General features: G+C 43.2%; 3 protein-coding genes and 1 long non-coding RNA gene across 8 annotated transcripts; 1 reads left to right on the top strand and 3 right to left on the bottom strand.

Annotated features, from left to right (window-relative positions):
• Nucleotides 1-1381: 1381 nt before the first annotated feature.
• On the bottom strand, nucleotides 1382-12093 carry LOC143163703 (uncharacterized). Of its 4 annotated transcripts, none has more exons than XM_076345482.1 (9): nucleotides 11885-12091; nucleotides 10996-11040; nucleotides 9352-9396; nucleotides 7123-7167; nucleotides 5856-5894; nucleotides 5028-5075; nucleotides 4150-4197; nucleotides 3414-3461; nucleotides 1382-3174 (listed from the first exon to the last, which is right to left on the bottom strand). In XM_076345482.1, coding segments are annotated over exons 1-9 (519 nt in total). In that variant the 5' UTR covers nucleotides 12084-12091; the 3' UTR covers nucleotides 1382-3172. The 4 variants fall into 4 exon arrangements, with proteins under 4 accessions (XP_076201597.1, XP_076201588.1, XP_076201616.1 ...); XM_076345473.1 differs by having other exon boundaries at nucleotides 4150-4200; nucleotides 11885-12090; XM_076345501.1 differs by lacking the exon at nucleotides 5028-5075 and having other exon boundaries at nucleotides 4150-4200; nucleotides 11885-12093.
• A 16505-nt stretch (nucleotides 12094-28598) lies between these two features.
• Nucleotides 28599-38803, bottom strand: LOC143155819 (uncharacterized). The gene is made up of 4 exons (XR_012994476.1): nucleotides 38737-38803; nucleotides 32876-32956; nucleotides 29779-29922; nucleotides 28599-28939 (listed from the first exon to the last, which is right to left on the bottom strand). It is a non-coding gene; the product is annotated as an uncharacterized LOC143155819 (long non-coding RNA).
• A 9849-nt stretch (nucleotides 38804-48652) lies between these two features.
• On the bottom strand, nucleotides 48653-54847 carry LOC143163689 (C-type lectin domain family 2 member B-like). The gene is made up of 5 exons (XM_076345438.1): nucleotides 54551-54847; nucleotides 54022-54111; nucleotides 53100-53263; nucleotides 51415-51518; nucleotides 48653-50471 (listed from the first exon to the last, which is right to left on the bottom strand). Exons 1-5 carry the CDS (start codon nucleotides 54807-54809, stop codon nucleotides 50318-50320), a joined length of 771 nt encoding a protein of 256 aa, XP_076201553.1. The 5' UTR covers nucleotides 54810-54847; the 3' UTR covers nucleotides 48653-50317.
• A 175-nt stretch (nucleotides 54848-55022) lies between these two features.
• On the top strand, nucleotides 55023-65085 carry LOC143163694 (C-type lectin domain family 2 member B-like). 2 transcript variants are annotated; one of them, XM_076345452.1, is made up of 6 exons: nucleotides 55023-55087; nucleotides 56596-56773; nucleotides 58218-58271; nucleotides 59847-60028; nucleotides 62143-62246; nucleotides 63165-65085. In XM_076345452.1, the coding sequence occupies exons 2-6, from the start codon at nucleotides 56602-56604 to the stop codon at nucleotides 63268-63270; spliced, it is 618 nt and encodes a 205-aa protein (XP_076201567.1). In that variant the 5' UTR covers nucleotides 55023-55087; nucleotides 56596-56601; the 3' UTR covers nucleotides 63271-65085. The 2 variants fall into 2 exon arrangements, with proteins under 2 accessions (XP_076201567.1, XP_076201576.1); XM_076345461.1 differs by lacking the exon at nucleotides 58218-58271.
• Nucleotides 65086-70538: the final 5453 nt, after the last annotated feature.

The following is a 70538-nucleotide window of genomic DNA, read 5'->3' as shown; positions in this document are numbered from 1 at the left end:
TGAAAAAAACATAGACATTCTGAGCAGTCTTTGACATAGCTGCAGTAAAATGCGATTCTTCAAGTACTCCCATGTCGAGTGGGTAAATGCCACAGTGGAACACAAAGCTGGGACTGACATTTCAGACACCCTAATGGCTGCTTCTTGCAATGCATCATGGAAACCATGAGATGGAAAAGAAACTTCTGCAATTTTGAGAAATGCTCAGGACATGGTTCAAACAAACTATCACCACTGAAAAGCCACTCTGGAATAATGACCATAGTGTACTCAAATTCATCATCGCTCCAAAATCCTCTACATTGATGCTGACTTTCAGGAAGAACTGCATAGAGGAGGTACAATGAAATTAATACCATCAACTAAAGTGATTAAATACTTGAAAAGCAGCATGGGCATTTTAAAAAAGCAATCAGGGCAAGGCTCAAGGAAAATATTTCAAAAAGATTCTCTCCTAATTTTTTCCTTCCTAAAGTATGGAAGGCCAAGCACTCCAGTAAAGAGAAATAAGCAATAAGCAATATAATAATAATAATAGTAATAAGCAACCCTGCGAAAAGTTTAAAACCTGTCCAAGCAAACAAAGTAGAAAAGAAGGCATACTTTGGCAAATAGGTTACAAAAACACAATTAAAATCTGGAGGAAGAAAAACTCAGGAATATGCCATACCCATGGCATAGAAATCACCTGATGATTTTTTTTCAAGCTTAAGAGTCAGGAATCCTACCTGAGGGTCTGTAGGGCCAATTGATTATGCTTTTTTAAAGAAAACATTCAAAAAAGACAGAAGTGTGGCAAAAAAAAAAAAGCAAAGAAACTCTTGGCCTGTATTGTGGAGGTTAAGGAAGCTCCTACAGCAGAACTTTTCTTAATGAGGGAGACAACAGGAGACCTGTCTCAAACTGAAGCATTAGTTGATGAGATTTTAATATGATGTAGGGAGAAGAGCTAACAAGGACTGTCAACAAGGGCAATCATGGCTCATCAATGTGCTGGAACTCTGTATATAGGCAAGGGTGATCTGATCTACATAATATTTTTGGATGTTTTAAAATGTTTACAAGGAAATCTTTCGGAGTGCCCCAAAGAGAAGAAAAATGCTAAAAAAGGTCCTTTTCTGTATTATTGTCTAGTTAAGAATAAGAAATAAAGAGGAGAAGTAAATTGTTCACTTTCACAAAAGATGAAGGTGACCATTTATGTCCTAAAAGGAACTTTGCTATAGCCTGTTGTGTTTTACATACTCATGAATGGTCTTGAAAAATGGGTACAGGGGAGGGTGCAAAAATCTACTGATGATGAATTCTTTAGGACCATAAAAACAAAAGCGGACTGTGAACAGTTGAGAAATACTAAGTAACTAGACAATAAAACAGCAGATAGTCATTCATTCTTTATTGAAAAATGCAGAGATGCACATCAAGAAAAACAATCATACACTGATCAGCTCTGAAATAGCTGTGGCCAGGTGAAAAAAAGATACAGGTCTAAAACCACTTGTATTACAGGGATAGCATAGGACATTTCTGGTTAGCAATTCTAGCATATATTAATTTGTCAGGTGGCAGGGCCAAAATAAGGAAGAGCAGGAACTTTTCCCCTGTTGTTTATTTGTCAAACACGCAGTTACAGGATGTTGTACAACCCCAAAACTTACATTCACGCAAGAGAATTAGATAAATTCTTGAAACTCCTTGGAGGATTAGTAGACGCTAATATGCAAATCTTGATATGGAAAGTCACTAATTAACAGATTGCTGAAAGCTGGGAGGTAGGACCAGAGGTAGTATCAGTGCATAATTGCCCCGTCCTTATTTTCTTCCCTCCGTACCTGCTTTTGGCCACTAAGTGAGAGAGCATACCAACAGGGTAGGTAGGTGTACTATCTGCCCTTGTACACAGCCTGCTGTATAGCAAAAGTACGTTACCACTGATAGATACGGACCAGTCGACTGACAACACAGCCCTAAATGAGGAATGTCATCACCAACTCAAAGCAGAGAAGGGCCCCGTCCAAAAGAGACTTTTTCTAAGATTTAATTAAAGCTTATCCAAGTTGATGACAGTGAATTTGTGAAGAAGTTTGCCACTCATTTTATAGAGGGACGGTGAGACTTGGAGCATGTGAAAGCCCGAGTTTTAGAAACACTTACATCACAGATTCAGGGGGCATTTTTGGTGATTTGTACATCCGAAAACAAAGCCAACAGATCTGTCACAGAACCTGTGACAGCCTTTACTCACAGCCACCAGACCACCATGCAGTGTGTAGCATCTTGGCATCTTAAAAGATTTTACTATCTTCTTCCATACTCTATCTGCCCACCCATTCCTCTTCTGTTGCTGTTCCTAAAGAGGATGAAATTCTCTTACAGCTCGAAACACCTACTTTTGCAGCCTACAGCCCCAAAGGCTTTCTCTTGTGCATAACCTCTTTTGGTCCTTTTTGCTATCTAGAACCACAATTCAGTTCCTCCTCATGTAGCAAAGTAAGCCATGCTAGAAAACCAAATCAGATGGGGCACTGAAGGAGACAGGTCAGGCAATGCTCTTCAGGGTCCCAACACATTTAATCTCTCTCTGGGGAGCTGAAGCAATCGCTGTTTTGGTGGTATACGAGAAGCCAATTGTGCTGCATCAACCAGAGCTGTAGCTTTCCATCCCCATTCATCTTTGACTCGCCAAGCCAGCCAGGAAAAGAATGATGAGACAGACTCAAAAATGAAGCGGTTTTCTGAAGGCTTTCCGCAGAGCTTTCAAAAGTGATTTTTGTTTTGGTTTTGCTAGTTTATTTTATTTCAAATTTGGGGCTTTGTATGGTCCATTATGTTGCTCTTCAACAATCAGCAGAAATATTTCCAGCCCACAACACCTTGTTATCACACCTAGCACGGATGTGGACAGAGCGTCTTTTTCTGCTTGCAGGGAACTTGACCTCTAAGACCAGCCAAGCAGCCAGGGTTCTTTGTCTTTTGGTCCTCTTACTGAAGAATAAAATTAAGGCACTACAGCATGGCAGGGCAAACATTGATGCTGATTTATTGCAATCCAGATTCTAACAATAACACAAAGAGGATTCAAAGGAAATTCTGTACTTTAAGAATCAAATGTTCCTGTGATGAAGCTGAAATCGCCAGCTGATGACCAGGTTTCTTCACTCTATGCATGTCTTTCTATATGGGAAGAGAAGAAAAGAGTTGGATATCAAATCATGAGGTCCTGAGGTAGGTCAGCTCTCAACCGTCCCAGCATGATGTAACACTAAGGGACTGATCCATCTGTTGGGAGACACTATGGGTATCTGCTAATCCCCTTTGCCTTACTGTCTCATAACAAAGGTTCTTTAAAAAAAAAGTGCAGATAAAATGCATAGTTATCTTAGTTTGGATGCCTACAAAAAGTGTTCACTTACAAGGCTGATCTTTTCCTCCGGCATCTTCCTCTCGATAGATGGATCCCTCTGTAACAAGACATCAGAAGGGTCGCACTGCTGGACGTTACCCCCCTACACACACCCAGTGAAGATAACAATACAGCCCCATGCCTTGATCTGCCAAGCAGGACACAGTGATGCCCGACAGGTTGGTACAGATCAGGGTAGTTGCGAAAGAACACTGAAGGGGAAGCGCAAAAATAGGATGCTCTGGAAGAGCCCAGGCTACCTTTTCAACTAAAAGGGTTTATTACCTAAAAAAGCAGCCATGCAACAAGCAATCCTAGGTAATTTTAATCTACCCAAAGACACCTTATGCTTTTCTTTCCATCCAAACAAATCACCCTCAGAAGCAGACATAACCCTACATTTTAAAATGAAGGTTTAGATCGAGTTCCAGATCCAGACATGTCCGATCAGATGTGGCAGACTGAGCCCAGTCACTAATGAGCCAGGACCTGGATATGAACTCAAGGTAACAATTCTGCCCTTCCTCGTGCACACACAACTTCATAAACTTCTAGCAGTGGGAGAAAGTTGCTTTTTTTTTTAATTAGGCAACAGAGCACTGTGTCTAGGTCATGAAGATCTGGGATCTCCAAATTGATCAAGACCCTGAAGAACACAGATAAGGTAACATCTGTATAAAAAGAAGAGCAGGATTTTCACTGTAGTGGGGCAGAAAAGAAAAAAAAAACCAGAAATGAAAACTCACGTGGATCCCCAATCACAGATCCTTCATTCAAACTGATGCTGTGCTCAACTGCTGGCATAAGGAAAAGATGTTAAAAAACAAAAGACAAGCAAAAAACTGAAACCAGTAAAGCCAGTTCTTTATAACAAATCACTCTACAATTCAGTTGGTCTTTCTGCTTCCAAACTGGGTATGAGGTACCCAAAAAAAAGTGATCCAGAGGCCAAGCAGTGTTGGTAACTGGCACACTGCATGTACCACCTGCCACTGGCATACAGGACCTGACGGCTCTCCAACTACGCTGCGGTTGCAGGGAAGAAGGAAGATGCAGCTATGATGTCCTACAATGGTAAAATCAGGAATCCTGGGATTGCTGTGCATTGGCCGCATCCCTTGCAACGTTTGTTTATTCTCTGGAGATAGCCCACACCTTAATTGTTGATGCTTTATGGATGGTTTCCCTTGTCCTGAATTTAGATCAGAATCCTAACACAGCCAGGAGGCCTCCATACATGATATTAAGACAACTGCTTATTATTTCTATTACCAGAATATCGGGTACATTCCTTATGAACCATGGAGCTATTTTATTAGGCGCTATTGTTTAATATCACAGCAAAAATACCTATCCTTGCCATGTTTTCCTCAGAAAAGAGTTACAGGCCTCATGAATATCTTTATTAAGTTATTGAGGCAAAACCTACTGCTTGATGCTCGTTCAGTGTAAAGAAATATCTGTGGATTTAAAAAAGTCCCCACAATCACAAGCACTCTCTCCAGCATTTTCATGCTTATAGTTCTTTAGAATGTGCCTGAAAAATAAACTTTTCACATAGTCTAATAAAGACACAAACATTACCATTTATAAGCTAAAGAAAACTAAAGAGGAAACTTCTTACATGTTCTCTTCTGCACATATTGCTCAGTGGAAATGATGCTGGGCTCACCTACAGAAAAAGAAAAATCAGTACTCTATGGAAATGTATGTTTCGCATCCTTTTCAGCAAAACTCTTTGTAAATTGCCACCACAGGGTAGTGTAGGGCTGGCTGCACTAAGCAGAGGAAGCAGAAGTAGCAAGCTAGCTGAATTTCCTGCACCCTCTCCCAGCAATATCAGTAACTGGTAACTGGTAAGTTTTTCATGCAAAGCTGGCCGTTTATCTCATATGTAAAACAGACTGTGCTATTTTTGCCTTCTTAAAATAAGTGCCCACAGATACTTTTTCCCTTTGCTTATGTTTTATATACGTAACTTCTATCTGCTGCAGGCTTGAACAATCTATGACAAGAATAAAGCTTAGTGAAATACTGGCAATACAACAGACAAAAAATGAAAAATGTGCCAAATGAGAAAGTTATTTGGATACTGTTAAACAGGGGTTTGGGGTTCCGCTTACATTTATTTCATTTCCATAGTATATTTACAGCTGGAGAAAGGAAATGGATAAAAACTTAGCTATTTCTCCTATTTCCAGCCTAATATAGCATACTAAAAATAACTACCTCCAGAAACAATAAAAACCCTCAGTCCTTCTGCCTCTCATTATACTTCACAAAGGAATAGGCTAAGAAGCCGGTGATGACCATAAAATCTTCCTTCTTCTCTCTACAGGCCATCACACACTGTAGGAATCCGAGGTGTGTGTGAGAGAGGGTAACTGTGAGGCTGTTGGCTGAAGACATTTGCAGGCAGAAAGGTAAAAGAAATGGAGCTCCCTGGACATACCAGTCATGTAGTCTTCCTCTGTGACAGAGTCGTATTCAACTATTTTAAAAAAAAAGTATATAATTACTAAAAATAATATTGGCATATTTTAAAAGGCAAACTTTTCTAAAGGCTTTAGAAGACACCTCAGCCCACAAGAAACGCACTGAGGTTCAAGTTTCATTCTGTGGAAGAACCACTCAAGTCAGACGTCGAAGAGAAAGAGGAAAACAACAGGATCCTGATCCACCGGCCTCTCCTCCCCATCACCTCAGCCCCTCTTTGAAATCCGTACTACCAAGGAAAGAGTATTAAATATTTTACTTGCTGTTGAGCAGATTGAAAAGTAATATTGCTGGCGGGAGCTAAAACCCTCAGATTTCTCAACACTTTTGGCCAACTTCACAAGTGTTGCGTGACGAGACAGGGAAACTGCACTCCAGGTGGTCTCCTCCAGGTACACATCCCACCAGAAGGCACTCGCTCCCCACAGCACACAAAGGAAGCTGTGAGCACGCTGACCAACTGTGAACGTTTTAGATTTCCCCTGGATTGGGGATCCAGGACATGAAGTTTTGGGGTCATGCTACACAAGCACAAATGCAAGAGCAAGGGCAGGAGAGCCATAGTCAAGGGCTAGATGAGCAGGATTTGTGCAGGTTGCATGAGAATGCACAAAAACATGAATTCTATGAAGCAGAAGAGCAACCACTGAACCATCAAGGTCATGGAAAAGCTGAATTCAGGGCTATTTTTGTTGGCGTGGCAATTTACCAATTTTAATAATACATCTGACCTATTTCATGTAGAATATTGCATCTTCTTGGGGTGCTTTTTTAATCAGATGTTGAAAAGAAAGAAGATAACCAGTGGTAGAGGACGCCGCAGTAAGGGAGGTGTGGAGGGAGGACACAGTTGGCATGGCAAAGGGAGTGTAAGTCAGAACTGGAGGGATACTGGCAGTATTATTAAAGAAGTAAGATTTAATAGGACTAAGGCCTTCAAAATTAAGCACAGAGGACTCTGGTGGTAAAGAGAGAAAGCAATCTAAAGAGCATTAATCGGTGACTTGGGTTGAAGCTGTTTTTCCCCCAGTTTTCTGGTATGAAAACACAGCTTGGGGTCCCAAAGCAAAATCTACACACCTTTAACAGCCTGGATCTTAGTCTCTCTGTGGCCCCTGCAACCTCCCATACAATGGGAGCTACAGTCTTTCATGCAGGAATCACAGGGATATGTATCACAGTAACAAGAGTTAGGTACTTCAAAAGTAGCAAGACTAACTTACTGTATTCACTCCTCCTGCCTCTGCTTCCACTGCTGGTCACTTCACCTGCAGCAATGAATACAAGAGAGTATATTTAGGCCAGCTGTGCTCAACTAGCTGCTCTCCAACACCTACAAACCCTTAGGCACATGTGGCCAGCTGCTGGGCTGTGTGCCCATGGAGCAAGGTCAAAATATCTGGGCTACTGGGAAAATATGACATCTAAGAGATGCTCCACTGCACCGCTGGTATTGCAGCAGCAATGCCAGTTTGTGCAAGCTATTACCTCTGCAATAAGCTTTGGCTCCTTCTTGTTCTGTACCAGAAAATGTTCGCCTTTCAGTTGTGATACCTGAATTATCTGAGACACTGTGCTGTGACACAGGCCAGAGAACTGATCCAAATGGGGAAAAAAAATGCAAAAAGGAAAGCTGGAGTTGCAGCTGATGCTCCAATAATCAATCAAGAGCTTTAACGAATCAGTCACAGACCGTGGCTAACAGGTAGCCCCTTTCTGAAAACAGAAGGGTCTTGTGCGGCACACCAAAAGAAAAAATATAACATGAAAGAAATATTTAAGTTGCAGGATATTCACTGAGCTTATCTCCATTTGGGTCAAAGGTGAGTTCAGCTAGACAAAAAGAAAACATTACAAATACGTATTGCCAGAAATAACTGTTGATTACCGCTATTCTTTTACGTAGGATACCTTTTTCCTAAAAATGCTTTAAAACCATCTAAGGAGGCATTTCAGTGTAACACGCTATCTCAGACTAACCTGCAATCACACCAAAAGCCAGAAGGGAACAACTGCTGCAGGGTGGAACTAAAGTGTGTCAGCACAGCAACAAAAAGTATTAAAAAAAAGCCCTAAAACTGCCCTGAAACATACTGAAATGTGTAAATAAAGCTGTGGGGGGAGCCCTGGGCTGGGCTAGCAGGGGGGCTTCAGGGAGGGAGTGCAAAGCCCTGGCAAAGCTATGTGGGAACAAAATTAAAATAGAAATTACGTCTTATTTTAGGATCACTGGATTCAATGATGCATATATTCTTCACTCTTTAATACCACACTTTAAAACTGAACTAATCCACTTTAAAGTAATTTTAATTTACTCCTTAGGCCATTGGCAAATGGAAGAATAGGCTTACACTTTTTGAAAAAAAATCAGTTTGTCTGACTTGTAACAATTGATCAGGTAGAGATAACAGATACCAAGGTTAAGAAGGGTTTTGAAGAAAAGAAGGATGACATGAATTCATCTGTTGCCTTTCCAGCTGAGTCTTCACTGTGAAAGGTGATATTTAGGAAAGCTAATTAAAGCAGACAAATTAGTTACATTCTTTCTAGTCTCGTGCACTTGCCAGTGTTAGTCGAAAAGCAAAGTATGAAAGAAAGAGACACAGATTTCAAAAAAAAACTTCTCCCTGTTGTTCTAAAGATTATTTTTAAATGCGTGCAAATATTTTTTTCTATTTCCTTATACTTTATTTTTTTCCTGACAATTTCTCTAATGTCGTCACTGACAATGAACAAAGTAGATAGAGACACAGCTACAAGAAGCTCCTTTTTCTTTTCCTGTGTAGATTTAGAGAAAGCCTTTGATAAATATTTCTTATTTCCAAAAAAATGAGCAATCTCCAGGTGGACAGCTGAACCATAACAATGTCATCTCTAAAAGAACAAATTTCCTGACAGTACGGAAGATGCAGAGTACAGTTAGATTAAACCAAAGGAAAAAGTAATGTAATATACCTATAGCAAACTACCAGAGGGTAGTGGAAAACTTTCTTAGAAAAGAATAAGTAGAAGCAGCATTACCAGAGAAATGCATATTGCTATTAATGAATATGTTACAGGTTAGGAATTGAACTACTGCATGTTTTTAGAGAAGAATGAGGACAGCTCAGATATGGACTCCCTTTTTTCTGTACTTATTTCTTCTACAGAAGAGCTGAAATGCGGGATACACTAAACTAGCTTTTATTAAAAACCTATAACCCAGTTGGAAAACTGGAAAGAAGTCTTTTATTCAAAACCTCACTTTTTTGATAGTGGAAATTCATTATTCCTAAGTGCAAGATTTTAATGTTCTTTTTCCAAACAGGGGAAGGAGAAGATCCATCATTTCATAGCTGTGCTTTTCCTTTAATATCACTAACACTGGGATATTTTAGAGGCATTAGCACGCTTCCATGGGATCCCATGTTTCTAGGAAATTAAATAATGTTGTAATTTAGGTGGAAACTCACCAAATATCTTTGTTATTCCTTCCTCGGTAAAAGATTGGGTGAAACCTGGTGAAACAAAGAAAGAGAAAGACTCAACACCAGTTGGAAACACTTTAGAAAAAAATTATTAAATTTATCTTAATTACATCTATCAGACGTTTCATACTCTCATCATGTGTGGTGAGTACTAAATGAGATTAAACGAACAAAGGGAAATTTTGCCTATGAACGTATTTCTAAAGAGTTAGTTTCTAGTGACAGCATTCCTCTGGGAAGCGGTGTGATTTACATTACTCAAGTCTCTTGATCTATACTAAGTGACAGTATACATTGTATGAATCAATCCTGCAAAGAGCACAGCAGGATCAAACCATACGCAATCAAATCTCTTACATATCCAATTTCTAGAATATTGTGTTGCTTCTCTTGGGCATTTTTAAAGACTTTTAACTACACTGGATACTAACCTGACCTAACTTAAAATCTAAAACAAAATAAAACAAGACTCAGCACATGTCTAGGATGTTACTTCCACTATATAAGAAGAAATCCACACAGCTGCCCGCTACACCCATGAGATGCAGTTGAGACCTGGAGCCAATTGCAATGTCAAATAAAAGGTAGTGAAACCCAAGCAAGATCTAGAAAGGAAAAGAAGTCAAGAAACTCCTTGGATGGGTCTAGGCATAAAGAACAGGGGTTGCTGCAGAACCGAGAATTCTGTGCATCGGTGCCCATCCTGCCCAGCTGGCTTCTGTCAGAAGTCGTTCATGAATGCTCACATTGTACTGTGAAAACATTAAGGCCAACACTCAAAAGAAAAATGGTTATTGGCTTCAGATACTCTGTCTGGGGCTCAGACTGAGATAATTAAACCAGGAGACCACTTTTCACTTGCAACAATTAACATACAGACTGTAATGTACTTGGAATATTTCTATAGGAAAAGTTCCATATATTAAAAAAGTAAAACTGTATTTTATGAATTTATGTGTGACTACATATAATTATTTTCATTTTCCTCAGCAAGCTGGCTCCTTCTCTTCAGTCACAGTCTTAACTGCTGACTTCAGTAATAAATATTTTTGTTTCAACTCCTATGGGCTTTACAGAGCAGATGGCTATTGGTTAAAGCCCTGGTGTAGAATTTGGGAGAACTAAGTTCCAGTGCCTGTTTTGTCACTGAATTCCTGTGTGACTCTTGGCAAGATACAAAGCCTTTGTGTGTGCCAGTACCCATGTGCAAAATGAGTGTTGATAAATATATTAAAAATTGTATGACAGTCATGGAAGGCATGTGAGTAGCCTGGATTAAAAGCAAGCAGGGCTCAGAGAGGGAGCTGCATCCCATTTTTTGAAGAACATTTTTCTTCTGTTAAGAATCAGTTCTGAAGTTTCTGTCAATAATATCCATTCAAACTCATTGAAATATATACCCTAGGGGCTGACATATGCTAGAAAGCATTCTAGTTATCAGTTGTCCCCATTTTTAGAGTTAATTTTCATAGTAGGAAGTTTACACTGCTTAAAAAGGGGTTTTAAGCAGTGTCATGTGAGCCAGCATGCAATGCCGTACATAAACCACCCCTCCACATGGCTCCCTAGGGGCTCCTGGCCTGGGTGTCCGTTCCTTCTGTAGTTGGCTATGGGGAAAAAAAAACTCACCAGTAGCTTCTGTGGTTGTGCCCTCCAGGTAAGAAGCTGTGAGATCTGGGGACAGTAATTATGAGAAACAATTAAATATCTCCTGTACACTCGAAGGACATGAAACACTTTCTGGGAGTTTTAATCTCCACAGCGAATAGCATGTATCTGAGTAACCCAGCACTCTCCACTGTCTTGAAAGACGTTCAGCTGTGGGTCCCTAAGAGTTATTTTGATCTCTAGAGGTTGCAGGTGTACACAGTGATAAGACCAGCTGAATTTTCCATCATTGCTTCCCAACAGCATCTTGGGGTCTCTGCACTGCACTTGTGTTATCGTAGAATCATAGGATGGTTTGGGTTGGAAGGGACCTCTAAAGGTCATCTAGTCCCACCCCCCTGCAATGGGCAGGGACATCTCCAACTAGATCAGTTTGCTCAGAGCCCCGTCCAGCCTGACCTTGCTCAGAGCTGCTTTCAGCACCTGGTATGTGCGCTAGAAAAAACTCCTGTGCAGTTTTCGTCTTAGGAAACAGGATTCAGCTTCTGCAACATTTATCTCAACTTGGGGGCAGGGAGGCACGGAGCACAGCAAGCCACAACCTGCAAACAAACCCGTTTAGACAGAGATGCCAGGGAAGAGCCCGTAGCAAAACATGGTCCAAGGCTGTGAGACCCCCCCCAAATACGGTTGTCTGGGGGAAAGATGCTCTACGCAAACAAAACCCATCATGCCGGACGGTCAGTACGCCCTTGCCTTGCTGCCGGCACACACGCACTGGGCGCGGCTGCTGGGTACACGCCAGCCTGCGTCTACCCAAATGGCGGGCTGCCCCTTAGGCATGCTGAGCGGGGTCCCACAGGCCGGTCGCGCCACCTCAGCCCACCCCGCAGGGACGGTCCCCGGTTACCTGGCGCCGCGGTGGGGAAGGCCAGCAGCGGGGCCAGCCAGGCCAGGAGGAGCAGCGCTTCCCTCGGCATGGTCCGCGGCCTGCCCGCTGCGGGAGCCCGGCGGGGGAGCACGGCCCCGCGGCTACTTGAGGAGCAGCCGGGGGAAGGCGGGGCGGAGGGGGGACAGGCTGAGCACGCCGGGGCCGCCCAGAAACGCATTCCCGCATTTTACGGGCTTGCAAAAGCGTAGCCCGGGGGCAGCGCTCGGCTCCCGCCCGCTCCATCGGTCCTCTCCCCCGCCCCGGGGTGGGGGACCGGGCCCTTCTGAAACGGGGGGAGGCGAGAGCCGGGTGTGCCCGGCCGGGCTGGCCCTGCCCGCGCCGGGCACCCACCCGCCTGGTGCCGTTCGAGGGAGCTGCTCTCAGCTTAGTCTCGGCTTTGGTATTTCCAGCTGCTGCGCCAGGCCCGACGAAGGGCCAGCACCCCTGAAAGCACGGGTAGGGATTTTTTGCGTGCTGTAAGCTCATCTAACAGAATTTAATACGTTTCCTTATAATCCCAGCTTGGGAGGACCTGTGAAGTTTTCTGGATGGTTCTTTATTTTTAAGTAACTCCTTTGCACGTTATTATATTGGCCTGAAATAAAACCAGCTTTTTTGCTATTTTCTAGAGGAAAAGGAAGAAATCAGCCTTCATCACACCACAATTCCAAGCTTCCTTCCCATTTCTTTTAAAGACCCTGTCTAGATCATCCGGATTTGATCCCTCTGCCTTTACGTTTGTAAGCAGCCCCATTGAATTCAAGGGAATTGCTCATAGATAGTCTATGATTCTGTGACTCTCTTCCCAAACTGTGAACATCTCACGAGACGTCTGCTGCAGTGTGCCTAGACCCCCTGTTAGACATCTGTTGTGGTACTTTGTGAAGTACAAATACAAAAATCAGTCTCACGACCAAAAATTTTATCACATCATAAACCAGTAGTTACACAGTGCAGCAAAATGATGTCCTTGATCCAGCTCCCAGAGGTGACAGACAGCACAACAGGGAACATATACAGCAAGTAAGGTTTTACATAACACAACTTTGAGAGCAAGCATGACCACTTTGAGAGTAAATTAATCAACATTGTGACCAGCGACCGTTAAACCAATAAGATGAATGCTTATAACAAATTTGCCTTAACACGCTCTGGTCAGACCTGTCGTTACCTCAACCCTTCAGGCCCCATGTTGGGCACCAAAAGGACTCTTGTGGTTTAACCTGTTAGGCAGCTGAACACCACACAGCTGTTCGCTCACTCTCCCCCACAGTGGTATGGGGGAGAGAATTGGAAAAAAAAAAAAAATTGTGGGTTGAGATAAAGACAGTTTAATAGGACAGAAAAGGAAAGGAAAATAATAATAATAATAATAATGACAAAAGAATATACAAAACAAGTGATGCACAATGCAATTGCTCACCACCTGCTGACCGATGCCCAGCCAGCTCCCAAGCAGCAGTCACCACCCCCCCAGCCAACTCCCCCCAGTTTATATACTGAGCATGACGTCCTCTGGTATGGAATATCCCTTTGGCCAGTTTGGGTCAGCTGTCCTGGCTGTGCCCCCTCCCAGCTTCTCGCTGGCAGGGCATGGGAAGCTGAAAAGTCCTTGAATGGTGTAAGCACTACACAGCAACAACTAAAACATCGGTGTGTTATCAACATTATTCTCATCCTAAATCCAAAACACAGCACTGTACCAGCTACTAGGAAGGAAATTAACTCTATCCCAGCCGAAACCAGGACAGTATCCACCCCTTATTCTATACCATCTATGTCATGCCCAGGTCCCACACTTTCCAATACATCCCAATTAATCACCACCACTTTTCCTGTATTTTTATATACACACACAGATATCATCCCCTTAGTCTATGGACCATCCCTATAAAATGTTCATTGAGTTCATTTAGTCCATGAGTTTGGGCTCCATCTGTCATAACAGTCCTTCAGGGCAGGAGAGACTGTGTGGTGTTGGATTGTTGCATGCTGAAGCCAGTTTTGGTCCCATCACTGCTGCACTTGTCTGGTTCTATCATCACTGCACTTTGCTCGGTTTCATCAAAGTTCATTCTTCATTAATCTGGATGATTCTTACTGTGATACTGTTGATATGGCATATAGCCACCACAGAAGTGATGAAATACAGTATTACATAGTAATTAACATCATACAATTTAATTCATTGGCTATTCTCACCCAAAATCAAATCCCCTTGAGGTACACATCGGACTTCTCCATCCTCCCACATCACCCACCAAGTGCACCCAGGTCCTTGAGCAAAAGCAATCCCACGGGTGGGTTTGCCTTTGCCCGAGGCAGGAATAACCCAGACTGTCTTCCCCAGCATATTTTTTACGTGCGCTACAGGGACTTTGTCCCCTTCTACAGTACATAAAAGTTCTGACTGGGCAGGGCCAGCTCAATTGGCAGATCCCCTTGTGTTAACCAACCAGGTGGCCTTTGCTAAATGTGTATCCCAATGTTTGAATGTCCCACCACCCGTTGCTCTCAGTGTGGTCTTTAGCAGTCAATTGTATCGTTCAATTTTCCCAGAGGCTGGTGCATGATAGGGGATGTGATACACCCACTCAATGCCGTGATCTTTGGCCCAGGTGTCTATGAGCTTGTTTCAGAAATGAGTCCCATTGTCTGACTCCATTCTTTCTGGGGTGCCATGTCACCACAGGACTTGCTTTTCAAGGCCCAGGATAGTGTTCCGGGCAGTGGCATGGGGCACGGGATAAGTTTCCAGCCATCCGGTGGTTGCCTCCACCATTGTAAGCACGTGGCGCTTGCCTTGGCGGGTTTGTGGGAGTGTGATATAATCAACCTGCCAGGCCTCCCCATATTCATATTTCAACCATCGTCCTCCATACCAGAGAGGCTTTAACCGCTCAGCCTGTTTAATTGCCGGTGTTCCGGAGCTTCACCCTGTGCCAGTGCAGTCTGCATCAGTCCATGGCAAATGGTGGGGCTGTGTTTCTACCCCTGGGGCAGTCGGTTCCAGGTGTACTGGACGCCCCTCCGAGTGAAAGCAAACTGTGGCCTGCACTCTGCTGCCAAAGGGATTGAGAAAAACGCATTAGCAATATCAACTGTGGCATACCACTTGGCTGCCTTTGACTCCAGTTCGTATTGAAGTTCTAGCACGTCCGGCACAGCAGCGCTCAGCGGCAGCGTGACTTTGTTCAGGCCACGATAGTCTACTGTCAGTCTCCACTCTCCATTAGACTTTCACACTGGCCATATGGGACTGTTAAAGGGTGAGCGAGTCTTGCTGATCACTCCTTGGCTCTCCAGTCGATGAATCAGCTTATGGATGGGTATCAGGGAGTCTCGGTTGGTGCGATATTGCCGCCGGTGCACCGTTGTGGTGGCGATTGGCACTTGTTGTTCTTCGACTCTCAGCAACCCCACAACAGAAGGGTCCTCTGAGAGACCGGGCAAGGTGGACAGCTGTTTAATTTCCTCTGTCTCCAAGGCAGCTATACCAAAAGCCCACCCTTTTGGGTCCTTGAAATACCCTCTCCTGAGGTAGTCTGTGCCAAGGATGCACGGAGCATCTGGGCCAGTCACAATGGGGTGCTTCTGCCACCCATTCCCAGTTAGGCTCACTTCAGCCTCCGATACAGTTAGCTGTTGGGATCCCCCCGTCACTCCAGAAATACAGATGGGTTCTGCCCCTTTGTGGCTTGATGGCATTAGGGTACACTGTGCACCTGTGTCCACTAGAGCCTTAATACTCCTGTGGGTCTGATGTGCCAGGCCATCGAATCCACACAGTCCAGTAAACTTGGCTGTCCCTTTCCTCCCCCTGGCTGGAGGCAGGGCCCCTCTAGTCCTGGTCATAGTATTCGCTTCTCATTTCCTGTAAATACGAGTCAGAAGTCTCTTCATTAAGATCAGACGTAAGACCAGCCCTTCTACTCTGGGGAACTGCCCACTGGAAACTGGAGCAGCAATTTTCCTGGAAGAACCCCCTTTTGTGATTGTTTTTCCTTGCAACTCACGTACCCGTGCCTCTAGGGCTGCGGTAGGTTTTCCATCCCACTTCCTCATGTCCTCTCCGTGGTCACGCAGGTAAAACCATAGGGTGGTCCGTGGTGTATATCCACTACATCCTCTCTCTTGAGCACAGGGACACTTACTCCTAATGGCTGAGATACTGCTCCGTACAGGTGGAGAGTAGGACCTATCCTCTTTGAGTTGCTGGACCTACCGGGACAGTTTCTCCACAGCCAAGATGAGGGAGGAAGAGAGTCTTTCTTCATATTGCTGGAGTTGGCCAGCCAATTCATCCACCGTTTGTTCCTTTCCGTCTTTCCAAGTCATTACTGCCAATAAGTTGGCATATGACGATGGTGCGCTCTGTACAAACTTCCGCCACATGGGTCGTGTGCACTTAACTTCATCTGGGTCTTTGGATAGCTGCTCATTGTCTAGGTCATCATAGATCGCCTCCAGCATGGCTAATTCCCTCAGGTACTGGATACCTCTCTTCATGGTGATCCACTTGCCTGGGTGACATATAACATCTTCCTTGAAGGGACACCTTTCCTTCACCCCTGATGGGAGTCGCCTCCAGAGGCTGAGGGCTTGTGTCCCTTTTCAATCGCTTTGTCAATGCCCCCTTCCCTGGAAAGGGATCCCAGCTGCTTGACTTCTTTACCCTCTAATTCCAGGCTACGGGCCCCGTTATCCCAGCATCAAAGCAGCCAGGTGACAACGTGCTCGCCTGGACGATGACAGAAATCTTTTCGCATATCTTGCAGCTCTCTCAGGGATAGGGATCGGGTGGTCACCGCCTCATTAATGGGTTCTGCCTCTTCCTGCTCCTGTTCTCGTGATGGCCCTGGTTCATCTTCATCCCTTACTAAACAAGTTGATTTTCTTGTGTATTTCTTCTTGTGTATAGGGCCGACTGATACTGGCATGGTTTGGTTCTCTGGTTCAGCCGTAGTGCCTGTCGCTAGGGTTTGAGTAGCTGCAATGCCTGTCGTGGGGGCTGGAGTAGTTGTGGTGCCTGCTGCCAGGGTTTGAGTAGCCACAATGCCTGTTGTGGGGGTTGTAGTAGCCGCAGTGCCTGTCAATGGGGCTTGAGTAGCCACAGTGCCTGTCGCCGGGATTGATCCCTGGATGGTATTCTTAAATAATTGTTTAACCCTGAACAAGACCATGACCTGAACCACATTCAGGAGACATAGCAATAGGACCATGCTGGTTTGAATATCCCCAGGATATTAAAAATATTCAAGAGCTGTTGTAACTCGCCTGAAGGAGAAAGGGAAGGTGAAGGAGCGGGGGAAGGTGTGTCCCCCCACTGTCTCCCCCATGGATTGGTTCCCCGAGGAGAAAAGGTAAAAGGTGTAATTATTAACAGTTTCGAAAAGTGACTCCCAAGGTATGGAGATGACGGCAATACTGAGTACAAATACAGAAGTAGAAATACAAAAATCAGTCTCACGACCAAAAATTTTATCACATCATAAACCAGTAGTGTTACACAGTGCAGCAAAATGATGTCCTTGATCCAGCTCCCAGAGGTGACAGACAGCACAACAGGGAACGTATACAGCAAGTAAGGTTTTACATAACACAACTTTGAGAGCAAGCACGACCACTTTGAGAGTAAATTAATCAACATTGTGACCAGCGACCGTTAAACCAATAAGATGAATGCTTATAACAAATATGCAAAAATAAACAATGCAATTGCTCACTACTCGCTGACCAATGCCCAGCCAGTCCCTGAGCAGCGGTCACCTCTGCCCCCCCCCAGCTAACCCCCCCCAGTTTATATACTGAGCATGACGCCATATGGTGTGGAACACCCCTTTGGCCAGTTTGGGTCAGCTGTCCTGGCTGTGCCCCCTCCCAGCTTCTCGCTGGCAGGGCATGGGAAGCTGAAAAGTCCTGGACTGGTATAAGCACTACTTAGCAACAACTAAAACATCGGTGTGTTACCAACATTGTTCTCACCCTAAATCCAAAACACAGCACTGTACCAGCTACTAGGAAGAAAATTAACTCTATCCCAGCTGAAACCAGGACAACATCCATGAATCCACACAGGTGAGCATCTTCACAGAACTACCTTCTAATTCTACTCATCAGGAAGGAGTTGTCTCTCTGCCTTGGGAAAAGCAACTGCTAGAAATCAAGTGACTTATCTTAATTAGCAGCATAACATGCTTTTAAACATGGCAGACTTTGCCTGCATGAGACACTATGGGTGATTAAAATGTCTCAATTAAAAGCTAGATATTCTTTAGAAGACACCTTTTCCTGGTCTAGACAGCGTGAGGTGATAGTTGTGTGGTCAGTAATACCAGACCCATGCCCTGCAGGGTTAAGGAGCAGTTCAGAGTTGTGCACAAGGTCACATTTCTGATGAATCAACCTGGGACAGCATTTAAGCCAGTGCTTTTTTCCAGCTATGAAAGGTCAGATAATGACTCATCTGGCATTAAGTCTAGCAGTACAAAATTGAGCCTTCAATACTTGTAAGAGGTTTCAAACAGCAAAAAGTAAGGATATTTTGATGTGACACCAGAAGACCTCAGGGCAGATTTACTGTGATGCCAAAGCCTGGTCTCAGTTTCTTTGCTTACCAGAAAGTGTTTCTTCTTCATGCTCTGTAACAGACTACAAGGCCTATTTGCTCAACTCTTAGGAAAAGAAACAAACCCCCAAAATCCAGATGCTGGATTAACCACACAGAAGTTCTGAAGCGTTTTAATGGAAATCCAAAATAAGGAGACACTAGTTGTCCTGGTTTCAGCAGGGATAGAGTTAATTTCCTTCCCAGTAGCTGGTACAGTGCTGTGTTTTGGATTTAGGGTGAGAACAATGTTGATAACACACCGAAGTTTTAGTTGTTGCTAAGCAGTGCTTACACTAGTCAAGGACTTTTCAGCTTCCCATGCTCTACCGACAGAGAAGGCTGGGGGTGCACGGGGGTCTGGGAGGGGGCACAGCCAGGAGAGCTGACCCAAACTGGCCAAAGGGATATTCCATACCATGTGACGTCATGCTCAGCATATCAAGCTGGGGGAAGATGAAGGAAGGGGGGGACACGTTCAGAGTGATGGCGTTTGTCTTCCCAAGTAACCATTACGCGTGACGGAGCCCTGCTTTCCTGGAGATGGCTGAACACCTGCCTGCCGATGGGAAGCAGTGAATGAATTCCTTGTTTTGCTTTGCTTGCGTGCGCAGCTTTTGCTTTCCCTATTAAACTGTCTTTATCTCAACCCACGAGTTTTCTCACTTTTACCCTTCTGATTCTCTCCCCCATCCCATGGGGGGGGAGTGAGCGAGCGGCTGCGTGGTGCTCAGTTGCTGGCTGAGGTTAAACCACAACACTAGTAAATAGCACTATCTGCAGAATATGGCTTCAAACTGGAATCTGATAGACCCTGTGCAAGCTCCGTTGCGGGATACCACAGAGTGCTCAGCACAGCCTGTGTAAGAGGGGGCATGGGCTTCAGCCAGTGTGCGCTGCGGAGAATGAAAAGGTGAGCAAGCTAGTGTTTCTAGATAAGACTCTGAGCAGACATGGTGTCCTTGGTCTCCAGCTTTTCTGTCATGTAACTGATGCAGTCCCAGAGAGGAAGCAGTGAAAAAGACAAAGGAATTTCCTCTAGAGAGAAAGGAGATGAAATTATGAAGGGAGAATTAAACACAGTGGAAATGCATGTTTATTAACCCCCAGTGTCCTTCTTCACTGAAACCACTTCTCGGGTAACTAGATCTTATTTAATTAACTACCACCTTCTTGCTGTGCTTGTTTACCAGTGACCTATTGTCCCTCTTCTCGCGTGGTTCTCACACCTCACTGATTACTTTGTGTTATCCTTACTGTCGTGGTTTAACCTCGGTCAGCAACTAAGCACCACGCAGCCGCTCGCTCACTCCCCCCCCCCCCCGGTGGGATGGGGGAGAGAATCAGAAGGGTAGAAGTGAGAAAACTCGTGGGTTGAGATAAAGACAGTTTAACAGGTAAAGCAAAAGCCGCGCACGCAAGCAAAGCAAAACAAGGAATTCATTCACTGCTTCCCATCGGCAGGCAGGTGTTCAGCCATCCCCAGGAAAGCAGGGCTCCATCACGCGTAACGGTTACTTGGGAAGACAAACGCCATCACTCTGAACGTGTCCCCCCCTTCCTTCATCTTCTCCCAGTTTATATGCTGAGCATGACGTCACATGGTATGGAATATCCCTTTGGCCAGTTTGGGTCAGCTCTCCTGGCTGTGCCCCCTCCCAGACCCTCGTGCACCCCCAGCCTTCTCTGTCGGTAGAGCATGGGAAGCTGAAAAGTCCTTGACTAGTGTAAGCACTACACAGCAACAACTAAAACTTCGGTGTGTTATCAACATTGTTCTCACCCTAAATCCAAAACACAGCACTGTACCAGCTACTAGGCAGGAAATTAACTCTATCCCTGCTGAAACCAGGACACTTACCTTGCACTTTCTTCTACTGCCCATCTAATATTCCCACCTTCTTGCCTTCCACTTGCTAAACGTCCAGTCTCATGCTTTTGCCTGTGTCTTGGACTAATTTTTGGCTTTATGGGCTTTATCTTTATCCTGAAGAGGGGAGAGCTAGAGTAAGTCTGAAAAAAGGGGGTAAGTAGCAAGATCTGTAAAACAGACGTACCACAAACTGGCTTCTCCATAAAATCTGGCAAATGAAGGGGGTTTTATGACTCCTGCTGGTCCTGCAGATTACACCGGGTGTTTGGTCATGTATGGACTCCTCACCTATTCCACTCCTTTCTGCTGCGGGGTAGACATGCAATATGAGCTGTGCTCACAGGCTTGCCTTTGCCACAGGTTGTTAGCCTGGAAAACACCGGTTGCATTTCTGAGTTGAAAGAGGAAGTGTCTCATTTTAGCATTTACAGAATCCTCGTGTTGTAGTAGACAGGTTGGGCTTGCCATTTGTTACTCCCTTCTTAGACACAACGCATTTTATACAGTTGCACAGGACTTTTATCTTTCTTGGTGCTGCATCTCAGCCCAAGTTACCACCGAGATTTAAAATAAGAAGCAAGGGAGGATGAAGAGACTTCTGCATGAGTCTCCACTCTTAGGCCAGGGGACTATGAAATACCCTGAAACCTCAGGACAAACCTCACGTCTCCTTATGTATTTCTGTAATGTCAGTTATTAAGGCACATGCATTTGCTAAAAAGGGAAATGGTGACCAAGGAGAAAACACGCAGCCAGGTGTGCTCTGACGTCAGAGCTGAGATCTATACATTATTCAAGGGACACATGTCTGCCATTCTGCCTCAAATGCGTTTCCTACCATCTCAGGTTGGGTGTTAGGGTGTTTCACCATTTCAGTTTTAGGGGCTGTGTTTTGTTATTTGCTGTTTATTAGCTGGCTTTCTATTCAAGCACAATTGAATGAGCATGGGGGCTGATCCTGTAAAAAAAAGAAGTCGGCATTTTGGCTTTGAGTTACACAAGGTCTGGATAAAAAGCTGTGGAGCAGTTTGACCATTGTTATGAGGAAAGAACTAAGAGTCCATAATTAAAGCACACACTGAAATCAGCTTAGAAATATGGTTTTTTCAACTGAATGTATATAAGGATGTGGCTTCAAGAACATGGTGTAAAAGGTGGTACTTCAAGGCAGATTTTTTAAGTGTGTGGTTTTCACTGAATGATAGAAGTTTGTTCTTAAATTTCCAACTGTCTTTGAATCATGTCCTCTCCGTACAGCCGGGGCTGAGAAAACTCTAATCACTGTCATGCCTAAACACAGAAGGAGGGGGGCAGGCAGGTAAGGACTAACCCAGCTCCTACTGCAACCCGAGTAACTCTCAAGGGTCCGAGAGTTACTTCTACTGCTGAATCAAGCCTTAGAACTGGATAATGTTGGAGTCTGCAGTTAGAGACAGCACAGCCAGCCAGGGACAGCAGTTTTGCAGGAACGCAGACGTGAAGTATGGCCAATGGGAGGCCAAAGAAGTGCCTAACACTACAGAAACAGAAGATTTCAGGGAGCTCAGGATGTGGAAGCAAGGCAGACAATGGTTGTTCTTAACTGCACTGATCTTAAGGAATTTGGGAGCTGGGTGGACTATCTTTTGATGTAGGTTAAAAAGATGTTTTAGGCTGGTGGACAGGAAAAAGTAACCCTGCAAGTGAGATATATAAGGTTCTTAAATGGACTTTGAGGGCAAATGGATCAAGAAAATTGAGCTTCAGCCTTAAGCCATGAGTCATGTTCAGAAGCACAACATGTTCAGGAACCCCTCTGAGATTTCCTAATGAAGGGATTGCTTCATTGTTAAATTTTGATCATAATTTTCTCTTTTTTTTGTGTAATTTTTATGCCAGGAGGTAAAGGAGGTTTGGGCAAGAATGGTATGCAATCTCTGCACAAGAGAAGCCTTCAACAGCTGTTTTAGTCTCTTCACAGCTTTTAACATGTCTTGTGTTTATTACATCATCTAGCAGTAGAGATTATTTTGGAGAATGCTCAATAGCATGGACATTCTTAAAATATTGTAATTATTGTATATTATCTCTCAGTGCACCCATCCACTTTGTCTCAGGTGGAAGTAGACTCCTACTCTGATAGTCCTTCCATGCTACAGAAAAGGCTCCAGGCTTCTTCAGTTACTGCAGATTAAATTGCAAATAAAACATGGGAGCTTCAGCTGCTTCCCCTGCTAATGCATATAGAGCTCCAAGAATTGGGCTGAATTGTGTTATTTTAATCAGTTGTCACCAATAATGGAAGTCCGGCTGTCCACATTTCTGCCCTCAGTGACATCTCTCACCATCACCAGGATCTGAACACAAGGGTAACTGTCATTCTGTAAACCATCCTCTGGATGAGGCACAAAAAATAGTAGCCTCCAGCTCACCCTATTCCAGCTTTGCAGACTCTGTAGGGTGAGCACAGATGAAAAGCTGTTGATGATTAATCACTCTAGATTAGATTGTCACTCTGACACTTACAGAGAGGAAAGCTGAAAAACAGGTCTGTTATTACATGATTTTTCTCCATGATCATTTGCACCCTAAGAAATGGTGAAAAAAATCACCACAGGCAGGAGGAATTTAGCAAACTCCACAGCACTCTTTTACTAATGCTTTATGCACTTCTGTTCATGAGGGCAAATGCTTTTCATGTTGAGGCTTGAATTTTCCTTTCATATAAAGGAAATGATGGGAAAACAGCCATTTACTTCCACTGTGGTGCATTTGTGTAATACACTAGAGAGGGGGAGAAAAAAGATACAATGAGTGAAAAATGTTATAGCGCAGTGAAGTTTAGGTATGTATTTTAGAGGTAACCAAGATAAATAGATTAGATGCAGAACTGCAATACAAATACTACTTGATACCATAGATAGGAGGGTGCTGCTTGTGGTGCACGTTCAGGCAGAGCTCCCTTTAGTACACAGAGGGCTGGGCTCTCTTGGGTGGTCTTACAGGGTCCCCTGTGGTCTTGCCTTTCAGTATTCCAGTAGAGAACTAAAATATAACAATAGAAAAAAGTTAAAATACAAACACATCTTAATTTGTAGCAAAAATAAATATTTTGAGGAACCCCAAAGCATTTTTGCCCAAAATGCTTTTTAACATAAAATTTAATCATTCAGCATTTCATTCTCCCTGAAGAAAAATTGAAGACTGTGATAATGGAATTTCTCACAAAATGCAATTTCTCTTTCCTGCATAGCTCTTATCTTACACCCTCACGAAATCTCTGGGGTAGCGTATGTATGGCTGAGGAATAGTTGACTAAGGGAACCACCCAATCTTTTGCTAAATTCCAAATATCCTAATGGGTCTACTGGGGAAAAAGGGTTGAGCAGAGGGCATTTTGGCCCTCCCTGTCTATCTTTTGGTAGATAACTAGAGAAAAGCTGTAAGAAAGGAATAGGAAGAAGCAGTTTTAACTTACTATATGGTTGCCTTCTGGGCTGGCAGCCCAGTTGACCATTTGTAAAGTAGATTCCCTGCTTGCTTCTCCACTAACATCCCCATTTGGTTTTCCGGATTCCAAGACACCAGATTCCCCTGGAGAAACAAAGAGGAATGTAAACATTCATGCATAAGTGCCTACAACATACAGAATGAGATGATATTTCTCCACCATAACACTGTTCTCTTCTTTGATGCTCCTAATTAATTTGGGATTCCAGAATGAAGTATATTGAAATCGTATGACATTCTGGTTTACTTCATCATCCTCTAGCACATCCATGGGATCTAGGGGCGTGTGTTGGTTTTCCTCACCCTTGTGTCAAAACCTCATTTGGAAACATTAGAGCTAAAAGCACTAGGAGACCGTCTCCCTCCTCCCACCCCATGAGGAGTACAGTAACATACAAGACAGTGCATGCTTTATTTGCAAAGGAGGATCATCTCAAACTTGCACCTCAGATGTAGGACTAGCTTACTGCAATCAGGAAAAAGGAAAAAAAAATCAGATGGACTGTTGAAGGACGTATACACCCACAGAACTCGTCCCCAGCTTGTCCTCTGTAAAAACAAAGGAAGCTGATCTGAATGGACCAGAACTGCAACACCATCATGATACAGCTCAGAAAATTTCCTTTGAGTTCAGTGCCAGTCCAGACCTCAGGGGTCAGAGGTAGTTTTCTGTTCAGTACAGACAGAGGGTGACTTAGATTCACCAGAACCGTCAAGGAGCAATGCAGAGCAAAATATATTTGAGACTTTTGCAATATTTTAATGCTACCAACTCATTCAGAAAGAAAACCTAGGTTTGATGAGAAAGGCATCTATGGTCTTCTGATTCTTGTCCATCATTGAGTACCTTGTACATCAACAGCCTCATCATGCTAACAACTAATGACAATGTTGCAGCTGCTGAATTTGCTGCTTTGGGAATGCAGACAAGACATTCTTGGCAGCTTTGAAGAAAAAAAGGTTCTAAGTGAAATCTCTCCCCTGAAATATCAATGAACTTCAAAATGCACTGAGGTTACCTTGCGTTTGTATCAGAGAAGCTGTAAGGAAGACCAGCGGTATCACCACCTTTTCCAGTGTTTTTGCTATCTTGAATGAAGCCCCCATGGCAGGCAGAGAGAAGAGAGGAAGAGCTCTGGATGTGTTTGAAGAAAGTCCCCGTGTCCCCCCCCCCCAGTGAACCTTACTGTAGCAAAAAAAAGACGTTTCAGAATGAACTACTCGAGTCTCCTACCTTACAGGAAGGTTGCCTATATGGATTGGAGAGTCCAGCTATGCAGATAGGTCGTTAGCTGATCTATTTCAAAGACAGTAGACTACGGTATATCCTGTCATTTAGGAGAAGCTGTGTGAGTTTCACCACTGCAAGACACTTGAAGTCCAAGAAGTGATGGAGTCTTTGGCTTATTGATGAACAGCAACACATCTCCAGCATGTGCACACCAAATACCCAGCTGCAGGCAAGCAAGTCCTATGAAAAGGTACAAAATGAACCAATACAGCTCACAGAAGTTCCTCCATGTTCACGGCTTAGGGCCTAACCAGATCCTTAGTCTCCCAAGCACTTCCACTGGAAGACCTGCTGGGATGCACCATAGCTCCATTGCTGATCAAGCAGCCAAGGGGGGATAACACAGCTGTCTCCTGTCTTCTGCCCACATGGAGGCAGGACACAACTGAGATCAGATCTCCCACCTTGAAGTTCTCCTGCCTGTAAAGATGGCTTTGCTCTGGGATGATTTCCTACATAGGCAGGTAGAGAGCTTTTTCTAACCAACTTCTCACACTGATGACTTGATGCCAGGTATTAGCCAGAACAGCATTTCTGTTGCTTTCCACATAAGTAGACTTTGTTACAGTTTCTCTCAGAAATTGATGCAATGGTGAGAATTGCTAGGCAGAGCCTGAATGTTGAGCGTTCTGCTAGCTTGGAATTCAGCTATCTAGGGAAGAAGTTGTACAGGGTTGAAAAGATGAACGATAGTACCTCCTTCCGCAGATGAGTCCCTCCTATTCCCACACTTCAGCCTTTAAAAAGAGTGTGCTGAATTTCCAAAGAAAACGGTTTGAAGCTACCCCTAGTTTAGGATTTCAGTTTTTCTTTTTACATGTTTATATCTGCCTTCATCAAGGTCCTAAAATGTTTTCTCTTGCCTGTACAATTTAATCGAGGCCATCCTTTTAATGGCTTGTTTGCATTCTTTTAATTATCTCCTTCAGTCTTTACCCATGCATTACTGTGTCCAAGAATAAAAGGGATGGTGCTTATCAGCAAGGGCTGAGAGAATGGCTGAAAGGCCAGGAAAAAAAAGGCCAAGCCAGAACAGCAGGAATGAGTGTCACTCATAGCTCCGGGATGTGCCTGAAGCCAGAGGGAGAGAGAATGCAATGCAAGGAATTGGGGAAGCTCCAGGGAAAAGGAAAGGGACAGAAACAAAGGGGAGAGACAACTCCCTAGTGCCGGATTTACAGTCACATATGATTTTTTAGATGTTGTATAATATGTATAATGTCATATATATAACCAATGACCAAGCAACCTTGTTTTAACAATTCAGTAACAGATAGGCCATTTTCCTTTCAAGCTGTGTCTGAGAAGGATTTTGCCTTTATGTTTGAGAGCAGGGGTGTGTGAGCATGAAACAGATGGAAGGAGAGAGTAATTTTGTTTGCCCATGTCCTTAGTATTGTTAGGATGAGAAACCATCGCAAGCTGTCCCTGAGAGCAACCCGGCTGATGAAGCACAGAGCTGATCAGCTGGTGCAGCTCCACCGGCCAAGAAGTAACTAGAGCCCAGCAGGGATCTTCAAGAACTTGCTGCACACCTGCCCAACCATCATCCATAGCTTTCTGTCTGCCAAGAGCCGTCAGCTGGGAAATACTTCCCAGTAACATTTCAGAGATGCTAAATAGATCATAAACATGGACAAACTCCCCCAAATTCAGTGAACACAATTATATTCTCTGCTCGTGGAGCATGAAACTCAGATTGAAGTTGTTAAACTTGCCTTAAATGGTATAGTGCATTGCCAAAACCACAGGCCAGTGTGCCAAATTCTCAGTAACCAGAAGAAAAGAGTCACTTCGGTTTTAGTTAACAACTTCTAATTTTAACCAGAGTACTTTCCCTCCTTCAGAGTTACTGGGCAGTATATGCATGCTTCTTATCCAGTTGTCTACACAATGCAAATGGCTGCCTTTCAGATGCTAGGACCTGCCACTGAAATTCCCTGAGATCTGCCTGCAGCAACTGGGGACCTTGTTATCTGTGTGAGTCCCTCTTGGGCTTATAATCAGTGATGATTTCTAAATGGTCCTGAAATGCCTTTCCCTTTGCTGTGTTTGCATACGCAGCATCTGGGTAAATGTGCGTTCAGCTCCTTGTTCTGAAATGAAGACTTTCTACTTGGTAGGGCCTGTATGCCAGGAATTAATGACTGCTGCTGCGCGTCCCTTTTCAGTAGCCTGCTATTATTGAACAAGTTACATATGCAAAACCACATCACTGTAGCTCTCAAAGACTTTGGAATTTTTCTTGTTTCTAAAGAAAGCTGGAGCTAACTAATTTGGACTGGCAATTTCATTTGGTTGTAGGGGTTATCTGAGAGTCTGATGTGAAAGACAACTATCTTAAGAATCTTACAGCTAGAATCAGATCAGGTTGGTGAATGACAACAACATGCAGGTCCATTTTGGGTCAAAATGTCACCTGCCACCTCTTCTTTTATTATCTCTGTTTTTTAAACAATTCTTTCTCCACTGGTATTTGAAGACCTGGATTTATCTCAGAGCACCTGGCAAACAAAAGGATGATATCAAGAAAAATGTGACCATTTTCTTGTACTATTCCTGTGATGCTCTGCTTTGTGGGGCAGGGATTCTGTCTTTAGACTGTACTTAACAGAGCAGCATCCTGCTTCATGACAACAGCTCAGAGGTGTTACAGTCATACAAATACTAAATGTTGTTTTTCTTCTAGTCTGACTAACATAAGAACAAACACCAGCATGTCAAGTGCTTTACTGAATCTCTTTATTGATTTCTGGTGCATATACTATAAAAACATGGTACATTATCAACAGCAACAACATGGCTTAAGTATAGGTAAGCTTAGATACAGGGAATAATTCTAGAAATAATTGCTATACAGACACCTCCTACTCAGGGTCTGCAAATCATTGATATCAGCCTGCCCCAAAGGAGTTATAATGTAACTGATGAGAACTGGAAATAATATAAAAACAGACAGCAAAATAATAATTACAAACAAATGCATTTGAACCTGAGGTGGCTTAGTTCCAGTGGAGGACTCTGATTTAACTGAAGCTACAGCAATTGGGGAAAAAAAACCCAAAACAAATACAAAATTAATTACTACCCCAAGACAGAAACAACATATTGTATCTCAGTGAGATACTCTTCTCTGGACAAGTAGATCAGAATAATTTCATTCAAGCCAATGTGGGGATGAGACTGAGACTTCTCTACTAAATGAATATAGTTTCTTGCACCTTCAATACCCCTTTCTTATGAATCCCACTAAAGGCTGACAGGAGAAGAAAAATCACATCCAAACCTGGGCTTCATAGAAAAGTTCAGTGCAACCTTTCACATTCCCTGTTTTATCCATGGATTTTTGCACTTGCACATATGGAATCACAAAGCTTATCTATATTGCAAATTGTTGCAAAATCAAGTCAGGTGTGAATTAAAAGTGATGTCTCAAACCGGACCACCTGGTCACGGGTGTTGTCTAAACAAGACCCAAATCCAACTTCTGATGCAGCAGCTTGAGCCTATGCCTTGGTACATGCACTGATATAATTGGATGGTTGCTGATATTACAGGATTAAGCAAATTCCAAATAAAAGTAATAATATATGTTTTGTCCATATATGGAGAAGTTAGCGGTTTAATGGAGATCCTGGAAGACATAACTGAAGAGTGAGCAGACTGATGGCATGTCTTCTTTCATAAAGGTCTCTTCAGAGAAAATAATGTAAAAGTAAACAAGCATTATGTCTTGTTTTGTTGAAGAAGCAGAGCCTTCCTGCGCCGAGTTACCTGAGAATAAAAGAGACAAAAGCTAATAGAAGTAGAGTATCTTACTGATGTTCAACCTGCTGTGAGTGTCCTATGAGTAAAGAGAGAGCACCCGTATGCCATGAGGACCGTGGCAAGATGTGCCGTGCCTTGGGATGGAGGTGTGGTAGTGCACATATGACTAATGAGCTGCTCAGTGACACGGGCACTAGTTCTGGCACAGGATGGGACATGGCGTCTTCATCATGGCCAGTGATGGCTTCCATGGAAAGCGACCCGGAGGAGTGATTAAACACACTTTGTAGCTCTACAAGAAGCACTAAGTGTGGAGGGGAAGGTTTTCTCTGGAAGGCTGTTCACTGCTATTCCTAGTCCGAATCAGACAACTGTTCTCCTGGTTTCCTTCAAATCCCAGACCGAACAACACAGCTTGCCCGTCTCCTGTCACTTCACCAGGTCACTGTCCATCCTGGCCCGGATAGGGGTTATGAGAATCACCTCCAGCTGCACCCAGCCATGTGCTTTTTTCATGTCATGTCAGGCTTGTGGGGTTATTTCACTCCACAGCTGGGAGAAACCTATGATTAAGTGATGAATTTTCTTGCAGTAAAAGCAGCAGAGCCCAATACTTGCTCTTGCAGGTGGTTCTGCCGAAGCTGCTGGATATTCAGATGTGCTCCATTAAGTGCCGTATGCATCAGCAGCAGGGAGCTAGATGTTATCTAGTGTGATTGTGAATTGCTGGCTGGCTGAATTTGTGACGGTGACCTTAGCATTTGGTTTGGGATGTTTCCTTGTACCTCCTCTGAGAAACGCAGACGTATTGTATGGAAATACAAACACGGCTAAAAATGGCTTACCCTGTATGTCAGCAGGAGGGCAGGGTCTGCCTCAGAGGTGGTGACATTTCACTGCCAAGACGACGACAGTGATGAGCAGAATCGCTGCAGTGAAGTACAGGGCGACAGCAACGTAACACCAGTGTGAGTTCTCCAAGCAGGTCGCTGCCAAAGGGACAAGGGAGAGGGGTCTCACCACAGGCAGAAGCAAGTCAACTTTTGTTCTGAGTTATGGGAGTATGCAAAATCATTTTAGCTAGGCCTTCAGCAGGAATGTGTTGCTGTGTGTGCTCTAGATCTAGAACCTGTGGAAAGTGAGCAGCAAATTTGTGAGCATATCCTCAGTGTGCTGCAGATGCAGCTGAAAACATTCTGGGTTTTCTTCAGCTAAATGTACCTGTAGAAGCTAAATCTTGTTTTGGAAATTATTTTCTTAACCAAAAAATCAAATGCTTGAAAACTGGAAAGCTGTGGGTCCTAGCATTTTAGTTATTAATTGAAAATAAAACCTTTATTTATTTATATAGGTTTGTATGTATATAAACCTGTATATATGTATGTTTATATGTGAAATCACATTTTCAGGGTCAGAAGAACCCTTTTCCTGGCCAGTCCCAGGTTTTATCATCATAGCTGTTGAGAAGATGCCTAAAAATGTGACCTCTCACCCTCTGTGGCAGCGCACAGCTTTGCCAACACTGCTGTGTCAACACTTTGCCATGCAGTTTGCCTGCAATGCCTGCACAGCGCTGCCAGTGCTTCTCGCTCTGGAATATACCCTGCCTTTCCCTTGGAGAATGGCTTGCAGTGGTCGTGCTATCATGGGTTATTTTTCTGAGGTTATACAATCGAAGACCCACAAGGAAACCCTGAAGTTCACATACAGGATTTAAAAAAAGGTTTTATAGGTAACTTGAAATTCTAGAGACTCTTTTTCCAGATTATCATCCTTTTTAAGCACAACAAAGAAACACATGTTTAATTAGTTGTTAAATCCCTGCCTTCATCATTTTCTGCTCCAACTGTAATCCTGCCCAGGATCTCTGTGTTCTTTTGATCCCCAATCCTTAACGCTTTCCAGGCTGATCTGTATGCCAAAAAAACCCCAATCTAAACCAGAATAAGAACCTGACTTCTGTGGTTTTAAAGAGGTTTCAGTGAAGAATGTGAAGGGACAGAGTTCACCTATAGCATTTATCGATATGTATAGCATATATGGATTTTGATACTCCTAGAACAAAATTCTGAAAACTTGGAAATACAGACAGTGTAGGCAGAATCAGAGAAAGGAAAGGAGGAAGTGAGGACTGGGGTATAAAAAGGCAGCCAACAAACAGATGGGCTGATGGCGATATATCAAAACTGCATTACTGACAATACTTTTCACTGGTGTAAAATCAGAGGACATTTAAATGAAGCCAGTAAATTGGTTTTGCCTTTGTAACAGCAGGACCAAGATCTCCACTTGGTGCACTCTCTTGTCTGCCCGACCGGCCACTTTTAATCAGAAAGACCATCTGAAGCTTTCAGTTTCTTTTTCATTGCGGTAGGGCCAAATTAACCCACCAATGGAAACATTTGTTCTCACTTAGCATCTTCTGTAGCTAACATTTTTTCTATAAATATCTTGTTTTTATGCATCGCACAAATGCAGTATTTTCTTTCCTTCTTCATTTTCACCTCATACAAGAGAGTTAAAACTCATATGCAATATATTATTTCACTTTGCAAAACAAAGTTTACTTTCAAGGCTGGTTACAGTTTGAGAAAATAGTTTAATGTATCTTAAAATTTTCACTTAAGAAAAGATAGACACAAGTTATCTGAACTTGTCAGATAACTGTTCAAAACTTAATTTTTGCTCCCTAGCTATCACTTTCTAAAATTAACTCAGTTTCTGTGCTTTAAATACTATTGCTGACCTGTTCATTCACCCTAAATTCATTTGGAAATGAAAAACAATACATGGAAATTGTTGCTAAAAAGAACAAAAGAGTTTGCAAGTGTCTCCACTGCAGAATAAATTTTAACCACATGTTCTGAGCATCCCTCAGGAGTGGGGAGCAGGGGAAAATGGATCAAAATCACCTGCAGCAAAGATAGAAAGTGATACTGTCCCATACCCTGGAGAAGTGTGCTATCTGGCTGCTGAATGGGTGGGGAGCTGCTGTGTTTTGTATGAGTCTACTCACTAGAGGCACGGAGTAGCAGTTTGTCCTGCTACCACGTCCTGGTCCTCCAGTGGACCCCACTGCCTGCACGGTGCATGTTCATTTGCTTCTGGGATCCTTCTGGGATGAACTAACTGGTCCCTTCTCAGAAGAAAGCTGGTCCTATTTCAGAGAACCATTTCCTTGCAACAGTGCAGACACGGACAGTGCCAAATTTTACTCCCTCTGCCCAGAACTGATCTCCAGCAGCATCCCCAGCGGACATTCCCATGGCCTACACGAGAGCCCTTATTACGTTCCCAGCAGCATATTGCAATGTTTTCTGTGCCGTGCTATAAAAAAAAAAGCTACTTTGGCAAGGTGCAACACAGCCTTTTAAATTTATGAACCAAAATGCCACAACCAAACAAGTCTCATGGGGCCCAAAGGAGGTAAGCGGCCAGGGGCTATGCTATGCAGAAGCAGCCTGTTTGCTCCAGAGGTGCTTGCACTGAGGAGCATGGACACAAATCCGTCTGCACCAATGGCTCCCGGGGTCACCCTTTGCTCCCAGGTGCAATCCATGCTGACAGCACAGACATAAGCCAAAGGCTTGCTAGACTGAGCCCCAGAGGCACGATGCTGTGAATCCTCACAGGCTTAGCTGAGGCTGAGGGACAAAAAGTTTGGCCTAATGCAAACCTGGGGGCCTGTGACTCTACCTGATAGCTTCGAAAATACTGTCACCAGCAGCCTTCAGGCACCCACAGGGAAAACCAGCAGCTGGGAAAGGTTTTGAAGGTCTTTTAATTTACCTAGATCGTATCAACATCTTTTGGGCACCTAGCCCTAAGCAACTCTTCCACTATATGTAAATACGTAATTACGATAGTATAATCATACTATCATAACATAAAGAGGATAAAATATAATGAGAAAATGTGAAGTGTCCTGCAGTATTGCAGTACCTGTATGTGTAGTCTTGGGTGTGCTGTCAGGTCTGTCAGATCTCCATTTCACATTCACCTCAGCGTATGTGGTTGGATCACCTGTAGAGTCAAAAAGTGCTTCAATTAGAGAACTTGCCCAAGGACAGCCCTTGGTACTCTCATTGCACCCAGCACCCTGCAGCACCAGACCTTCTCTGAGAAAATGGGAAGAGCAAGAACATGCAAGGGAGGTTGTTTTCATTTTTTTTTTCTGATAAGACTTGCATGTCACTGAATGAATGTGCCAAAAAGAAATTACTAGAAGAGTTCATGCAAATAATTATCATGCTGTGCAGTTTTTCCAAAGAAATAAGAAAAAAGTTATCATGTTATTCAATTCTAGAAAATAAAAAAAAAAAAACCTCTCGGTGACTGTAGGTTATCACACACTGAACTACTCTATTATTAATTCTATTTTTTTCTTATTATTCCATATCTTATACACACATGTACACATTCTGTCCGTCTTTAAGCAGAAGTTAATCAATGGCAACTTTTTTGGCTAAATTATTTTTTTTCTATTGACTTCTCAATAAACTTTCTTCCTGGTGAATATAGATCTTGTATATGGGTATGAAGCATGCCTGTTTTCTACTGTTTTTTCTTTCACAAAGAGGAGCACAGTTCCTATTGGAACAAAGCTAAGCTGTACTGCATCTGCATAAAGCAGAGACAAGCTATTTTTCAATCACTTATGAATTAAACATAATTTTTAATAATTCAGAGTAAACCACCAAATGTAAAACATTATGCAAAATATAAACATACTATTTTCATTTTGTCCACAGATTTTTCTTCCTCAAGTTCATTCTTCCAAGTATTTAAATGAGGTTTTAATTAAAGGTTGGTAAGCACCACTGCAGACAGAGCGCAGATTTTCAGTACAAACCCTTAATTCAACTTTCTCTACAAAAAGGAGAAAGGAAAGCCTGTCTGCAGTTAATTCTCAGCCAGAATAGTCCAAAAGCAGCTTCCCTGCGTGCCGCCGCCCCCCCCCCCCCCCCCCCCCCCCAGTTAATCACAGAAGACAGAAACTTGGGGAGAGAAGACTTAAAATTAGACTCATCTGAATCTTTATTGCCTTGCTAATTTATGACCATTCTCATTTGCTAAGAGAGGAGGCCCCCTCCTCCCTTACATCAGTGCCCTGGACAGATGCTTTCCGTGACTAAGAACCATTTGCAAGGGAAGCTTTCCGTATTCGATGCAGAGCTGGCACGGCTGCTCAAATTGCAGCAGCCTTCGTCTCCGCTGAGTTGAGACACCCATTCCCCTGGGCTTGGAAATCCCCATCTCACAAACCAAGGCAACTGAGCAGGTCTTTCTCTCACTGCGAACGTTTATGCTGTTTGTTGTAATGGGGTCCAGAAACCACAGGGAACAACTGGTCTTCCTCCAGTCACTGCTTTCTTCTCTGTTTCTTCCAAGTGTTACTTGTCATGCTCCTCCGACTTTTTTCCCCGTTTGTCAGCTGCTCATCAGGATAAAGATTTTCTCAGACCATCTTTGTTCTGATTTTTAGGATTTATTTTGCAAAAAAAGCTCCTCTATCCTTACACTTGATCTGACTGCCTTTATACACATCAGGAAGAAGTCTTTGTCAGATGCTTGTGCCTCAGAGTATGCACCCGTTCCCTCCGAAAACTACCTAGCATCTCCAGACTGCTTGGAGATATTGGCCTACATAAATTATACCAGACTAAGACATGGCTGTACTGAAAGAACTGCCTTGAGACAGAGCACATTCAGGCAAAATAAACCATGGCTTTTCTATTACTGGGAGACATGCCTTCCAAGTGCAAAAGGATTGCCTCTTGCTATGCATAGAGCCTGGGGCAAGCACTCCAGCACTTTCTATAGCACTGTCTCACATGAGGCTTTCAAATGTGACATGGCAGAGATCAGCACACATACCGGGGGCTGCTGGAAAAGTCCCCATTCCGTATCTGGTGGTCAGTCAGTAGAAAACCCTCATATGCCCTGGTAACCACTACCATGGTTGTGACACTCATGGTTGCAACCATTAAAAAAATGTTTTCAGCGTGTGTTACAAGATTTTTACAACCAATGGAGAGCATAAAAAATGTAAGGGTGGGTTTCCCCAAAGGTGTGGGATTGCCTGGCAAACTGCACGTTCCCTGCCTTCCCAGCCTCAGTCGGGGAGAATTCCCATCTGTTGCACTATCAGGCGTGCTTGATCACCTGGGTGGATTCGCTAACAATAATGCAAGCTGGGCTGGAAAAGGAATGGGCAACAGCATTTTCAGCAGCAGCCATTCATTTTCCCAAGAAAGCAGGTGGTTTGCTGAGATTGCTTTGCTTTAACACCAAGAGCTAAGCATTGCTCTCCTTATCTTTGGAGGTCTTGCCTACACTTGTCTGTTGTTTTGTATGGATGCTTACACTGGCCATCCGCATAACAGAAGAGATCTGTTTCACTATCACTGTAAAAGCAGCACCCTTTGGCTATTTAGTTCAGTGGCCAGTGCTAGATGTAAAGCTCAAGGAAGGCAAAGATGATGTTTAGGTACCTGACCTCTATGATGTAGTCGAGCTGCATCACGTAGGCAGTGCTTTCAAATTCATATACTTAAAGGTACGCCCAGAAGACATCTCACTGCCCAGAGGGTCTCTACAGGACTATTGGCCCAAATCAGCAATATTGTACAACCAGAAAAGTTCACGGGGAAGAGACCTAAGTAGGAAGATGACTGCAGGTGTAATAAGGTGGGGAACTGCCCTATGACACAGTTTCTCCTCCATCTTGCGATATTAAATCCACAGATGAACTGTCAGAGTAGGAGGGAGAGGGAAAGCGGCGAGTGACGGGACATGCCTGACTGACCCCAGCAGCTTTTGGTAGGTGTGGCAGCGGAAGGAAGGAAGGAAGAAGCTGTATTTTTACATCAACTGCAACACACCACCTTGTAGGTTGCCTGCTTTGCATGTTTTGCCTCATTTCCCAGGAGCTACTTACATTAAATTTGCTTGCTGATAGTGTATGAAATAAGATGGTTTTTTTTTTTTCTTAAGAGAGAAACCAAACATTTTTCTCTGAAGTGCCATGGGCAAGACGAGCAAATGCAAACTTCAGCAGTGCAAAATGTAGGACAAGTCCAGGAACATGGACTATTTGCTCTGTCCACCACATGCAAAACTCAAGGAAGCAGTGCAGGCAAGGAGGGGGGCCAAAGGGAAAGGAGAATTGGGGTGCGGACTACCCAGGGGACAGGCATAGTGGCCGTGGGGAAGCAGACCAAACTTAGAGCTGTGTAATCAGATGAGACAGCACAAACTTTGAAGTCTGCAACTCAAACAATGCTCAGAAGCAGGGCGGTATGAAACCCCTTTTCTTTGCTGGCCTAGGCTATTATTCCTGTCTCACAGGAGTGACTTTGGCCTTTTCCAAGTCTTGCTGTATCAGTTATCTAATGTAAAATATACATGGAGTAAGACAGCAACTGCTTCCTTTGAGCTTTTTCAGGCAAGTGGGTCATAGCTAGTTCAACTGATCTGAACCCACCATAGCATGGCAAATACAAGCCAACCTCCTAAGGGTGCCAAAGCTGCTGCGATCTGCCTTAGACTTACAACAAATGTCAAATCTAAACCATTTTTAGTACCAAGCATTATCAAATCCCTGTTGTGTTGAACGCAGCATCCTTCTCGCACAGCAGCCAAGGAGTCACAACAGTTAACAGTGTTTGGCAGAAGATGAGGACCACAGTTTCCTGCACTAGTGCTCTCAACTATGAAAGCGATGGAGCATGTGTAGAAATCGAAGATAGAGATTGTAATAATGTAAAATGGAAATTTATATATATAAGAACACACACAAAAAAATTAATTATATAGACAGGTCTTTTTTCACTATATCTCGCTAGGACACACTGACAATATTAATAGGTGGCAAATTCAAGACTGATTTAAAGTATTTCTTCATGCAAGATATTAGAATCAGCCTGCAGAAGTCATTGTTTTAGGATGTTATTAAAGTAAAGCATTTATTAGGACACCAAAAGGGATGCAAGAATCACAGAAGTGACGAGAATATTGGTATTACAATTGAAAAGATTTTTCAAAAAGATTATCACAGGGTAAACACCATGCCGTCATACTCTAAAGTGCAAGAAAAAACATTTTGCCTGAAATTTGGTTACTTGATTAGCCTCATAATTGGCCATCAAAAAGTTTTAGGCACTGTCTTTGCAAGCACCTCATACTGACAACTTTCAGAAGTATGTTATTGGATTAGAGGGCTCTCAGGATAACTTAGAGCAGCAATTTCTAAGCATAATTCACTGAAGTGTATTAAAAGCTGTGTGAAAGCACTTAAAACTATAAAATATAACTGGAAATCTAAAGGATAGTCTCAGGTGAGGAAACAAAAAAAAATTAGGTGGAGCAGATTTTTATGCTCTCAAATTTTGAAACATTTTGTACAGATGGTTGTACTGGGCATGTGTGTGTATGACCAATAAGTACTTATGGGGTAGTTCTACACTGGGGTAATAAAGATTGTCCTGGCAATGCAGGTCTTCTATGGTGAACCGATCACTCAATCTAAGGGGCAAACTGAGTTAACACATGAAAGACAAAGACATCATAGCCTTACAGATTCTTTTAGTACTGTGTTCCAAGGAGTGAATCTACAAAACTTATTTTTATAGAATAAATGTTGCTTCGCTAGCATATTCAGGACACATTTTTCTTTCATACTGTGACCTCTGAAAACTATAATTTTAAATAAATTTTCCATGCTTAATTGTTTTATAACTAGCAAAGATCTAATTTTTTATCAGAATCTAAAAAAATATAACTTGATACTTTTGTTTTAAAAACATGAATTATTTCCTACTTATATCCATTAATGGCTACCTTTTGCACTTTATTTCTTCAAAATAAATTTTTAAAGTAATGCAGTTTTATAGTTGAAGACATCAATAGGTCATACACAAATTGTAGGACTAACAGTTTTGAAAATTATAGATAACTATTGATTCTTGACTTGTATTTTTCTCAACATAGAACTTTTAGAAGAGAAAATGAGACAGAGAGAAAGAAAGAGAGAAAGAGAAGACAGAAAAAGAAAGAAAGAAAGAAAGAAAGAAAGAAAAAGAAAGAAAGAAAGAAAGAAAGAAAGAAAGAAAGAAAGAGAAAGAAAAAGAAAGAAAGAAAGAGAGAAAGAGAGAGAAAGAAAAGAAAGAAAGAAAGAAAAAGAAAGAGAAAAAAGAAAAGAAAAGAAAAAAGAAAATAAGGAAAAGAAAAGAAAAGAAAATAAGAAAAGAAAAGAAAAGAAAAGAAAAGAAAAGAAAAGAAAAGAAAAGAAAAGAAAAGAAAAGAAAAGAAAAGAAAAGAAAAGAAAAAAGTTAAACAGACCTATCATTTTGCGATTTAAAAATATTTCCGGTATCTAAGAAAATGAATAAAATTAAAATAAAAAATGTAAATGTACTGCAGGAGAGAGAAGTCCATTCAGTGTCATCAGTGCACTGTAACTGCCAATGTGTTTCCAATAATCTGTATTACTATCTTTAATGCCTGATCATTAATGTGTTTCAGAAACAGCACATTTCAGCCATACTACTGAAATCCAGAATAGGATTTTAAAGGTCATTCTTTATTTTTGCTAGAATTCAGTAGTCCTTCTATTAATAAACATGAATTTGCCACGCAAATAGATAGATAATAAACAGAGGTGGACAATAATAGTTATCAAAATGCTTTCAACATGACTTCAGCTTCTTATGGATGCTTCGATTTAAGAAAGAACGAAAGTTTTAAGAACATGTCACTGAGCAAAGGAAAAGTAAGTAATATTAAGATGACCTTTTTTTTACCTGTATCCGAAGTTTGTGAAGTAAAATGCACTCTTTCCTTGGGCGATACCTCTGCATAAACCACCTCACTTGCCATTTTGAAAAGATGCTTTCAGATCTGCAATCAAAATGGACTCACTGAAGAAGTAGTACCCTGTATTACATCCTTTCTGGCCTCCCCCCACCCATCACACCACATTAGGTCAAAAGAAATGTTTAGATGTCTGTAAAACGGAAGGAAACTAGATACTTTATTTTTTTTTTTCTGATGTAAATTCTCACCTTGTAGCTTTCGATAAACAGTTCTTAATTCTTAGCCCCTTCTGTTGGTGTATGTTCTATTAAAGACAGTATAGCTGTGCTTTTATGAACTTTCTCATAAATTGTGACCTTCAACCCGCACCTAATTTTCATTTGGAACCTGAGCTGGCAACATGCCGAGTATGTAAATATCCTCCTCAAATCAACCACACACTAAAACATATTTCAACAGAAAACTCAGATCGTGATTATTAGATTGCTTTGGGTTGTGATTATCATATCACTTCCTCCTAGACTTCATTAGTTTAGGGTTGAAACCAGAAAGCCATGATGAGGAGAGGAATGGAGAGAATATCTGACATTGCTGAAATATCTCATTCCAAGACTTTTGAGATAATTTTTTTCTGTATTTTTAATTACTTTTTTATTTATTTCATACTGAATAAAAGTAATTTTTAAAGTTGGATTTGAAACAAGATGTTGCTATTAGGCCAACTTTCTTTTTTCTTCAGATTTTTCCTCCACATAGAAATTTCTAAATTTTGGGGGTTTATGGTAACTTCGAATGATGCCAAAACTTCGAATTCTTCTCCCAGAGGAATTTCTACTCTTTAACGAGCTCTAGACCCCATGCTAATCCTCACATCCCAAGGGCATTATTAAGCTCAGAATTAAACCAGGGCTGAGTCTGACCTGTGACTGCTCTGCTTGTTGGTCATCAAATGTTCTCATTAAAGGCAGACAACATGCTTCTTTTTTTTTCCTCTAGTAGAGGTGTTTGTTCAAGAAGAAGTCAATTTAGTTATCCTGGTGGTAAGTCAAGAAGTGCAATATTTTGCCCTCTTGGGACCAGCCATGGAAGTAAGATGAACACCATTTGGGCTTTTTCAGCTTAAATCATCAAACTCTTTCGAGAATGGGCTGGCACAATCCTGGTAACTAGAATGCTCTGTATAATTCCCTCTTCTTCCAGGGAAAGGTTTGAGGTGAGATTGTGTGTTGCTGTCTGTCTTATCTGCTAAGGCCAAGCTCTTTATGCAGCATGCCAAACCAGGCAGGCAAAGTGTATGGATTTTTTTATTCTACTCCAATGATTTGGAGTAAATATACTGGAGGACTTGCTGAAAACTGTCAAGTTCAAACTGGAAAAACAATGATAGTCACAGAGATGATTTCCCAGAAAAAGAAAAAAAGAAGGGGGGGGGGGGGGGAGGCAGAAAAATAGCCATTTCAGAGACAAAAAGAAGAAACCGAATGTCCCTAGATGAGACGTATGTATGGTACAGGGCCAGCGTTAACAACAGCACTGGGACATAATGCAACTACTTTTTGTTTGAAGGATCTTTAGGAAACTGTTGTACATGTGCCTCAATAAATATACATACATTTAATACATGTGTTAATTAAACACATATTCCTATTTAATGACATGGTAATACAGAGTAAGTTTTCAACCTCTTTATTAACAGTGCCAGAGAACGAGCCCTTGCCCCTAGGCCAGGCCTCCAGCTGCCTGCTGGCACCTTAGGCGTGCCTACACCATTCAGGGACAACCCCTCTGGAGGCATCGGGACATATGCACACTGTATATTAGTTGGTATAGCTGTATCCCACAGGCCTCTCCAGCAGGTACCACACTAACAACTCACCTGTGCCATGCACAAACACGCACTGTGCCACCATGCTCCTTATCTGGGTGCTGTGCACTGCACAAGACCACAAGCTCAGGTCAGCACTCATAGCAAATACGTATCCCCTGCTCTTGCTCAAGCTGCGTAATAGCACATCATTGCCTAGGACTGTTGCGACATTTGGTTCATGCAATAGGATGACTGCAGGTGAGTTCGCATTTGACGTCGTGCCATCCTTGACCAGTCTGCAGGGAATGGAAGAATTTGCTTGCTAAGGGCATTTTTAGTAGCTCTGGCCCATCATGAGCAGCCTGGTTCATGTTCATGATTCAGGACAATCTTCCTCTGTAGAGAGGAGGTTTCTGGCAAGGGAGACAAGCACCATCAGGTTGGCCTGCATTATTTTACGCACCTGGGATGACACGTGGTGGAGAGGTCACACTCAAAGCACGTACCTTGGAGCCAGGTCCTGCCCTTCAGCAGCAGCTTGGGACACTGCTGGAACAGAGGACATACCTCCCCCTGGTGCCTCCTTCACCTAGTCTGTCCTGTCGGGAGACATTCAGGGACCACTCCTCTGACCTTTCAGGATAAGATGATAGGACCCTGGAGGTACCTATTTCTCTCTACTGATTGGAAGGTAAGAGTAAGTAAACAGCTTAGATTTAGACACCCACCCTTAGGCACCTAAATGAGCAAGCAGAAGATCTCAGGATTAAAGCATTTCTGGCCAAAGGAACATAGAATCAGAATCATAGAATGATTTGGGTTGGAAGGGACCTTAAATGTTATCTAGTTCCAACCCCCTTCCAGTTCTAACATCCTTCCCCTTCTGGTTCCAACATCCTCCCCTTCCCTTAGCAGGCAGGTGATGATTCAGTTGAAAAAGACATTTGCTGCCTGACTTTTCAGCCAAGATGTTCTGAGGCCGATTCTTTACTTCAGCAAAATAACATGAGGAAGGGATTTGTATTGTCACTTAGGCACTAAACTGTGCCCTCAGTGCCAGCGATGCAAAGCTAGACTGGCTTTACTAGCATCACTCTGGATTTATTTACTGTAGAGTCCAAGGCCTTTGAAGACATGTGGAAAAAGGAGAAAAGAGGCTCTGGAGGCATGGAAGCCAGTGATGTTTGATCACTGTTTTCCATCCTGTGTATTACTACTTGCACAGAACCGACAAAATTATTTTGTCAGTGGATTTGGGGAGAGCATGTAAAGATGTACCTATCACTAGAAGGATATTTCAAGGGTTTGGAAGAGGTCTTTTGCCCTCTTACATTAATCCTTTGCATTTTAATAACAGAAAATAGTCACTAGATGTCTCTACTGCACCATAAAATATGGTGGAATTATATTCCGTTTAAACTGAAGAAAATTTTATATACTTATGTAGCCTTTTTAAAAAGTATGAATTGCATAAAATAACTTGTCAGAGATAGCTAGAGTGTGAAGGAGAAAGAAGCCTGTAAGATAAAAAAGGAATGGATGAGATGAGTATTGGCTACAAATTCACGAAGCACAGAAGACTTAGCAGTAAGCTTTTCCTAACCAAGACCAACATGGTAAAGTATTGTAGACATTCTGGGATGTAACTGCACCCCTGGAACTGGAGGATAAGCTTAGGCAGTTTAAACTAATCCTGATGCGGGGACAGGAGTGTGGGGGAAATGGGGAGCCAGTATTGTGGACAACCGTGCAATAGCCATATCCTATCATTAGTGATGATGGTAGCAGAGATGGAGGAGGGTGTCAAAGACCACAGTGCATATCTCAAGATCTTTGGCTAAACAGACCATGAAGGTGATGTCGGGTGATAGGACTTCAGTGGGGCACAGCAAGCAGCATGCTTGCAAAGCTCGGAGGGAAGAGATGTCTAGCTCCAAGCAGCTGTCTCCCAAGGGCAGGAACTACCCATCTGCCTAAGACTGCCCTGTTTGATTTCTTGAGTTTCTGCATCTAAGCCTGCTCTGTCCCAGAACCTGAAGCTCCGCTGTAACTCCTAGTTAAAGGGAATCCCCTGGTTTAGGCTAAAAGAAACAGCTTTTTTTCCCCTGAAAGAGATAATAGTGGGTTGTTGTTCCTGCACTGGGGCAGAGTAGGAACTCGACAATCTATGGAAATCCTTTCTCAACCTTTTCTTTTCACGATTTTTTAAATTATTTTTGTCATGGTTTTAAACTCTTCACTATGGAGAATAAATTCATGTGATTTATATCCAAAACACGTACATGGGCATCAGGCCCAGCCAGCACGGGTTTATGAGAGGCAGGTCCTGCTTGACCAACCTGATCTCCTTCTATGACCAGGTGACCTGCCTAGTGGATGAGGGAAAGGCTGTGGATGTGGTCTACCTGCACTTCAGTAAAGCCTTTGACACCGTCTCCCACAGCATTCTCCTAGAAAAGCTGGTGGCTCACGGCTTAGACAGGTGTACTCTTCGCTGGGTAAAAAACTGGCTGGACGGCCGGGCCCAGAGAGTTGTGGTGAATGGAGTTCAATCCAGTTGGCGGCCGGTCACGAGTGGTGTTCCCCAGGGCTCAGTTTTGGGGCCAGTCTTGTTCAATATCTTTATCAATGATCTGGATGAGGGGATTGAGTGCACCCTCAGTAAGTTTGCAGATGACACCAAGTAGGGTGGGAGTGTTGATCTGCTCGAGGGTAGGAAGGCTCTGCAGAGGGACCTGGACAGGCTGGATCGATGGGCCCAGGCCAACTGTATGAGATTCAACAAGGCCAAGTGCCAGGTCCTGCACTTTGGCCACAACAACCCCATGCAGCGCTACAGGCTTGGGGAAGAGTGGCTGGAAAGCTGCCTGTCAGAAAAGGACCTGGGGGTGTTGGTCGACAGCCGGCTGAGCATGAGCCGGCAGTGTGCCCAGGCGGCCAAGAAGGCCAATGGCATCCTGGCCTGTATCAGAACTAGTGTGGCCAGCAGGAGTAGGGAAGTGATCGTGCCCCTGTACTCGGCCCTGGTGAGGCCGCACCTCGAATACTGTGTTCAGTTTTGGGCCCCTCACTACAAGAAGGACGTCGAGGTGCTGGAGCGTGTCCAGAGAAGGGCAACGAGGCTGGTGAGGGGTCTGGAGAACAAGTCTGATGAGGAGCGGCTGAGGGAACTGGGACTGTTCAGCCTGGAGAAAAGGAGGCTGAGGGGAGACCTCATCGCTCTCTACAACTACCTGAAAGGAGGTTGTAGCGAGGTGGTTGTCGGTCTCTTCTCCCAAGTAACAAGCGATAGGACGAGAGGAAACGGCCTCAAGTTGCGGCAGGGGAGGTTTAGATTGGACGTGAGGAAAAATTTCTTTACTGAAAGAGTGGTTAAACATTGGAACAGGCTGCCCAGGGAAGTGGTTGAGTCCCCATCCCTGGAGGTATTTGAAAGACGTGTAGATAAGGCACTTAGGGACATGGTTTAGTGGGCATGGTGGTGTTGGGTTGACGGTTGGACTCGATGATCTTAGAGGTCTTTTCCAACTTTAATGATTCTATGATTCTATAACTTATGTATATAAATCTCCATGGATATAGGCCACTGTATCACTTTAAGTTTTCAACTTCTGAGCATAAGCTGAAGAGCTGACTAGAGCTAACAAGCAAAATAACAGCCACCGAGAATAATTTAAAATAGCCTTTTTTTCCCCTTTTTTTCTTTTAAGCAATCTGTGTGAGGTGGCAGATGCAAACTTAGTATGCCTGGGAAATAAAACTTGTATTTTCAGGAGGGTGGAGGCACTGCCGTCTCATAATTAGCCACCATTTCCCTTAAGAATTATATGTTTTCCTAGAAAGGGAATAGGGAAATACTTTTATTATTGCTTCTGACCAATATATCTCTTAAGAATGCATTCAAAATACTGGAAAGTTTTTTTACTATTATTTATTAGACTGTCCGCAACTTGATTTTTGTCTCACACATGTACTTAGTGAAAAGACTAAGACCAAGTACGATGCTGTACTGCAACACATTCAGGTAAAATTCATTCTTTTTGTAGTAATCAGAGGCAAGGGAAGTGTTAATGCATGGACCTTTCTCTGTTTAGTTCTCTACCAGCTCCCGTTGATTTTTAGTAAGAGCAACAACAGCCCGGGTGTGGAGAGTATGTTTTGAGCGGATTCCCAGTGTTTGGGAGACTAGAGACACAATGCTGTTTCCTTCTGTAGTTATCAGGAGAAAGCTTCAGGCAAGACTGCCTGTGACAACCTTATTTCAAACATTTTAAGATCTTTCTGAGTAGAGCAGTCTGCATATATTGCACACTTATTCCATGATCTCTTAGTTTGGATATGGGATTAAAAAGGCAGACTGTTGAATTCTGATCCGTCCCTTGCTCAGCTCACCTAAACTATCATTTACAAGCTTGGATAACTTATTTTTGATTGTATACTTTTGAACAAGTATTATTTACATATTAAGGAATTAAAAGATGCAAAAACTGTAATTCTACAATGAATAAAGCCCCCTATTGTTTCAGGGGTTGCTGTCCTTCCGTTTCAATCAAATAAAGTGTGAATGGCTCCAATAGCTTAGAAGAAAGCACTTAGATAAAGGTATTCCATAAATGCTAGGGAACACCAAAAGTGAATTTGCTGAGAAAGACAGCTACTCCTACCTTCCCCTGTAATTTTCTTCCTTTGCTAATGCTGGCTAATTTCCTGTGGTTTCCAGAAAAGCATGCACAAAAGAGTGAAAGACAAAGAATCAACTGAGCAACCACTTTCCTCCCTCTGTCCTCTGCTCTGAGGCCTGCCCTGGATGTGACATCCTTGGTCTGACCAAGTCCTTTGGGGAGCCCAAGTCATGGAGGGGGGGAAACTTCATCTGACTGAATTACACATTTATTCTGCTTCTGTTGTTCAAGATAGACACAGCAAATTTGCCTTTCTGCGTTAGTACATCATCTCATCTCCTGAGGAGGGAGGTAAGGGCACAGGAAAGGACGCAGCACGTGCTGTGCAAGCCATAGCTGGTGATCAGTGTCCAGATTTCAGCCAGGCAAATACACACTGTGCAACCTTGTTCAGCTGTGCAGGGGCACCTGAACCATATGAAGGCACTGTCAGGATCCATATATATCGCTCTATAGCCGGGGCAGCGCAGTATGGAGACAGGAGAGGGCATATGCTGCCCGAGACCAGCTGGAGGGGCAGAGCTTCTCTTCTCCAAGTTTACCCCTATGGATTAATTGCTGAGTACTCGGGAGGTTTCAACTCAACCAGGGTATCCACTGTGGAGAGAATATCCACCAATCCACAGCATCTCCAGCTGTGGATTGCCTGACACTGGGCCGAGTGGCCATAGACAGCTGGGGGGACCACTAAGGGTCACTGGTTTCCAGATGTAGTTAATGGCTACTTTCCTTTTCACAGTGAATGGTGAGCATACATGGGACGCTACCTGTGCAGCTGTGTTGCAAGTTCAGCCCAGACTTCTTAAAGGTCACCTTGCACATCCACCATGCCTGAAGTACAAACTTTTCTCCATCTCAACTGGAAGCAGCAAGTCCTTCATCGAGCCTTTCACAATACCCTTCCTGTAATCCTTCCCTGTCGGACTGTGAAGAACTGTTCAGTTCCTCTGACCTCCTCCTCATCATCATCACTGGTGCTTAAGCCTCTTTTCCCTTCCTGCAGCCTGGCAGTCTGGAAAAGGAAGCAGAAGTGGCTGGAAGCAGTTGCTAAAGAGGTTAGTGTGGAAATGGCTGTGCAGAAGTAGGGACCAGCCTGTCTGGGGATGATGGAGAGGAGAAGTGGACTCCAGCCAGCCTGCCTCAGGGAATGGCCACGAAGAGTATGAGTCTCCCCTGCCTCAAGGCAGCTGCATCACTGATATCTCCTGCCCAGTGGAGATACTGTAGAGCATCCAAGGGTTCAAGAGCTGTCCTGGACCAACAGGCATCCAGTCCAGCAGCTCTGCAGGTGGGACAGGCATTGCTGAAGCCAGGAGTGATTTTGCAAGGTAAAGCTCTGTATTGCACACCTGCCTTGTGCACCCTGCTCTCTTCCTGCCTCCTTCTCCCCAGTAAGGGCTAATGAGAAGCAGCAGCAAGAGAGACAGATGCATTTTTCTGGGTGGTGTTTTGGCAGACTTCACACCCAATCAGGCTGCTCATGTCCATGCCGCGGTACCTTTCTGCTGGGTTAGATTTCCCACAGCAAGCACGAAGCCAGTGTAAACACTTGTGCATATGGTTTGCAACTTGAGAGGTGTAAAAGGGGGGGGTACTCATGCCTCACCTGAGACAAAGTTATGCCAGGCATGATGAAATACAACAGTATCTATACCAGTGCAGACCTGGCCTTAACATGATGTGAGATCATGGTATAATGGTTTTGGCAGGAGCAAAAGATAAATCTTCGGGGGGAGAGGAAGGGAAGGGGGGAAGGGGAGGGCCTCAGTGAGATGAAAAACTGGGAAAAAAATCAGGTTAAATAAAACATTCCATAGATGTAGAACTTTCTTCTGTCATATTTTGGTATTTTTGCCCACTTATTTTGAGTAACTGTATCTAAATTTTAAGACAGAACAGTATTTTAAACAAGATTGAGATATACTTTTGATCTGGATCAGTGATGCACAAATGGGGGGAAAAGCACCCAGACAATATTTGCTTTAAAATTTAATCTCTGCATTATTTTTTAAAAGTGTATTTTTTACTCTCTTTTGTATGAGAAGGTAGTAGGGCAGCCACAGCTCCATCCAGAACAGTTCAAGGGTTTTCAACGAAACTTTCAAACTTACGAAACTTGCAACCTAGTCCTGCTGAAATGGGGACTGACTTTATTTTAGACTTGCTGTTGGAAGAGGCCACAGATTTGCAGGGCAGGAAATTAAGCTCCCACAAACTTCTGTTATTCCCCTGGAGTTCAGCATTGTGCAAAACTTCCAGCTACTGACTATTTCTCACCAGCTGGGTTTATTTACCTGTACCAGTCAATTCTTTTGAATGAAAATCTTCACTTTTCCATCAGCTACAGAATTAGGGATAGCATGAATCCATTGGGAATTGACAATGTTCACAGCATGTCCAAGTGCGGTAGGGAAGCACAGGGAAATCACAGGGGAGTTTCATGCTTTGGGAGCTGGAAAATGTTATTTGGTGAATTGGGAAACTACTTTTGAAAATGCATGTAATTTAATTGTTATAACAAATCTAATTACTGTTGTATTAATTGATCACAGACAAGTATGTTGTATTCTATGCAGATCATGCAGTGAAAACTCATCTGCCTGCCAAAGAGCTCACTACACAAGAAGTTTATAACCTCGAAGAGCAAGATATAAAGCACCCATCCAGCCCATTTCAATTTTAACCACAGTGGTTAAATAATCCAGGAAACCATGCAATTATATTTATCCAAGTCTTATTTTCAACTTCTGGTTTTGTGGGTGGCTACTCTGATTGAAAGCTTAAAAGGAAATTGCATTCAGCAATTCACCCATTGGACTGCATTACAAAATCACTTCTTGTATGACACTGTTGCTATGTTCCTCACCTAACTTTGCTTGGGAAGCTCACAACACTGGTGCAAGTTTTCCTTGACAAAAAAAGCTTAAAACAAGGGGAAGTTCACATGGGTTTTAGTTTTCTTAAAGCTATTTCAATTAGCTATTAGCAATTAGCTGTAATTTAGCTGCCATGTGAGACTTTTAACACCAGCAGGGAAGATGCAGTCAGTAGCCTGGCTCAGCCAAGCATCCAGAGCATCAGGGCAGGTCCAAGGTCAAGCCGGGAAATCAACGTATCGGTTGAGCCGAAATGGGGTCCTGAGCCCCTGGGCTGGGGCATGGGAGGAGGGGTCACCTGAGGGGTCACCTGAGGGTTTTAGAGTCAGTCAGGCTCATGATGAATTCACAGACTGCGTCATGGTCCTACACAGAGTTTGTGAATTTCACTGTTGAAAAATGTTCTGTGCCCACCTACTGACAGTAACTAAACATGCGTAAGGAAGCAGGTATCATAAGCTAAACAAAGCAGTCTTGGACCACCACAAACCTAAAGCAGAGGAGCACGCTCAACCGAAAACAGAGACCCAAAGCATCGCAGGGAGCAACTACTGGAAGTATTTATTAGCATATTTACAAGGCAATTAACAGAGACAGCAAAACAGACTTCTCACTCTGTCTAGCACTTCATGCTGACTCTTTTAACTGGGCTTTTGGCACATGGTGGGGAATAGGTCCCTACCCTGGCAATCTGAACCCTGTCCACGGTTCCTTACAAGGTGCTGCCCCTTCTGTCCTTGGGGTTTCTTGGGGAACTATCATGGGGAATGAAGATATATTGAATACTCTGTTCCAGTTTCTCGTCTCACCTATTTCTTTCCCTCCAAAGGAGCACGTCTTCTGGATAAATACCAAGTGCATTTATAGCAATTTGCAATTTCTTCTTCCCATTTCTTTGAAGATCAGTATGCCAGACTCTTCATCTTCCCTGTGAGCTTCTTTGAGCTTAACTCTGTATTGTTTCCAGACCAGAACATTCTCCTAGCTTAAAAGGCCTCTCTTCTGGTTACACATTTTTAAAGACAGTAACCACCCTTTGTAAATCAGGTATCTTGGGAAGGAGTCATTGTACACGTATTTGCTGAACCTAAGAGTGACCAGACAGGAACCAAACACAGATCTTCCAGGTGAGCCTCCCATGCCCCCACTGCCCATTTTCAGGGCATCGTACCAAGAATTTAAACAGATTAATCCAGGGCGCTATGCTATTTAGCTCTAGTGCATCTATCCCATGGGCTGTTAAACTATCCTCGCCCACACAAGGCGATAAAATAGGATAAAAGGATAAAGGATAAAATAGCTGTGGAGACAATAAAAGCTTTTTTTCCCCCTGCACAGGCAAACAGATGAACACCACAGCACCTCACTTTAAGCTGCCCTAGAACCCTTTCCATGCTAGATATACATGTGTCTCCCCTTCTAAATCCAGTTGACTTCGTCAGCCCTCCCAAAACGACAGTTGGGCGTGACTCAGTCTGGGAGCTTTCCTACTGCAGCCACATATAGAGGGAAGTTTTGGGCAGTAGCAGTCATGTTTCCAGATCAGTGCAGATGGATAGAGAAGAATATTTGTAACCTGTCCCACTACCATATGCCCCATAACAGCAGTGCCATTCACTAGAAGACCTAGTCATTATCTGCCTTCCTGGTTTACAAAGCTCCCATTTATATCCTTGGACATTACATACCAATCACATTTCAAAACCCCACGGAAAAAGAAGGGGAGGGAAGTCAAAACACCTTGTGAAATCTCACCCGCTTACTACAAAGACAAACTGAAAGTTCTCAGACAAAGAACTACCGAGTTCCACAGAAAACAGGAAAAACACATCATTGGGTTCACTATGAATTACATTTTCACTGAGACCTTCATGTCCATCTAACAAAGTTCTTGGCTACCCTAAAAAATTATGTTTTGCAATTGTGAAGAGTACTCAAGAAAAGTATCCATCGCCATGTCCTTCAGCAGTTTCAACAATGAAACTGTATTGCCAAGAAGCAACTTCTGTTCTTTGCAGCAGCCGTTGTATCATCGTTTCCTCTCGGTACTGCCACTTCACTGTCACTATTACTCCCTGTATTGCTTCTCCTGGAGAAGTTTGGGTATGATCCTCGCCACAGCTCCTCTTGCCCCTGTGGACCTCCTACAGCAAGGACTTTCAGTATTCTGAATTCCAACTTCTTGTGGAGAAAGTCTCTGTGTTTACACAGCCAGCCGTTCCCTATTAAGAGCTTGTCTTGGATTAAACTGACCAATGCTGCAAAGCCAGTTCCTGCGTGAGGAGCACCTTCTGGTAGAGATGAAGGCTGAACCTATACGGACACAGTCTCCGTCATTTGTTATATTGACATGAAATCTAAAAAGCCAAGAGAAAAATAAAAATTAGAGCAGAACTTTGGTCTAAAAATTAGAAGACCTATTTCTTATTCTTTGTAAAACTGGGTCTTAAAGACTGCAGAGAACAAACTAGAGAACGATTTAAAATGAGCCCCACTTCTCATTTGGAGGATCAGGATTCACATGCACGTGAAACGCATGGTGATGCTCTGATGCACCTTCTATTAAAGCAAGCTGCTTTGATCCCCACAGAGACGTACCACGTGTGCTTGTACTTCACAGTCTACAACATGTTGTGAGCATAAAAGGCACAATTCTCCAGAGCAGGAGAGAGAGGATCCCAGCGGGACCCATGGCAGCAGTACTCCTCCAGTACAGAGTGGGGCCCTGCCACCTCTTCCCACCGATTTTGCTGAGTCTCTGCAGAATACACAGGATGTGGCTGCAAAGAAAGCCAATCTCTGGGATACAAAGTGGGCAAAAGCGATGCCTTCTGAGGCACAACCACCCAGCGCAGTGACCTTCCAACGTGGTCCTGAGCACCTCAGTTTGTCTTAGGAGGCCCTGTCTATACTGGCTGAGTGTTGAACCCTGCAAGACCAACAGGGCAAGCTAATTCAAACAATTTATAATGTCTAACATCAGTAATTCTTCCTAATAAGGCAAATGTTATCCATCTCATATAGTGGGATTGTACAGAAACAAGTTACTCTAGGCATAACCTAACAGCCGCTATGCAACCACATGAAAAAGCAGGCAATGCTTCCCCTTCCTCACTTCTCTGGGGACGTAACTAGTTTTATTAGCATAGTATTAGCATTTTTACAGCCATATGACAGCCCTCTTTCGGTAAGAAATGCTAGTTTATCTACAGTGGAATAGGTAACACAGAATAACTTTTCTACTTGGACAAAAAAGCTACCGACTCTCCTCCCGCATAGTATATGTGAAAGAAAACTCACAAGTTAGTGTCAAAAGACTTTCCATTAACCCAGAAGAATTTGTTTCCTTTCCTGCGCAGCCCAATCCAGAAGTCTATTGTGCGTATTCGATACATTATAAAGTCCTAGACAAAACACAGAATAAAATGACATACGGTTATTAGATTTTTTTATGATTATGATTATATAGCTTTTTGTATAACAACTGCATAGATATAAACTGCGTCACAGAATATGCAATGGTGGCCTTTTTTTTTCCCAGGTCACTGATGTTTTACTGCTAAATTTAAGTAGATGAAATACTAAAGGAAGCCCTAGATCTATTACTAATAGTCAATGAGGTCCCAGTTATTTAGCTGGTAGTCACGCAGAGTGTTACTGACCATCCACCTACACCCTGTCCCACCCCGTCATTAAAAATGTCCACGTATGTCATTAGACATACCATATCACATTACACGCTAGTACAATGGTTTCAGTGTATCACCAGAAGAATGACGTTTCAGTACAAGGACGTGTATTTAGCGGGGACACAGTGCCTGACTCCACACAGGTTGCCTTGACTGTGTTGTATCACCGTAATTCCTTGGATGTCAGTTATGTTGCGTCTGTCAAATTCAAGTCACACATTTAAAATCCCCCAGCTTCCCAATTTTCACCCTTTTACTCTTGACACTAATCATATCATAAATGTCTGAGTTCGTTCTGTTTTCCTGTTCCTTATATTCCTGACCGTAAAGTCAGTTGGGACTACCTAAACCCAAACTCCGGGACATCCGAGGGCACACACGTAGTTTACCATCTGCGGTATGAATAACGACTTTCTCAATTCTTTATGATCCTACAGTCATCTCTGAAAACACATTTGCTGTAGTGCTATTTTCTTTTGTTTTTCTCAGACATACAGAACACCCTGAATTGGTAGGACACTACAGGAGATTTAAAGAACATAGTAAAAAGAAAAATTATTTGAAAACAACAAAAACCACAGGTAGAAACTACAGCACGAACTGGGTATTTTCAATACCACGGGTCCCAGCATCATATAACCACAGCCAGTCTTCGCCTTTTGTGGAAACAGAGAAATTGACTATTTTGCACAGAACTAACAACACATTTTTGTTCCTCAGCTGGCCACTAATCCATTTGTTATGCTAAAGAAAGCACCCTTTAAAAGAACTGTGTCCTTAAAGAGTATCAAGAAGATAAAACATACATGTGCATCAGTGGTCTGTAAACTCAAAATTAGTTTAGAGGTTATATTTAGTGTGGGAATTGCTGTTGACTGTACTTCTGGATACCCTGGAGAGGGAATGAACGTCAAGAAGGTGTGGGGGGAGAGGACAAGATAAATTGCCTAACAACATAAATTGCCAGTTCAAAAGAAACCACCACACCTTCTTTATTAATAACTAGGAGTCACGACTCCATTTTTATATTCTTCCACACTTTACTTTTCATTTATACATAGTTTGCCTTTTAAATTTCTGAAATACCCTCTAAGGTAGTAACAGAATTTCTACAGAGGATTTTAGTGACCAGACCACGTCGCACTGAAAAAGTCTGTAGGTTGTACCGACTTGCAACAAACAAGTCTGCCACACAGTATGCTGGGTTTCAAGCTATACAAGGGAACAAGTGATGGAGTTACAGAAACTGTTAGGGCAGCAGACATAACACCGAATTCAAGGCGCTGGACACCTTACCAGTTCTTGGTGGCTGTCAATCACTGCAAGGGAAGCTCCATAGGCAGAGCAGGACTCCTGACTGGAATCCCAATCTGCCATGGCTCCTGAATGATAGTAACACTTCTTCTTGTAGTACAGCCAGTCATCAGGGCACGGCTCCAGCTCTAGTAATTTAGGTGGGTCTTTTGTTCAAATGAAGAAATGAAGAGAACGTCACTTACTCATCATTACGTATTTAAAATACAATTGTATACACATTTACAAATTCTGGGCCTGCTTCCTCCAGCTTAAAAATATCTGCCGCTTGCACTGAATTAAGCAGGAGATGGGTGAACATAATACAACTGAAGGATTGTGCTCAGGCTTCGTTTTTTCCGGTTATACCAGCTACGGTGTGTCCAGTAATCCCTGATTACACGTTCACATTCTGGGCATGTGCCAGAAAACCGACTCCAGCCTCTGCAAGTGCAAAGCTCCAGCTACACCGGAGACAGCCCAGGTGAGAACGTCAGGGCAGAGGGCCGTCTTTGACAGTGCAAACATAGACACCAGTTATCTACTGTGAAGCAGGTAAAATTTTACCTTAAACAGGTTCTGATTCAAGGTACTCAGCTGTAAAAATAACTCTACAGGCCAGAGCCAAATCAAGTTAAGAAGTCAGTACTGCCTCCCCAACTCTGCTTATGGCTTTGTCATTCCTCAGCATTTTGCCATGCTGCAGTACAATGAAATCCCGCAGAAAATTTTAAAAATTAAGTCAGTTTAATGCTACCAGAAACAACTGTCTAAGGAGAAGCCATGACACAATTTAGTTTCACTTTCCTTTTCTGGATTCTAACCTCTCTGTAACAGCAGCCATGACTGTGTGTGGGAAAGCTGAACACTCTTCAGGGTTTTCTTCTCTTCCCAGAGCTAAGTTTTTTAAAATAAATGCACTCACTTAAGGTAATCCACATTAAGAGTAAAATCGCAGCAACAGCAATGACAATTCCCACAATTCTTCTCCGGAAAGAGAGTTGTGAACACCTATCTAAGGAGAGAGAGAAATATTAATGTACGTCAGGGAATAAAGCACATGTAAGGAACTGAAGACTCAGGTCAAAAAAAACCATGCAGAGATACATTAACTTCATTAAGATTTTCCGAAGACTTGCACCCACCCCTGAAACGACTGCGTACTGCAGGGCTTCGGTACTTCTAAAACTCGACCAGATTTTCAAAGGCGTTAAATTGCCAAATCCCGCAGAAATACTCGCAGAATACAGCTCCCCCGAGTGCTTCATGTTCACGGTATGGCCCTGGTGGGGGGGACGAGCCGTTCCCCGCCCCAGCCAGACCGCTGGCTCCCCGGCCCACCCCATCCCACCCCACTCCTCCCGGGCACGGCCGGGGCCTCGCCGCAGCCCCCCTCCCCTCCCCTCCCGTCCCGTCCCGTCCCGTCCCGTCCCATCCCCTCCCGTCCGACTCACCCGGCCGCGCTTTGTGTCTCAGGTGAGTCCGCTCTCCCTTCAGCATCGGCTCCATCAGCACCGCCGACGGGCGGGCCGTGGGGGACCAGTCCCCGGGCGGCAGCCGGCCTAGCAGCGGGTCGGCGCAGAACCGCCGCCGGAGCCGCCGCAGGCGTCGGAGCTCATCCCGGCGCCAGGACGGAGAGAACCGGACCTCGCCGCCGCCTGCCTCCTCCATCGCCGCCGCGGGGCGGAAGCCCGCCGCTCCCTTCGGTTTCATTCCCGGAAGGTGCCTGCGGCGAAGCTGAGCGCGGCGCGGAGCAGCGTTCCCGACCCCGACGGCGGCCCCGGGACGGCGCCAGTGAGGGGCGGGGGGGCGGGCGGGACCCGGGCGGCGGGGTAGGGAAGGGCCAAGCGGGCGCCGAAGCAGCGGGAAGGCCCGGAGCGGGCTGGCGGCGGCGGCCGGAGACCCCCGCCCGCAGCGCCGGCAGAAGGCAAGGTGCTGCTCAGGTCGGGGGCCCGTGTGCACCCCCCGCCAAAGCCGAAGCCGAAGGGAAGGTAGGACTGAAGAGGCGGAAAATGAGGACTAAAGGGGAGGAAAATGTGCTGTTTGAAGTGGGGGCGGCCTGGACCTCAGTGGCTCACTTGCCCTTGTCTTGTGGCCTTGAACAAACGGAGCTCCTGCTGGTGTTTCCTCCAAAGGAACAAGTGTGTCACAAAAAGTGAGAGCAAATTTCTTTAGCTGAATAAGCTCTCAGAAATGGAAATATTTTTTGTGGCTCAATGAAAAATTGCTGACCTTTAGGCTGCATGTTGTTCTTAAATCTTCCAAACGTTCTTTGAAACGCATTCGCCAGCATCTGCCTTCAAGAAATGCCTTGTGTTACAGAGGGTGGTAGCTCACCTGTACCCCAGCTGGCTGTGTTGCTCACTGTTCCATCCCAAAAGCCAAGGGTGGGGAATAGGCTTTCTCCCTGGTGTGGACGAGAAGGTTCAGGAGAAACTCCTCTGTGGCTGAAGCCAAAATCAGTGCTTTTTCAGTACAGCAACAAAGCGTAGCGTGCTCGCTGGGGGCAAGAGGCCCAGCCCATGAGCAAACATGCATTCAGGTACCAAACAATGAATATTCAGGCACTAAAATGGACAAAGTGTTTTGGGGATGTGTTCGGGGTAATCAGAAGAGTCTTTGGAGAAAGAGCACCTTATTGGTGAATGTAATTCCAAGCCTTAGTTTCCTTCTGCTGTTGTAGGATGGACCAAGCGCAAGTGGAGTCTGATTCTTAGAGATATTTAGGCACCTAATTACTGTTGTGAATTTGTGGAGTTGAGGAGGCCTCTTAGGCATGTGCCAATTAACATTAATAACAGTAATAAAAGTAAAGATGTTGAAGTCTTAGAAAGAGGAGTGGGTTTTTTTTTTCCCTATTATAACCTAACTCATGAAGATGAATTGACATTTCTGCACTGACACAATAATGTTTATAGCTGCATATTCTTCTCTGGGCGACTTTTTCTGTTAAATTTATGTCATTGAAAGCGGGATTTAAGAAAAACTGTGAGGAAAACATCACTCATTGGTGTGAGCACAAAAGGGTACAGTGAGCTTCCCTCTGCAGACCAGGTTCAGCCTCACTTGGGAAACTGCCTGAACTTTTCGCATGCAGACAAAACTACTTTAAGCTACATAGTGGTGAAGTGGAAAGCTCTGTTTTTTGTGGCCTTTCCCTCCTGCCTTGATATGCCCCATCCCTTCCCTATCACATTGTTCCCATCTGCTCTATCCTTCCCTTTCCCTCCATTACAGTCCTCATTGCCCATCGCCCCCCTCCCTGGGAAGGGGGATATGTGCAACGTATCTGAGGCCCACCTTCTCCTTTTGGTGGGCCTCAGATATGTTGTACAAGCTCCTTATTTTCTATTTGTTTCCTCATTTCTCCATCCACTCTGCCCTCATCCTCTCAGGTACAGTCAATAACTAAGGCAGCTTTGGGATTTCTACTATTTCCACTTGTTTATAGACAGTAGGGCAGCACTCATTAAACATAGCTTCCTTCTTTGTTTTCCAGCTGTAGATGGAGTCTGAAGGTGAACAGGAGGCTGAGACCACCCGGTGTCTGGCACAAACACCTGTTGGGAACGTAGACTCCACTGATGTCAGACAAGATGCCAGATGGAAAGTGGCAGCTAGTTCATGGGTGCGGAGGACAGGGAGGTGCTGTAAAGAGAGGTTCTTTCAGTCAAAATGTAAGATTTTTTTCTTTGGTGTTAGGTAAGACAGCTTCCTGCAGAAAGTCTGAAGTCTCGCTCCAAATCTAGTTCCAGATCCCCTGGCTTGGACAAGACAAAACCTGGGAGTTTACTTCTAGGCAAAGCTGTAGTCACAAAAATTAAGATAACCGTGTTGTGGTTTAACCCGGCAGGCAGCTAAACACCACACAGCCATTTGCTCACTGCCCCCCTGCCCCTGCAATGGGATGGGGGAGAGAATCGGGAAAAAAAAAGTAAAATTTGTGGGTTGAGATAAAGACAGTTTAATAGGACAGAAAAGGAAGGGAAAATAATAACAATAATAATAATAATAATAATAATAATAATAATAATAATGATGATGATGATGATAAAAGAATATATAAAATAAGTGATGCACAATGCAATTGCTCACCACCCGCTGACCGATGCCCAGCCAGTCCCTGAGCAGTGATCGCCGCCCCCCGGGCAACTGCCCCCAGTTTACATGCTGAGCATGACGTCACATGGTATGGAATATCCCTTTGGCCAGTTTGGGTCAGCTGTCCTGGCTGTGCCCCCTCCCAGCTTCTTGTGCACCTCCAGCCTTCTCAGTCAGTAGAGCATGGAAAGCTGAAAAGTCTTTGACTAGTGTAAGCACTGCTCAGCAACAACTAAAACATCGGTGTGTTATCAACATTATTCTCATCCTAAATCCAAAACACAGCACTGTACCAGCTACTGGGAAGAAAATTAACTGTATCTGTTGTTGATCCAAGTGTGAACTGTGTATGTCTGATCCTTTTGTGTGAAAATGGGCATTTTTCCATGTGGTAGTTTACCTGTATGAAATACTCTTGGATAAGATGTAGAAAGTGAAGTCAAACCTCATTAGAGACAATAGTTTGTGCCTTTGCAACAGATGAGCTTGCACATCTGCATTTAAATTTGTGTGTGAAGGACAGCTTGTGACAAAGAGAAAATACATGTGATTCAAGACTGCAGCTATACTCTGAACCTCAGCCTTTAATGTTTGAATTGCCTGAGAACATTCTCCTGTTTTCGAAACATGGATGTAGCTTGATTGGAGTTAGTGATGACTTACAAGTTCTTGGCCTCCAGAGGTTATTGCCAAGAGGTCTGCAAAACATAGAGGAGATGATAAACTTGGGACTGGAAGGCTTAAATTTGCCATACAGGGATCTGCACATCGGTGGAAAATTTTAGGGTGTATACGGATCAAAAAAGATGCAAATTACGTGATAGTTGGCCATTTTATCGAACTGTCCAGTTACATAAATGTCAATTCAGGGTGCCTTGTTTGACTTCAGTAGTGTTTTGTATTTACATACTGGGAGCTTAAATGAAAGGCTATCCTGCTGCTGTCTCACTTAATACTAAAATATGGTCTGAGCCTAAGTGCTCAAATATACAAAACCATTAATGATCTTCTTTTTCACAGTCTGTCGCCTATACGTATTTCTTGCATTGGTGCTGGTGGTCCTCATTGTACTTGGTAAGCTTTTGGAACATTTTCTATTTGAGATATGTTTCCTCTGACTACTGGGCTCCAGGATCACAGCAGTCAAGCGCACCCACATTAGTACTCTGCAGCGCCTGCAGAGTCACAAAACCTGGGACTTCCATCACTATTTCAGTTGTTTCGATGTCGGTATAAGGTTGAATAACCTCCAGGCAGAATTTAAAAGGAGAGAGAATTCTCCCTACAGATAAAATCCAGATGATTCAGCTGTAAACTTTTTTTTTTTCTTTTTGCTGCATCCTTACTACTCTTAAGAGTATAGTTTCTTGCCTGGCCATGCATGTGGTGTATGCATGTCTTCTCTGTGCCTATCACCAGTAACTTACCTGATTGTACCAGGCTTTTATTAGGCTTTTATTTAAATTAGCTTTTTATTATTTCAGCTATTATTTTAGCTTTTATTAGGCTTTTATTTAAATGGAATCAGTCACATTTTCTTGGAGGGGGTGAGGGCAGTGCTCACAGGTGACTTGCTAAGGGGTCTCCAATTGTATATAGCAAAGAGAGTAGCTGATTAGAAAGGAAAAGAGAGCAAGCGTGGCAGCAGCAGGCTGCAGAGTCTGGGAGATCAATTCACTTCCTGCAAACCCCTCTACTCACATAACAGCCAGTTACTTTAATTTCAATATTAGCCATCTCCAAGCTTAAGCAGTGGAAAAATACACTTTGGGTGCAGAAGGTCTGGATTCGCTTCCAGCGGGATGACCCCTTTATACACTGAGTGAGCCTGGGTGTGTTACAAAAGACACCATGCTGCACAGAAAAGGTCACTGTAACCATTCAGTAACTATCAGGGCAGATTATTTTTGTTTGGAAAATAGAAAACAAAATACATGCAAATTAATTGTCTTCATTGCAAGAAATTAAACTCAGCACATGAAATAAAACATGCCAGTGAGCCCTCTCACCCTCACAGAGCTACTGTGACAGAAAGATGAAGAGACGGCATTAAAACATGCTGGGAAACAACTCCAGCAAACCATTCTCCAAACCATTATCTCCAAATAATAATAATTTTTACCTCTTCATTAACAGACAAATTTCATTAGCATCATATCAACACCTGATTTCCTTACCTTCACACAGATTTATCAAACACTTAAAGGTCTGATACAGAATCAAAGCAACTTGTCTTCATGAAATACCTCACCAGTTGTAGATATTCAAGCAACTTCATTACTTAAAATGAATTTGATCAATAAATTAATAGTATGAGGTTTATTACCCTACTACTGATTTAAAATGTGTCGAGTATAAATCGTCAATTGTCAATGCCTCTAATTCTCTAAAATTCAGGAGTGTTTTCCAAACCCTACTTATTTTCTACTGATCGTAATAATTAGGCTGCAGCCCCCAACTTTCACACTTCTCTGCTGAAGACAGTGCCTGAAAGGCAGGGAAGGTCAGGACCCTTGCCCTTCCTTTGGCTTCTCTTCTGGCATCTAGTGTGGCATTGGCTTTCAAAAAATCGACATTTTAGGTTGAGTTATGCTGATGAATGCTAAGGTTTTACCAGGTAGAAATTTTGTTCTCTCTTTTCCTTTGTAGCTGTAACACTTGGGACATCTTACCACAGAAAATTTCCTTCTGAACAGTGCCCCAGCGAGTGGATAGGTTACAAAAAGAAGTGTTATTTCATCTCAGAGGAGGAAAAAAACTGGACATCTAGCCAGACCTTCTGTGCTAAGAATGAATCCTTGCTAGCCATTTTTGAAAACCAGGAAGAAATGGTAATGGGAAAAAACCCCAACAAAATAGAACACAACTTCTCTATCTCTCTCTTTCCTTGACAAAGCTTTCATTTTTTTTTTACATGCAATACTTATCCTTTAAATCTTTGTAAAATAATTAAGCTGTGTGAATTCAGGTAGTGGAAAGGTACCTGCTTTGTTACTGTAAGTAGCTGGCTGGCTGCAGCAGGTGCAGCAGCAGTACCAGCTGCCCCACACTGCTTTGGTGCCTGGATTTGACTTGAATGACTATGAAAGACACTTTGTTATGAATCAGTTTGCCTAGTTTTACTTTTCTGTCCTATGGACCTTCATCTTCAAAGCAGGTATGAATCTGTCCAACTCCCAGTACAGACAAATAAATGGATACTTTGGTTTCTGTAAGAAACCAAACATTTAAAACCATTTCTCAGCGTAGTGGAAATTATCCATCTTCATCGGCTTGCATCTGTTTTTAGATATGCCTTAATGCCTCTTGGAGACACATGCTTATACTGGTGGTGGGAATATAGCCCCGCTGAAGCTGGTTTGGACATTTTCTCATGCTAATAAGTTTGTTAAAATACTTTGATTTGCCTGTATTATGGTCCAGTTGCATTGAGTCGGTGAATGCTAGTGACATCTTACTACTGTGTGCTACTAAAACTGTAATGTGCTTTTACAGATCTGCTGTCTTTTGAGTATTGTAAATGAGAAACTAGTTTCATCAAAAAGTTAGTTTTTAGATAGATTGACATTTGAGCTTTATCATTACTGTGATTGTTGAATAGAGGTCAAAAGGCTACTTTTCCAGTTGGCTGGTACATATTAGTGGTGTAGCAGATGATACTGAAATGGAGGAAACCTCAGTGAAATTACACAGGTTAAGTCACATCTGAATTTGACTTGAGCTAATAAATATTTTTATAGGAACAAGAATTTCAACAATGAAAAAGATGTAGGGCCCAGTTCTTACTTCATGTGTGAGTGAATGTGGTCTCTCATTTTATCCCATCATCAGACCCCTTTCTTTGCCAATAATTCCAAACATATTTGCCAGCTTGTCCTCCCTCCACAAGCCCCTTCTGCATTGCTGCCCTGAGAGTCATCACCTCTTATCGAATTTGTAAATGCCTCTCTTCCTTACGCATCTAAAAGCTTCACTTCTAATTCGGTGCCTGTGATATTCAGCTGGTAATTGGCTAGGCAGAAATTAATGTTATTTAAGCTGCTGCTTAAAAACCTTATACCTACAAACTGTAAACCCAGCTTATGGAAGAAAAGCACAGGAATGCAGACATTGGCCTACTGGGTCAGATTAGTGCTCTGTGGTATGTGTTGTCTCGTCTCCAGCACTGGATAGCGTGAGTCACACCAGAAGAAGGTACACCAAAAACTGTAGAAACAGCATTGGGACCATACGGAGACAATTTCTTCTGAACTGTATTGAATTGAAGTTGCTAGGGGAGAGTGGAGGAGGATAATGGTTCACTCCTTCCATGTCCATTAGAGTCCATGCTGACAGCTAATATTTATATCATTTTTAAGTTCACTGAGTCTAATGATAGCTTGTTGCAGGGAGTTCTGTAATATTAACCCATTGCAAGTGCTGTTTCTGTTATCTTCCATCATTCTTTGCTGTGTTTGATACAGGTTGTTGCAAACTTCTGGAGCAGTGAATTGTCTTTCACTCTTTTTATCTGTACATCCACAGATAAAAAACTTTAAATTTAAATTATTTAAATAATAATTGGGAAGGGGAGGAGTTCCCATATGCCCCTCTGAAATGCAGGAAACACCTGTATGTACCAGCCTATTTAGACCAAGTTGCATATGTAGAGATTGATAAACATATATAGACAGACACAACCAATACATGGTGTTTGGGTATTTTTGTGTGTAGTAAACAGTAATAATTTTCAAGGGTGTAGAATTGAACGACTTCACTGAAGTTTATGATAACTATAAGGGTCAATTCAAAGGCAGAATTAGGCTCTTAACTCTCAATGAAATGCTTATGAAAGTGTTCTAGATGACACAGCGATGAACTAGTCCTCCTCAAAAATCACAGGAGGGATTTGCATCTCATTGTGAGAGCTCATGTTGACAAAAATGCTATTTTTTTTTTTTTTTAGCATTCTTTAGCTAAGCGTTTGAAAATAGATGACTCCTGGATTGGATTGCGCAAGAAAGGTGAAAACTTCTATTGGGAGAATGGTGTTGCCTTGAAGGTGGACTTGTAAGTTCCTTGTGATTGTCTAACACATACTTAAGCAAATGTAGAATTAGGGTTTACAGCACAATGTTATTTCTATCAGGATTGGTTTTTTTCCTGTGATTTATAACCGTGACTTTGAAAATGAACTCTTCGCAGTTATTAGTGATCTAACTCCAATAGCATCAAAGTAGAGAAGTCCCTGATTCAAGAATGGTTTTTTAGTAGCTCAGCACATCAAGATAATGTTATTGATCATCCCTATTTACCTTAATTTATACATATTTTTCAGTACATAGTATAGACATTTCAGTCTCTTTTCAGATCTTCACAATTCTTGGTTTCCAATGTGATCCTTTGTGCTCGTCTTCCTGAAATACACAATATCTAGCAAATACACATCCATTTTTTAAGGAATGAAAGAGAATGAAGTGACAGGTATGAGGGAATAATCATCTTCAGATGGATTAAGCAGCCTTATAAGAAAAATCGTATCTGCTTTAGTGAGTTTGTCACAACCTGCAGACAACCCAGATTTCCCCCCTATTTATATTAGAAAATGTGTGGGCTACAACAGCTCTGCATCAGGCCCATGAAACAGCAGTTCCCCTTGTCTTGCTCTGCAGGGCATTTATGACCTCAGTAGTTCTAGGCAGGATATATCATAAGCTGTCTTTTGTCTTTCCTCCTGTTATGGTACGATACCTGGTATGAACCACTCATAGAAACGGAGATTCACGCACCACTGCATGAGCTAAACAGGCTTTTCTGACATGATTTATCACTCACCTTGCTTTTAGCAGCTGAAACTACCATATCACAAGGGACCAAAGTCAACTGGAAACTACTTCAGCAGAAGTGTTGTTTTACAGCAGGCTATAATATTTGGCTTAGTAGTAGAAATTATTTAGTAATCACTGTTTTCTTCCTGTATTTTTTCAGGTTCCAGATACGAAATCACTCTGATTGTGCCTACTTGGATGCCTTCACTATTTCTACATCAGCATGCTCTTTGCCCAGGCGCTGGATCTGTATCCAGCTTCCCTAAAGGGATGACTTAAACCTTCATTTGATATTGACAATTAAGACATATTCGTTGTATCTACTTTGGGTAGATGGCAGGCCTGCTGCGGGCATGCTGTCTCAGACCATCTGGAAGCCTAAATCGGAGAGGAGAGGATTTGTCTCAGCTTCCAAAATGTGCTTCTAGGTCTTGTGTCCTAGGACAGAAGAAGAACGTGCTTAGTTTACTTTACAAATCACCTACAATGAACTCTTACCAGTGCTGGCTGACAAAGCTGAAGGTTCAGTGGGATTCCTGCTAGTCTTCTGACAAATAAGGATCTCTTTCGTGTTTGCCTTTCTCTTAGCACGTGGCCTTGGATACACAGCAGCCAGAGACACCAGCAAGCCAGCACATCTACAGAAACAGTTAAATCGGGGCTCTTCTGTTTCTCTGAAAATGCCTTGTGCTCTTTGCTGAACTTTGTTCCTCTTACCTCCTTTGAATTCTGCCCTGACCTATTAATCCTATGTTTTTCCGTTAAACTTGTGTTCTTTCAAGAGGACAAATAAGCTCAATTTGCACCCTGGCCAGTCTGTGGCCATCAGTGTCGTCAACACTTCCTGAGGCTGAAGTGACAGGAAGTTCAGTACTGAGGCAAGGAAGGGGCTCACAAAGTCTTTCCTACTCCACCTAGTTTTCATGTGAGCTTTCGTATTAAAGTTTACCAAGTTTGTTCATGCTCAGATTTGAGCTTGTTCAAAAAAGCAATAGGCATCCCCCACCCCAGCACAGCGGGATTAGTCACAAGCAGTTATATTATCTGCACATCCAGTGCACAGTAATTTGAGGAAAAGGGCGAGTTCAGGGCTTTTTTTGCACCTCCTGGAAGCAGTGTTTTGTCTGTACAAAATACCTCCTGCCACTGGAAAGAGAGTGTGGCGTTTACTGATCACAAAATGCAGGGAAAAAATGTTCTGAGCAGACAACTGTGGCAGGCTGGGCCATCAGGTCTGCAACCATTTGCTGGTGCCCCTCTGCTGAAGCTTCCCATGCATCGTCAGCACAACCACTCAGCTGCTCCGTTCCTGGGGTGGGTGTGAGGCGTCTATGTTAGCTTCTCACATTTGTGCTGTGTTGCAGAAATGACCAGCAGACGGGTAGAGCTGGGGGGCAATAACTTGCCTCAGCGAGTTCTGCTGGGATTTCTGTTGGAGCCTTCAGTTGGCTAGTTACTGAAAGGACATCAGCAGCGGGTTGTGCATTTCTCTACCACTTACATCTACCTGCTAATGATGATAGAGTCATAGAATCATAGAATCATTTAGGTTGGAAGAGACCCTTAAGATCATCAAGTCCAATCGTAAATGATGTAGCAGCCTGGTAAGAAATTCCTGTAAAATGGCCAATATATACATGGTGTCAAAGGTGACAGGCTGTGTCACTGACTTACTTTTTGAGGTGCTGTGTGTAGGGACACTAGTCCTGAACTGGGTCCCACTGATGCCAAGTTCACACCCAAGTGCTTCCACAGCCAACTGCACTAAGGTTATCCCTGCTTTACACTGGTGCAAATGAAGTCAGAACTTGTACTTTGCATTTCAAAAACTGTACAGGTCATTATGACGTATGTAAATAATTTATTTTGATACAAACAGAATACTAAGAGAAATTTAATGAGCCTCAAGGACTTGCACTGTGGAAAGCTCCCTTACTGAGTTCCTGGGAAGGGGCTGTTCGGGAGAGGAGGAGGAGGAGGCATAAGACAAGTTTGGGGCTCTTAGCTGCTGTAACTTGGATGTTCCGTCTGGGATTCAGAGGTAACCACGATTATATTGAATAAATTGCTTGTGAGTACAATTACAGGTGTTGTTCTGTGTTTGTCTAGGCTGAACTAAGCTATTTTCTGTTACGAAAGGCGTTCCCCATCTTGGCAGTTTTCAGGGATCATTTTTATTGTTAAAAGAAAGGTTTGACTTGAGATCGGCAGCTTTCAGGCAGCACAAGCAACTGGCATGCCAGTCAGTGATTATTTGCACACAGACACTCTCCTTCGGATTGTTCTTCTGAAATAAGTGTTCAGGATCAGGTGCTGAGGACACATAATACATGTACACAGAAAGCTGCAAAGGGAGGGAATTATGCAAGAGTGACTGATACAGCAACAGTGACACACTCACACAAGCCTGTGTTAAATAAACAAGCATTGCGATAACTGATTCAAACATTTCTAAACAGAGATGGGAAGGCCTAAATGTCTAGTCATGCGTGATTCCTTGAAGTTCACCAGAATTGTCATTTTTCTCATAGGTTCATTTGTAAGTTGCATAAGAACTCGTTAAACAGATCCCTTCCTTCTTGCAAATATCCCAGTTTCATCTATTTTCCAGCCATGCATGGTAAACCTAAAAAATAGAAGACACTTCAGAGAGAGATCAAGCTCAAAGCCAGCAGTCATTCAAATTAAGTCTTTAGTCTCCAAATAGTTTCTATTCAGAGGTTGTTGGACATCAAGATCCTAATTTTTTGCCCACATTTGAATTTTGCCTCTCCAAAATTACAGATCCTCTTCTATTTGGGGAAAGGGGAATCTCTCCAAAATGCATTCTGCAGCATCTTTAAGTATCAGGTACAGTGCTATACTGCCATGAGAAAGAGTAGTACTGCAGTGGGAGTATATGAATCCACAGTGATTGAAAGAAATTCCACCTTCACCAGTTACAGACAGATGAACAGAGAGCATGATCTGCTGCAAAATCACTGGCACTTCTCAAAGACACCAATTTTGCAGGTTACAGATGCTCACTGAATTGAGTTTCTTTCAATCAGAATCAAAGTTGATGTGCTGCTGAAACAGGAAAGAAATGCCTCTGTCCCCAGAACAAGGGCATTATAAATTCTCAGTACCAAATGAAAGTAAAGGCACTTCCAGAAAAGTATTAATACTTGGACTGGGGGAGAAAACACAGAGATGACTACTTAAGCATCCAAGGTTTTTAAATTTTTATTTTATTCGTATATTCTGAACCCTGTATATTCTATATACTACCTTATAATTTGTACCCTATCTAATTCTAAATTTCTGTTCCTGAGCTTTCTGTAGTCTGCTTCACAAGAACCTCAGGACCAGCAAGTGTAAAGGCAGGAAAGTGGACTGCTTCTGGGAAGTAGGAGGTGATGTTTTGTATTTTGGGGATGAGAGGAGAGATTAGCAATATGAGTGGTGGGAAGAGGGAATGAAAAGCATTGATTTATGCAGTATGGTCCAACCAACCAACAGGTCAGAAGTAGACTGTAGGAGCAGCTACTTTCTCCTTGGAGAAGACAAAGAACAACTGTTAGATATTTCCTTCCATGACCAGGTAAAAGAAAGGGTGGGAACGGAGATAGAGGCCATATGGCTATAACCTTGACATTCAGACACAGGCTGGTTCGAAGGACTTGCAAGTGGAATACCCTTGTTGACTTATTGCCATTATAAACTAAAATTAGGGAAAAGAGAGCAGATGTGAGGAAAAAGTAATGAATGGTGAGGTTTAATTTTATCTGCATGCTGAGGTGGCTGGGAAGCTGATGAAATACAGTTGTCTCAATTTTCTTGTGGCATTAGATGGGCTTGATTTTTCTTGGATTAATAAAAGGAAAAATGACATATCAGTCATTTTCCCATAATCCACTCCACTGGCAAGTCCCATTAGGGCCAAGGAGGCTGAAGCCATGAAGATGAACGTCTCGTACAATCCATGTGCGTATGGAGCTGAGGCTGTCCTGAAAAGAGAAGGTCTTAACCAGTGAGATTGAAGCGATGTACACAGACACCTCCATGAAACCATCAGTGCCACCCTGTGGTTCAGTGGGCTCTGGAGTGTGAGGAGCAGCAGGGACATCCGACTGGGGAAAGGGGACAAAGGAGTCAGCAGGAGGCAGAGTTAGGAGAAACAGAGGAAGGGAAACAGTGGGACATACTATGGCATATAGCAATGGATTTTGCACTGGTAGAGGGTGAGCAGCTGCCCTGCCTAGCCACCTAAAATTTGTGAGGCTCTGAGGGAAAATTCATTCCAGGTATTTTAGTATGGGATACTTGGTCCTTGGAGGGTCTGGCTTCTCACTACTGCTTATAGAGGAAGCCTAGACATAAAAATTAGGCTACATGCCTACTTTTACTGGTACTTCCAATGTTAAGTGAGATAAGTGTAACTCTGTTGTCTGATGAACTCCCACTTTCTGAAAAACTGTCCTGTGGTTTTTCCAAACCACACAACTTCTGAGGTTTGATGTTCTCAAACCCGAACAGGGTGAACATCAGAGCCCTCCCAACAAGGCAGGTCTCCAGGACTCACAGCCCCTATAGTTCAGAGAGGGGAAAAAGAGGTGGTGAAATAGAAACTCTCACGTGCAGCACCGCAGCAGCCAGGCAGCTAGGCTGTCTCATTGCATTACACAACGATGTGGTGGCTGCTGGGGCAGGGCTCTGACAAAAGCAGCTGCAGGAGTTTTCCCCCCTGTGTCAGGACTGAGGGCTATTCACACCCACAGAGAGCTTTTCTTCCTTCCCTTGTTGACCCAATACTCCTGGGGGGACCCCTGACAGTCCCCTCGGGGGACGTAACATCTAGTGCAGGAACAAACACATGTGTGAGAACTATGCCTGGGATCCGATTCCCCAATTTCCTAACCCCTTTGTAGGGACTCCTGCTGTAACAGAGCACCAACTGGAAATAAATCGCAGGTTAAAGAACTTGTGCCTAACATGGTAGGTGCTGCAAATGGAAAGCCTGAGCATAGAGAAGAGATGGGTGATTTATCAAGACCGTAGACATTTCTAACCCTGATTCTCAAGGCGTCACCTCCGACTTTATACCAATGCATCTTCCAGCCAGCACTGATACAGCTGGAAGGCAGTGGATCTGAGAGGCAGTGCTCATCTCAGCCCTGGCAAGGAGAGAACGGAAACTGCCCATATGTAGACACTACCTCCACTTCCTGCAGCAACCATTTTCATACTACTCAGAGACTTAAAGGTTGCTGAAACCACAGTGGTATTTGCTGGTAGATCAAATCAGGTCATCTAAAAGCTTCCTCAGACACTATTTGCACTGGGTTTTTTTTAAATCATCCACCAGTAAGAGCAAGGGTACTAAATGTGGACCAATTTCCCAGGAAGAAACAGCTTTAAAAGGAGCTGCTTAGGAAACGTAACACGTTACTCCAGGGTGCTTTGCAGAAGGCAAAATTAAGACAGAAATTGCAGAAGCAATCCAAAGCAGAGTAAGGGGCTTTATGGAAAAAGAGGGTGTCAGCCTGTGGCTTCTTCTGACATGACGAGATCTGCTTGTGATCATAGTGCTAGCAGACAAGAATGGTTTTGAACTTGAACTTTGAACAAGGCCACAAAATCATCTGTAACCCAATAAGAACTGCTCCGGGAATGAGTAATTTGAAACATTTGCAAAATTTGTTTGCTCTTGTTTTTCTTCTGACTGTATGAGAGCATCTACATTCTATTAAAGCACCTTTACTGTCCTTTGATCTGTATCACAAAATCTGTAGGTAGCTTCCTGCTTCTTTACATGGTGTCAATGTCACTTACAGGAATTTTGATCTTCATTTACATGAAAAATGTTTTGAAGTGGAATTTTGAGAAATGTGGATTTACTACATGTTGCACTGTAACAATGTTCACAATACCATTAAAATATTTACAAAAACAAATGTTACTACGTTCCAGAGTTAAATGAGTTTATTTTCCCAATACATCTGAGTGATAGCAAACCACTCAGATCTGCTAAAAACATGTTGTTTTTAGGCATGTAAAGATATTTCAGACATAAAGCCCAAACATTGCAAAAAGTCTCCACCAGTTATGTAATCAGAAACTGTGAGTTCTTGTGGTTCAGGATTTTCATAGCATTTTTATAAATTATGGGAGACATCATTGACCTAACGGAATATATATATTATAGCATCTAGAAATCGGAGTCTGGCTTTATAGCTAGGAGAACGAAATAGGATGTCAAAAGGATTTACTCAAAGTAACAGCAGAGCTTGTGATCACCAGTTCCCAGCTCTTCCCAGCCTACAGTTCCTACTGATCTGAGAGACAGCTGTAGAAGGCCACCAACGCGAGCATTGTGGCAGAGCTTTCCTCAGTTTCTCTGCACTGTTTTAAATTTACTATCTGTGCTGCTGCCTTGCTCAAGCCAAAGACATTGTGGAGCACCTCAGCCACTACAGAAGAGAAAACCTCAGCCGTGCCTTTTACTTCAGGGCTCAGATGAGTGCCCCGTTCATAGCTGTGCCTTTGTGTCTTCCCTGTCTTTCCTATCACATGACAATGTCATCTGAAACCTACTTCCCAGAAAGACCCTAAGGTAATGTGCCACAGAGCAGAATTGGGAAATGTAGGCAGCCTCATCTCAAATGCACAGTGTGGACACACTGCGCCTGCTTTGGGCTTCAGGCTATTCATGAAGCCCGCCAGTCCAGCTACCACAGGGGGTCTGTTCTTAGTTCCCAACATAGCCACAAAGAAAATGTGTAGTCTGATGAGGAAAATGTAAGAAAGATCTGTCTTGTTTGCGCTTTGTCCAAAGCTAGACCTGAAGAAGCTTTGCTCGTGTGCTGAGCCTTCTTCTCTCTGTAGGCTGCTCAACTGTACAAAACATCACGTGACGTGCAAGGCTCCCTCTCTTCAAAAACATCAAGAGCAGAGGGACATCTGACTGTGGCCTCAATCCCCAGAATCACATCAGGAATCTCACCTCCCCAGCTGGAAAGAAATACAGAGATTTAACAGTCTGCAGTCAGTGTTCAGGAGAGGGAAGTGCATAACTTAGAATCATAGAATCATAGAACAGTTTGGGTTGGAAGGGACCTTTAAAGGTCATCTAGTCCAACCCGCCCTGCCATGGGCAAGGACATCTTCAACTAGATCAGGTTGCTCAGAGCCCCGTCCAACCTGACCTTGAATGTTTCCAGGGATGGGGCATCCACCACCTCTCTGGGTAACCTGTGCCAGTGCTTCACTACCCTCACTGTAAAATATTTCTTCCTCATATCTAGTCTAAATCTACCCTCTTTTAGTTTAAAACCATTCCCCCTTGTCCTGTCGCAACAGGCCCTGCTAAAAAGTTTGTCCCCATCTTTCTTATAAGCCCCTTTAAGTACTGATAGGCTGCAAGAAGGTCTCCCTGAAGCCTTCTCCTCTCCAGGCTGAACAACCCCAACTCTCTCAGCCTTTCTTCATAGGAGAGGTGTTCCATCCCCCTCATCATTTTCGTGGCCCTCTTCTGGACCCGCTCCAACAGGTC

This window comes from Aptenodytes patagonicus, chromosome 1, assembly GCF_965638725.1.
Source record: "Aptenodytes patagonicus chromosome 1, bAptPat1.pri.cur, whole genome shotgun sequence".
Lineage (NCBI taxonomy): Eukaryota > Metazoa > Chordata > Aves > Sphenisciformes > Spheniscidae > Aptenodytes > Aptenodytes patagonicus.
This window is presented reverse-complemented; position numbering and strand designations above follow the sequence as displayed.

Bases quoted from the DNA above. Each gene is read 5' to 3' on its own strand.
- LOC143163703 (XM_076345473.1), bottom strand. From the start codon at position 12,083: ATGCGTTTCTGGGCGGCCCCGGCGTGCTCAGCCTGTCCCCCCTCCGCC. The intron at 7,168-9,351 runs GTGAGTTTCCAC...TCATTGCTGCAG, and splicing joins AGGAATAACAAAGATATTTG to GTGAAGTGACCAGCAGTGGA. The intron at 5,895-7,122 runs GTAAGTTAGTCT...TTTTTAAAATAG, and splicing joins AGGCAGGAGGAGTGAATACA to TTGAATACGACTCTGTCACA.
- LOC143163689 (XM_076345438.1), bottom strand. From the start codon at position 54,809: ATGAAACCGAAGGGAGCGGCGGGCTTCCGCCCCGCGGCGGCGATGGAG. The intron at 54,112-54,550 runs GTGAGTCGGACG...CTCTCTCCTTAG, and splicing joins GAGACACAAAGCGCGGCCGG to ATAGGTGTTCACAACTCTCT. The intron at 50,472-51,414 runs GTGAGTTTTCTT...TTGGCTTTTTAG, and splicing joins AAGTCTTTTGACACTAACTT to ATTTCATGTCAATATAACAA.
- LOC143163694 (XM_076345452.1), top strand. From the start codon at position 56,602: ATGGAGTCTGAAGGTGAACAGGAGGCTGAGACCACCCGGTGTCTGGCA. The intron at 58,272-59,846 runs GTAAGCTTTTGG...TTTCCTTTGTAG, and splicing joins GGTGGTCCTCATTGTACTTG to CTGTAACACTTGGGACATCT. The intron at 62,247-63,164 runs GTAAGTTCCTTG...GTATTTTTTCAG, and splicing joins GTTGCCTTGAAGGTGGACTT to GTTCCAGATACGAAATCACT.